Here is a 72,089-nt window from a genome sequence, read left to right as displayed (position 1 = left end):
TTCTGACTGGAATCTCACTTTAGATGGCATGGCCAGTAATTTAATTACATGTATTTGAAATACCCATTTAATTACTATTTTGTATTTTCCTTAAAAATAATGAAATTTGTAATTAAATACTTTGAGACAATAATTAGGGCACTTATGGTCGAATAGAACGCACAAGGTTTTTAGTGGGGTTTTCTGCACAGGGTGTTTCAATATTTTCTTATTTCTCAGACTTTTGACTATTTTTGTGAAAGACTGCAATCGTGTAACTTTTTTCCGTTATGTTATCTGCACATCATAGACACAAAACAAGAATTAGGCCTGGGAAACACTTATACACACCTTGAACATCTGACAGCTCTTGTTATATCTGTTAATATGCCATATAAGGTAGAGGTTGATCTTGAGTCTATGACTGGATGGCCTGGCCATAGTGGACGAATCTGCTTTATCTTGTGAATAAAAATGACCCTTCTTTAATACAATTGTGTTATGGTACTACAGTGTTTTTGTTTCCACCGGATAGCTTCGAGGCTGCAGATTGTCTACATGAAAGTGAATCAAACAGGAGTAAAAAAAAATAATAATAATATTTAAAAAAAAAGCCCAGACTCTTTATGATATTCTGCTCTTGATATGGTTTGGGCGCATCTTTCCAAATAAATATTCACCTATTTTATTGTGTCTTTCCAAGATTTGAGGGACAAAACAGAACAGCTTCAATATGCAACATTTATTTATGGATTAAATCATTACACATTCATAATGAATGAGATTAAAGCTGACTAAAGGTCAGTCAAGCTGAATCATGATGCCATTCTATCCATAAACACTCATTCTCACAGGACCCAAAACCTGACATGGGCCTTGGTTCAGGATTACGATTGGTTTGTTTGATGCTCTAAGAAAAAAAGAAAAGAAAAAAAAGTTAGTGATTAAATTGAAAATTAAAATTTGAAAGTGACTCTTTAAACAGTACCTTATTTTAAAGTGCATACATGTTTAAACTCACCTGGCGGCAGCACACAGAGTTTTTAGTTTTTTTCAAACAAAACCTCATTAGACCCCATTGATATGTTAACATGCATGTTATTTGATTTCCTCTTGCCATATCATAAACTTTAATCTTTGTTTTTCCTTCTCGACACAAACAGTGGCCATATCTGATGGAATAACAGTGGTGAGTAAACAAAGGCTGTAGAATTGCTTTCCTCCAGGTGCAAATAACTCCGTTATCAGCTCACTTTTTCATAGGGCAAATGTGTCTATGACAAGCTGAGGTTTTCGCGGGTGTGTATAGCCTGCCCTACATCGAGATTTAAAATCCAAAGAGTCAAGGATAGTCTATACGTGACTTTCACGCTTCCATGGTAATCAGTCACTCGTGCATTAGCTTACGTCACGCCCATGCTCGCACCCGCGCCGAATCCATCAGTTTCATAGAGTTCAAAACGGCAAAAAAAACCTCTTCACTCCTTTTTCACGAAAAAGTCAAGCACTGTAAGTAAGTTGTCATGTGGTATCCGAATTGTGTTGCACAATGATGAATAACTGCCTATTTCTCTTGTTGAATAATTAACAAGTTTTGTTGTAAATTTAAAATATTTACTATACCCACACAAACGTGCACTATTTTCAATCTTTTTTTATTCGTAATGTCTTTTATTTTCACAGATGTTATCAAAGCCCTTCAAATTAGAATAAACATGGTGATTGTTAATGCTGAATTTGTATGTTCATGCATTAACAGCCACGATCTGCTTGAATCAGGCAGTAACATGTGTAGACTATGATATTTACCATAATTCGGTAACACTTTACAATTAGATATAAAAAAGTTTGTAGACAAACTTTAAGTTCTCTTGAAAAAGCCTAACTAGAAAGTTTGAAGTATTTTTAAAAGCTTGACGTTTGAAAATAAGCTTGACGTTTGAAGGTTTTCAATTGGAAAGTTTTAGTTTAGTAAGACAGACTTTAGGCTATTAAGGAAATGTTATTTTGCCAAAAGAAGAACTTTTATTTTAAGTAAATGTTATTTTTAAATCAGCCTACTTCAGTGTGATATTTAACCATATTATCATGCTTAACAGTAACACTGATAATTTGAATAATTGTAATGCGATGATCAGATATCTAAATCAGAGAATATCATATGTTTGGGCGGTTGACGGGTGGATTATTTATTTTTAACAGTTGATTCGGGGGACTCAAAGTGCACCAGATTAATGAATTTATCTTTAAAATGTACAAAATTTTCTTACAGGGGGGGCATGCCCCCGGACCCCCCTAGAAGTACCGAGATCCACCTACAAAAATACTGTGGGAAACACAGTAGGCTATATGATGGTCTATGAAAAATAAAAATGTTATTATCTAATTAAAATACATGATCAGGATTTTACCACCTCCACCTCGTTTTAAGCCAGGACAAACCCTGCATGTGCAATATAAAGTACTGAACATCTGCATTTCTTTCTTTCTGTTTTATTGCTTTAAAAATAAATAGCATATTAAGCCAATTAACCTGTCAACAAAAGTCTAAAAAAAAAAAAAAAAAAAAAAAAAAAATGGTATTACACTTGACATTCTGTCCCCCTCACTTTTGAAATGATGGCTACGCCCCTGCCCAGGCCCCACCACTTTTTGAACCATTGAGGCACGGATGTCTAAAACAAATAAATAAAACATCTCCAGTTAACTAGCAGAGCATTCATTTAGTTCGCTGTTAAATAGATCTAGCGCTTAAATGTGTTGTTTTTTTAAATGAAGCTGCTATCAGTTTCATGGATACAGTGGTTCTCTTGTAGCTCGCGCAGTCTTCACTCGGACACGCGCTTCAATCTATCGCCGTTGCGGAGACTCTCCATTCATTCCGGTGAAATCACAAAACAAAATGCACACAAACGCGTCCCTGCTTGATATAGACTGTAACCACTGATGAACATATTCTATTTTGATGAGAGAAAAAAAGAGCGGATTAGAACCCGTGACACGCTTGGCAAAAGATCTACCACAAGACATTTTAAGAACTCAAATAAAACTTTGCGGATCGATGCATTTATTTACGGATTGAGCAGAGAGGCTGTACAGTTCGACAAGCGGGCAGCGGATGGTGTTGCTAAGAACTTGCAATGTATAACTATTATCAGACCGGGCCTCGCGGCCTTGAAACACGTCCCGACTCTCCCGATTGCCACTCCGCCCCTGTACACACGCACAGAGATTTTTGAATCTACCGATACTTTGAGTGGAGGCAGCGCTCTCCTCGCTCGACAAAATGCGCGGTTACTGTTGAGCGGCTACACTGACGTAGGCTACGTCATGTACGTAACCTAACTTTCTTTTTAGTAAGGCCGTGATAGGCTGTTGCAATGTAGATTACCATCAATCCAAAAAAAAAAAAAAAAAAAATTGTTTCTTTATATTTTTAATGTTTTAATGATAAAGAATGCAACATTAATGCAACCCAAAATTAGCAACTACGATAATATATTTTTTTTTTTAAAAATTAAGAGATCTGTGCCTCAAGTGTGACAAGCATTTTTGGGGGTGGGCCTGGCCATTCAGACTTAATCCCGGCCCAGAAGCTGACTGTGCGCCGCGTGTCCATGCTGCCGGTGTGGGGGCGGGTCTCGGTGCGAGGGGCGGACTGGATTGGTGGGCGGGAGCCTCCGCGGCGGTGCTAGTGCATCATCTGCGGCGGCCGGCGGAACTGGACCTGGGGGGGCGGACTTGTGTTCGGACGCCGGCAGCGGAGGACCCGGGGGGAGTGGCTCCATGTGCCCACGTGGACTGCTGGAGCGACCTGGCCCAGAGTTGCGCCCTTCCTTGCGTGGATTCTTCTGTCGACGAGGCGGAGGAGGCCACACTGGAGACAGATTTAAAAATCACTGTGCGCGCAAGGATCCAGAGGCGCTCCTAACCGTAAGACTGACTACACTAAAGCCCCTTTCACACAGCGCGTTGATCCCAGGAAATTGCCAGAACGCCTTCTGTGTGAACGCAAACACAACCCGGGATCGATGCCGGGTTGAGGACCGAGTAACATTGCCGGAACGCGCCCTGTGTGAACAAAAGCCAGGACCAGTGCCATAAGGGGTGTGTCATAGCAATGACGCACGTGCCATCGCGCGACTCCGTTGCTCTTAGAAGAAAGTTTGTGTTCGTCATCAACAAAGAAAGAACGAAAAAATTTCTGCAAACTGGAACGAAGCAGAGACCAGGAGCTCCTTACTATCCGTGCTGATCGTTCGCGTGTACATGTTTCGACGCGTACGTTACACGTCTCATCCTGACGTCACGAGTCTTTACAGGATGTGTGTGAATTAGGGGTGGAGCGGTACACAGAAGTCACGGTTCGGTTCATACCTCGGTTCAGACATCACGGTTCGGTACGATTTCGGTACAATGGAGGGAAAAGCAAAACAAAAATGCAGAAGGCATTCTATTTTTTAAATAAGTTTTATTAATAAAGGCATAGAACCAGTTTATTTGTAGTGCACTGACAATAGTTTTATATAATTAGTTTATTAATTAAATTAATAAAAAGACAAAAAGACCTTGCGATGTTTGGTAATTGTACCTGAATTAATTTGCTATATTTCAGATCAATATATTTGTTTTCCTTAATTTTAATTAACATTATTAATTAACAATGTAACATTATTCTCATCTGAATTATAAATAATTGATTTCTGTATAAAATAATACTACCATTAAAAACGCATTCGATTTTCTTTTTTAATCAATGTAGAATGTGTAAGATTAGCGCCCCGAGGACGAGAAATGAAAACCAATGCGATGAATGTCCAAAAGATGGGACCCACAGACTGTTTTGAAATGGAGTTGGATAAATATGTTCTGCTTTTAAAACAGTGTGTGTGTGTGTGTGAGAGAGAGAGAGAGATTTTGGTTGTGTGACAGTTGTAGGTTACAGTTTGACAAGAGTTTACAGTGTGACAAAAGCACAATGTTGTGTTTTATTGCGAGTGTACACAAATTTAAGTAAACACTTTGCAGGTTTAATGATCTGTATGAACAAAATGACGGAGTAACTATGTTTTTTATGTTTCCACTGTTCGATCGCGGCCGCGCCTCTCTCTCACACACACACAAACACACACACTCCAGCATTGCAATCTTGACATCGCAGCCTGTTCATTATGCGGTCACACCAAACGCGAATAGAGCGTTAAATTCGCGTCTATCGCGTCTAGTTCGACGCTAGTCCAAAGCGAATAGGACGCGCGTATAAAGCCAACGTTTGAAGTGAACGCGCGTTCAGAGCTAAGCCGATGGTACAGATTATGTTTCCCTAAAGAACCCGCGTATCTAACAGTAGTTCCGCATTACATTAATTAATTTTCACGCGAGTTTTATTTATTTTTATACCGTGTATTCTCCGTGTAAATTCGTGCACCGAACCGTGACGCCCGTACCGTTTCGGTTCGGTACGAATACATGTACCGTTCCACCCCTAGTGTGAATGCACTCACAGATCCCGGCAAATCACTGGCAGTGTGAATGAACCGAAATCAAACAATCCCGGGACAAAACCCGGGTCACTTTATCTGTGTATTTTACGGAATCTCTGTGTGAAAGGGGCTTACGAGTAATTTAAAAATCACTGTGCGCGCAAGGATCCAGAGGCGCTCCTAACCGTAAGACTGACTACACTAAAGCCTGGAACACACCAAGCCGACGCCGATGAACTAGCGCTGATGAAAGCCGACTGTGTTGTCGCCTCTGGTCGGGGTAAAAAGCTGCACTTGAACACACCGAGAGAACTACAGCCGACTGTCAGCTAGCATGCGCGTTCTGCGGCTGCATGTAAATGAGACAACTGTCTATTTCTGCAGATATAGTCTATATTCACATTCAAAAAGGGAAACCGACCGGCTGCAGATACACAAACCATACACAAACCATAAACAAAGCAGTGCGTGCTTACTGTTTTAAATATCAATCCTGCTAAACACTCTTTATTCCACTCCGCTCGTGTTAATATTGAAATATTCACCAAGGAACACTCAGGTAAGATGACGAAACATAAGAACAGCCTTCTATCTAGAGTTTTGACTTTTTTGCTCGCTGTTTTGCTATCATTCTCATCCATTGACTCTTTCACAGCTGAACAGCCAATCAGAGTTCCCTCTTTCACCAACGGCGATTCAACATGTCGAATCGGCCGAAACAAAGCCAACGAGGACCAATTTCAGCCGATGGCACAGAACCGTGCGGAACACACCGAGGAAACTTCATAGACAGTATAAGTGGACAGAGCCATCTCATTGGAACTCAGTTGAGACAGTTGAAGCCCATTTTAGCGATTTTTGAGCACTTCCGTTCCTGACGCGCAGACTAAAAACCGACTCAAACTAAGCTTGATGACGGGCGCAACCTGTCTGACAGACGTAAATCTTCTAGTAGCTGTGCGTGAAAATTGCCAACGTTAATCTTGCAGAGACGGGGAACTTGAGCAAAGAGTCCTTTATCGTGAGTGAGCAGGAGTAAGTATTCCGTTGCTTTTATGGACTCATTATCTATGGGCTTCTCCCTTGACGGGACGTCCCCCCGATTGCCTGCGAGCTTCTCCTCCTGTCTGTACGGTAACTTCTGTACAGCGCGACAGAGAGTCGAGTGGTTATGACGCAATCGTTAGCCTATTTTAAAAAAACTGTTTCTACGGGGCCATAATGTAACATAGAAGGTAATGGAGCCCTTTATACATTGTCGTGTTTCTTTAGAAATAAATAATGGTCAAATGGAGTCTTTAAACGCCTCAGATGTAAAGTTATTCGCTGTCAAAGTGACGCCAAAATGAATGGGAGTCAATGGAAATGCTAACGCAAGTGAAGTTCTGCTACAAGATGGCGGCACCCGGCCGGCTTCAACTTCCGGTCGATGGATTACCCCCTTGCGCACTACACGAGTTGACAACAACTCTGTCACCCAACGATTCTATCTTGTCTACAAACCACGTTTTGTCACGAAAAATCACGCGAAATGACGCGAAACAGCACGCGCGCCAATACCCATCGAAGAAGACGAAGAACACAACACGCGAACATGCCTTGCTCTGATTGGCTGTAGCTCATGACATCACGTGAGCTTGAGTCGTGCGACAGCTCTGGATATCTAGCATGCTAGATTTTTTTCTGGGCTCGGCGACGCATCTGCGAGCGTCTTTGAAGCGTTGTTGGCTCTTTCATACTAACAGATTGGTGAGCGTTCATCGCCCGCTAATCCCCCGCGATAACACCATGACCTGTCGGCGAGCTCAACGATTTGCAAATCGGGCTTAAAATCATGTAGTGTGAACTTGGCTTAAGGTGAATGTAAATGCGCAAAACCTGTTTACATTGCAGTTTTGCGAAAATATACCTTTTTCGAATTGCCTGAAAAACCTCCTCATGCGAGCGTAAAAACTTTTTGCGAAATGGACGCGTTTCCATTGTACGCATTTTCAATTCGCAATTTCTATTTGCACAATTTGAAGGGTAATGGAAACGCGGCTAGACACTTGATAATCTTATTACATGATTAGATAATTACATTTGAAAGATTATACTTTCAATACATTTAAAAAAAAAATGCAATAGATTTGTAAAATATGTTTTTCTGCATGTTTTGCCCGGGTGTTTGTTGCATTTCCACTGTTCTGGCCACTAGGGGTCCCCGGGAAGACTGTGTTTCGAAGCCTCGACACTATACGGCACATGCTTACACTGTTTCAGTGTTTCACGAAGCCTTGATCTGCACACCACTACAAATTAGCAGTTGTTTTTGTGAATTAAATCATTGTAATACTCACCTAGGACGCAGAGAAGGACGATGATTCCTCGTGCAAACATTATTCACAACCTAGAACAAAACCTGACGATATGATCAGTGATAAAATGATCCGGCTATTTGAAGCATTTGAACCCTTTAAAATAACAGGTGTTACAGTTTAACTGGTTCCCGTGATTTACGCCAGGTGTGAACGATCAGCCGCAGATTAGTCAATCCTCAAAGCCCGTGCAATAGTCCAACAACCAACAGCCTTGCATTACATCAGTGGTTCTCAACTCCAGTCCTCGCGACCCACTGCTCTGCATATTGTGTATGTCTCCCTTATTTAACACACCTGATTCAGATCCTCAGCTCGTTAGGATAGACCAGAGCCATAGAGAGAAAGAGTTGCAACACGCTCTGATGTCGCCGCGACGGCTGTCACGTGGTTCATGTAAGCCCCAATAGTTCCAAAACATACGCGGGCTGTCATGTTCTTCTATGGACAGACAGCGATTGCATTATTAAACGGTAAATATAAAATAAAACACACACCCAAGTACTTTTTCAGCTGTTATTGCATTTAGTTAATGTCAGTTTTGCATTTGGAGAGGCAGGGTGACAACTTAGATAAGTTTATAGGCTATATTTTTGGAGGGAAACGCTAGTGTTCATGTTCGCATGGGTAGTACCACTGGCTTTAGCGGCTCTAACTTAACTTTTCCATGTCATTCATCTGATGATGGACGTCTCATGATATTTATTTTAGCACAACTGGGCTGTATTAGGCTAGTGATTCCCGTGATCTTGCTTATAAATTCCGCTTCGTGATCACGCAAAGAGGTCTGCAGTCCGTTCAGAATTAAAAACCAACATAAAATATAAATAATTACGCTGTGCATGTACAAATGAATAATTTAGGAGGGAAATAGACTGCTCCCATAACGTAGAAAGCAACGACTATTTACAGCAATGTTCGGTAAATATTCAACCGAAAAATATTCTTCATAAAATTAAACCGGAGAGATAGTTAATGAGTGAATTAACTATGTTCCTAAATACATATAAGCACATATATGCATAACCCTAACCCATTTAAATAAATGAATTGTGTGTGTGTATGTATATATAATGTTATATATAGGCTATATATATATATACATATAAAATGTTATTAAAAATATTATATATTATATACATCAGTTACCGTAAGTTAGCTAACGTTAGTGAAGTGTTGGTCACGTAAGCTATCGCTGCAATTAACCTATTATCTTCCAATAAACATTTACTAAAACTGGCTACATTAAATATAACTACAGACTAGATTCACGAGAGGTCGGCTAATGTGTGTAAAAGTAAAAATATACAGTAATTTCATTAATTTACCAGCGAACGTACTTCTGAAGCACTGAAAATGAATGGTGTTCAATGCTGGAACTATCAGTGTTTGGAACTATTGGCCGCTCCACGACACGCGTTACTTCCGCATTCCAAAGTTCCTATGGCGGTCTATGGGAGTGTCGCAACTCTCTCTCTCTATGGCTCTGGGATAGACTTAGAGTTAAATAAGGGAGACATAGGCTGTGTTCCAAACCGCATACTTCCCTACTATTTAGTATGGGAAAAAAAGTAGGCGAGCGAAAAGTATGTATAAATCCAAAAGAGTAGGCGAGAATTACCTGGGTGACGTACTAATTATCGCGAGATTCGGACTTAAGTGCGTTCGAATATGCCTACTTTCCTACTATATAGTAGGCGAAAAGAGTACGTGAAGGAAGCAGTACGTTCGAAACATCAGTATTCATAAAAGAGTAGGCGAGAAGTTCCCGGATGGCTTACTGCTTCCGGCCCGATTTTTGAGTGCTCAACCGATGGATACTCTTCTATCCCAGGAGGCCACGCGAGAGCATACGTCATTATCAAACATCACGGAGATCAGCGACGCCGGGGGTTTTCAAATGTGAGTAAACACGGTTCCTTATGTGTTAAACTACTATAGAGTAAACGTTTTAACTGTTGAAGGTGTAAAGTAGTTAGACAGTATAGTATAGTTGTGATTTTGCTGTAAAAACATGTTTAGTATAGCTAGCTAACAGGGGAGCTCTAAGCACACGTAACGTCTCTAAAGTGGATTTACCCATATACATCTTAAACACGCTTATTTAAAATGTCTATTTACATCTGAAAGGAAAATATTGTAAGTATTGACATATTGCAGATGAGCACATCACAACATGAAAAAGACATCTGAGTGATGTATGTGTGTGTGTGGCATTATTATAGGATAACGTTTCACTGTTGTCAACACTGTTGTTGACATTAGACAAATGTGCTGTAAATAAACAAATCTATAAAGTAACTAAACATGTTTTTATTCAGACTGGTGTGAGCACTGAGGATGAGGAGCCCAGAGCTGAATCCTGGAAACGGTGCCATGGATGAGAGACGCTCTATCACTCCATCTGCCCTTATGAGTCTCTCCATCTCTCCATCTGCCCTTATGAGTCTCTCCATCTCTCCATCTGCCCTTATCGCCTCAGATTGTGAAGCGCAGCGCAGCACAAGCTCCGGCACGAAGGCACGGTCACCTCTGGGGAATTCATCAGAGTAATGGGAACCGCCGCTGTGTTGAGATGGCAGTAGATGTGGGGTTCAGCGCCTGTAAATACATGCTTGTAGTTTGAATAAAGATTTGTTTCATGTGTTGAATTGTATATGCATTTGTTTATTGTGTGATGGTTACTTTTATTTGTTCTTTTACTCATTTATTCATGTTTCTTATTGTTGTCAGTATATAAAATATAATTATTTAATATATGCATTAATTCATTGCTTGACTGACAATTGAGATGTTCACGTGTATTCATGCATAACTCATTTGACAAAACAAATTACATTTTGCTTGTTTTATTAATTATATCATTTTTAGTATATAAAAAAAGTAATATAATTAAGTATTGGTCAGCATTTAATATTATTTTGTTTAAGTTTTGGGGTGGGGCCGGTGGGCTAACAATGGAATTCATTCTGAGGTAATAGTAATTTTTAAGGAGCGATACTTACATTTTTCGAGTATAAAGTCAACAGTTTTCTCCAAAGGAGATCTTCGATCAGCGGCCCGTCTCCTTGTGCAGACATTACAAACGCAGAGAAAAACTGTTCTAGGTTGTGCTGTCGAGTTACTGATGTTATGAAGTGTTAGTGCACCTGTCGCTCATATAATTTAAACTTATAAACTTATTACATAAAGATCATGGAAAGATACCATAGTTGTATCTAACAATGAACAATCATAATGACAAAACAGAAAACATAAAGATCATTGGTTTGTGTACATCATAATATGATATTTATACACAGGAAAAAAGAACAATAACAAGGCTAAATATCTTTAAATAGTTCTTCATAATACATTAAAAATCGTTTTGTTGTTATAAGTCTGAGGGATGAAACGACAGGTAAATTCATCAAGAAAAGAGGAAAACAAAGGAGAAACTTTTTGGGTATAAAATAAAGAAATTAACAACATATTCAAGAGATGACGATTTTGGGGTTTCTTAAAAAAAAAATCGTTATAAGAATAAAACTGTGGGTCACATTAGTAGGGTTTAAAATATAACAACTTAAATCAACCCTAAATGTATTCACAAAATAAATTGGCAGCTGTTTCTTCAACAATACCACAAAATGAGCAAGTTTCATCAATATCAAGATATTTACAGATAGATGAATTAAACGTGTCGTTCATCTTTTAAGTTGTTGCGCTTTTGTGATAACGCGTCGTAGAGCAGATGCCGTGACGGGTGGCGCGAGATTAAAAAATGGAGTCAGACGAGAGCGAGGGAATTGAAGAAGACACGAGAAGAGTTGAGAACAGGAAAAGGAAAAAGAACAGTGTTTCAAGTGACGGAAGCCAGACAGGAAGAACTGTTGAGAGACATCAAGTAGGTATGATAGCAGTAACAAGAAGCGACGGGATCTTCAAGGATTCGCACGAGGTTGGAAGATTCGTTGGAAAGAAACTCAGAGATGTTCGGCCCATTAAAATAACAAGGAGTGGGATGGTTATTATTGAAAGCGTGTCAAGGCGTCAGAGAGAACAAGCTCTAAAGGTTAAGTTGTATAAAGATTACAGCGTTGTGAAATGCTTCCCGCTCGGGACAGAATATAAAAAGAAAGGAGTAGTAAGTGGCGTACCGCTGTCAGTGGAAGACGAGGAGTTTCGGGCCATTGAAGGAGTTTGTGAGGCCAGAAGACTGACAAGATCCCGTCAAGGAGAAAGGGAACAAAGTACTTCTGTGTGACTGACTTTTCTGGGAGATTTGCCAGAGAGGATATACTTAGACTATATATGCTACAGGGTGAGGTCTCATGAAAGAGCTCCATGAAGGTGTTTTTGCTGTCAGGAGTATGGACATGTGGCTGCAGTGTGAAGAGGAGTCAAGAGATGTGGGGAAAATACTTGTGAAAAAGGGGAGTGTGAAGAAGAAAAAGTAAAATGCATTCACTGTTCGGGAAATCACCATGCGGGGTCAACGCAATGTCCTGAAAAAATTAAACAGGTAAAAGTGAGTAAAATCAGAGCAGAAGAAGGGCTAACATACAAGCTACCAAGAGAATGGAAAGAAAGGAACGAGCAGTAGTGCAAACAGAACAGGAGCCGGAAAAGAAGGGAGATGATCAGAATAACATTATTGGTATGGACAAGAAGCGATTTCTAGGATTTATTGCTATAGGTGGTCAATTGTGCTGTGGAAATTTAAGGGAAATCAGAGCGGATCAAGATGGTGTTGGATGCGGCGAGAAGATTCTTGGACATTATGGACATATCAGGAGAAGAACTAGATAATACGCTGAGGAAAGAATTTATATCATCTCAGACCATTGAGTATGACATATAGAACGGGCAGTGAACTTTAGGGTAAATATACTGCACTGGGAAAACTATTTAATTCAGTAGGTGGCGGTAATGCAACACTTTGGATGCCAACCGCCATAAAACCCCAAAGAAGAAGAAGAAGAAGAAGAATAACGCGTCGTCGTAGGTCACATGATAACGTCAACATGGCGGATGATGTCCGGATCGCATTCATACTCAACGAGATTTGGCTATAAAGTACCTACTCTTTTAGCGCTCGTTAAGTACGTACTCATGGAAATTAAGTGAGTATGCGGTTTCGGACGCAGGACTGGTTTTCACGACGCGGAAGTCGGCCATTTTGGAGGCACTGAACATAAACAATGCCACTGAACTGAACGGACTTGCAAATTTGGCTGATTATTTCTGCTGAAAAATGGTCGAGTTTTGGTCTGTACTAATCGGTCGCATCGGGAAAAAACATCTCGAGTTCTATAGACTGCCAAAAGTTAAAGCTCCAGTCCGTAACTTTTTTAAGTTAAAAATAATCCAAAAATAATTATATTAAAAAAAACTTATTCTGCCAGTGGTCAAAACTATCTGCTTGCCATAGCTAGATTCAAAACGGTTAGCTTGTAATAATGATTTTAATTCCAGTGGTACTGGTGGGTTTCCGCGGGAAATTCGAGCATGTCTTTGCGTCATGACGTCACACCCGTACACATAAAGAAGGAGTTTCGGCTAGCCGGCTATACTGCGCGTGACGAGATGTTTAGATGTATAGGCTTTTCTCGCAGCACTTTACATAATTAAACTTATGGCATCCAGAAAGATCCAAACAACAATCATCAGTGTCAACTGGAGATTCAGCAGTTATAAAACCCAAAAGACTTCGTACTTCGGATTTAAGGTGGCTAGAGAAAGAGAAAGAAACCGTCTCATGCGAACACAAGGATTTAAACATCGGCGGGGCTTTTGAAAAGTGCGTGAACTCCGTGTTTTGAAGGGGTTCGAAACGGAAGAAGAGACGGCTTTTTTCTGCTGAACAAGTAAGACATTTCAATAGTTCAATCGTGTAACAGTACGTTTGCTTAATTCACACAGTTATGGAGTTTCCTTTGTTGTGCCTTTCTCGTTTTGCTATTATGGAGAATATGAATTCTGAACTACACAGGTAACCATAAAACACATTAAATTTAACATTAGTCACGCAATGCTGATGTGATGTTGTTAACATGAACAATTTGAGAACAAAGTAGGCTATAATTTGCACGGTTGCTGTAAATCGCGTTGATTAAATCTAACGAAGCTTATCATGTCGAATGCTTTTTCCCCCTTAGTTGGTCAGAACAAAAATGGATTTTACTTACTTGTTCAGAAGACATTTTCTTATGAAAATTCTTATGTTGGTCAAACTTTCAAAAAGTGAATCTGTGATTCTGTATGCCAGTATCCACACAGCGCGGTGACTGACAGCAGCACTCGCCTCAAAGCACTGTGTTCATCCGCGCTGTTTCATGCCGATTTACAACCCACGTAAAGATGATAATTCAGCCAATCACTGCAGTTACAGATTTCGAACAGAGAGATGGCGACAAAGAGGAAAAGATACGGACTGCAGCTTTAAAGAGAAGAGTGCAAAAAACTGATGAAAGAAGGTGTTTGTGGTTGAGAGAGGCACAGCATCAGCTCATCAACCATGTGTAAATGAAGCGTTGACTATGGCTAAAATGTTGACGTGGTTAACTATGGCTACATTCACACTGTCAGTCCAAATCCGATTATCTTTTTATCCGATTGGAATCTGATCTAAAATGATGTCCACACTGTGTATCGCAACTGTTCAGATCTGATTTGTGTGTCCATGCAGCTCTTGGGCAATATGGCACTAAAAATGCGTTGATGGAGGGGTTTGCATTCGCAATAGAGATGTTGTCTTATTTAAATTTTACAACATGGAAATGTGTAGCCCTATAGGCATAAGTATAGTCTCTGGACTATACTGCGTATTGAGCTGCAGAACTGTAGGAGGCTGTTATGTACAGCTTTTTCCCGCGCTCTTGTCTGCGCCGGTTTCAAAATATGTTTCAGAAATAATAATTTTCTGCTCGTCCGGCACTTTGCAACAACACAGCATTGTTTCGGCAGCGACTTGCAGCATGTTTCCTCTAACAACGTCTGACATTTACATTTTACGTGGCGTGAGAGTCACATACCACCCGAAATCCGATCGTTCAGACTAAGGCCGATGTCCTGATATGTGAATAGGATTTCAAACCACATATGGATGTAGCTTGAAACTAATTTCATGTGCTTTTTTGGACTGACAATCTGAACGTATAGCCTATGTCGGGATAGTAAATAGAAGGAAGAATTGCAGTACGGGCTAGAGAAGCTAGCTCGTTCGGACCTTTACCACATACTAACTTTAGTTTGTCAAAATTTTGCGCTCTCTCCTGTTTACTAAGTCCTTCTCTATATGATTTCGCACCTACCAAGTGTTTTTTTAGTGTAACAATGTGTTCAGTAGTACATAAACAGTGCAATCCATGCTGTTGTTTACATCCGAGTGCCTCCATAATGGCCGCGCATCCGGGTTACCGCCCAGAACGTGACGTCGGTGAAAACCCTCTATATAGGCCTATGCAAAAATATTTGTAATTTGGACATTAGATGTGCCTTATTTAGAATTTTAAACCTACAAGTGTATTTTTATGATAGCAATAACTAATGGGAGTATTGTAATGGGGTAAATTAAATGTAGGCTAATATACTGTATTACTAAGCTCAGATTCATCTTACCAGTTAAAAGGTATAGCCTATACTGTGCTTTTGTAATTATTAATTTTTTTATTTTGTGATTTTAACTTCTGCTATAAACAGCTTTTTTTTATTGTTTTTTCTAATGTTCTTCTAATAACCATAAAAATGTAGCCTACTGCAGCTGCCAAACAAAACCAGAGAGAAATGTAATCATAAATCTTTAAAACAATCTAATTAAATCTTAGGCACAAACCATTCAGCCAGTAAGAAAAGAAAACCTGTATATCCTACAGGTTATATACAGATATAACAACTTTAACATAAACATTTTATGGACAATATAATTGAACACTATATTGTCTCATTAATCATTGTAGCCTTGTTTAAGTACATTTATACTGTTACTGTATATATTTATTTTTGGACAGATAGTGGTTAATAAAGTAATTAAGTAATAAAATAATGGTATGAGAGTGTGAGTGGTAATATCATTGTGTTCCTGTCGGTCAGTGTTAGAGGATCTGTGTTACAGCTGAGGCTTAGCCTAACAGTTTCCCAGCATAAGTTGCCAGAGTAACTGAGTTTGAACTATTTTAAGTTTGCTTTATGAAACAGAATCAACCGACAGTAAGCCTGGCTTGTATTGTAATCTTGTTTTCTGGAACAGCCCTCAGGACCAAGAGGAGGAAAAGGAGACCGCAGAACCAGCACAGCTGCAGTCTGTCACGGACGTAACAAAAGAAATATGGATTTATGTGAGAAACCATTCAGACTTTAAAGATCAAATTTCATCATTTATGTATGGCTGTCTGCTGTTAGTTTTTTTTAGATCAGTGTGTTATGACAAATGTTTTCTGAATGAGAATTGTTGCCAGTGTTATGTTGGAACGGTCTTATTTTGAGACATATATGAAGTGTTTTGTTGGTCTGAGTGAGTTTGAGGGGAGATGAACTGTTTGGCCAAGATTCATGTTGCTAATGCAGACTGTATGAAGAGTTTTAGAAATGTGGCTTCGGTATTGATCAAATCAATAATAATGGCAAAGCCTCGTAATTTTCACCACCTTTATTATATTAAAGCGTATAAAGTACTGGAGAGATGTGCAATGAAGGGTGGGTAAGTTTTCTCCAGTTCCTGTGAAGTGATGTATCGATGTCCCATATTCCCTGAGCCGTTCGCAGTGTCTTCACACGGGTCCTGTTCACTCCCTTCAGACTGGAATCTCACTTTAGATGGCATGGCCAATATTTTAATTACATGCATTTGAAATACCAATTTAATTACTTTTAAATATTTTGTAATTTCCTTAAAAATAATGAAATTTGTAATTAAATACTTTGAGACAATAATTAGGGCACTTGTTGAAAAGGCTCAGTGAAGTTAATTCTTATTGGTGGGTTGTGAATTATTGACAGTCGTAACTTAGTCCCGCCCCCAGAGTTTGACGCAACTGGTTATGTTCCGCTTGAAAGCTGTGGAGGGTTCGCGTGTATGAGTGTGCGTAACTTTGAAAAAAACACACTTACAGACCAAATATCACATACATCTGTTCATGCACTGCATTGAGTATGTTGATGGCTTAAACCTACCATTAAAACCAAAACAGCGATTGGACTTTTGTGCATTCTTACCGATGCCCCGTGATGATCCCAATTAAGTCAGACCCAGTCAATACAGTCCAGAAAACTATTTAATATTGGTCCTTCGAGCCGGAGATCGGTGATTGCCACGGGATAAGATGTCCAAAGCCCATTCAGAGTCACAGTGTGAGCCTGATGTCCGCAGTAAACGTCTATCACGCCCTCCACGCCACTTGGAAGATTATGAGGTGGACTTCAGTGGCTTCCAGCATACATATCCTCCTACTTTGAGGATGCAGGCAGAGCCTTACCGCTGGGAGTCGGGAAATGAGGGTGCTGCCGGGATGACACCCTTCACTAGGTGGCATGTAACTAACCAAAGTGATGTTACTGAGGATACTGGAGAACAGTATGGAGACAGAGATGCTCAAACAGTGATTTGGCAGCTACGAGAAGAGAACATACGTCTGCATAAAACCATTGAGGACATGACACACCGCTCTGAAAGGGATGAAACCAACGCATCACAGTGTCCTGAGCCTTTGCCTCGCACTTACTCATTAACAAAGGCAGCTAAGAAACATCCCCCTGTTCCCACTCCACGTCGGAGCAAGTCACCAGTAGCTCAAATGAGTACTCGGATTTCTAAAGAGATTGGAAAATCAGTTATGGAGGATGGAGAGGAAGTTTCGGCAGATGAGGAGCTAGACGGTGAAATTAATTTGTCAGGTGAACTTGCAGAGATGAGATTGCAGTCCACACCAAAGAACAGGCATGTGCAATATCAACCAAATTCGCCATGTACATCGCAACCTCAGCACAAAATAAGTGTACAGCTGCATATAGCCCAGGCTATGTACATGACCAAAGACACATCCCACCACGGCCACAAATACGTCATCCTTCCCCTGCAGCTGACTTCAGATTTAGAGAACAAAATGATTACCACCCAATGTATCATTATCATCCAAGAGACTTTGTTCAGCGCTCTCATCCTCCCACTAGAGAGAGCATTTACCGAGGTCCAAACCCTTCAATACCAGATTTCACAGTGGAGGATCCACGGCAGTTCGCTAGGCTCAAAATATCTCTTGACAATTTGCTGCCATACGATGCTACTGAACAGTTTAAATATCAAATTCTGATTGAGCATCTGAAATTCGAAGAGGCCCTTTTAATCGCTGATTCTTACAGCAACTCTCGTTATCCATACACCCATACAATGCAATCGCTGACTGAACATTATGGACAGCCGCATCAGTTGGCATTGCAGAAAATTGCTGACTTGATGGATGGGCCAAATATTCGCAGTGGAGACACTCAGGCCTTTCGTAAGTTTGCCCTCAGAGTTCGAGCATTGGTGGGTATGCTTGACCAGCTGGATGAGAAGGGAGCTGTTGAATTGCAGTGTGGCTCACATGTGGCAAGACTCATGTCTAAACTCCCTCATGATCTCAAGGCTAACTTCAAGAGGTATGTTCACCCCCTCAGAAACCCAATTCCAAACCTGCTTGACTTTTCACACTGGCTTGAGTTCGAGCTGCAGGTGCAGCCCACTGACTGTAAACTCAATACTAGTGAAATGAGGGGAAATGTTAGACAGCAGAAAGAAACTCCGCGACAGCGTAAGCACACTTTTCAGACAGCAGCCATTTTGCATGTGGATCAGTCCACAAACCCTCCAGCTGCGAAACCATCAGAATTCCAGAACCCCGGCAATAATGTGTACTGTCATTACTGTGACAATAACCACCACTATCTTAACCAGTGTAATAACTTCACGCAGCTTACCAGTGAGCTCAAAACCAACTGGATTAAGTCAAATAAGAGATGTTGGAGGTGCGGACGGAAACATCAGGCAGCCCAGTGCAAATTAAAAGCCACATGTAAAACTTGCAATGGCAAACATCTAACTGTCTTGCATGACATCAACAGCAAATCAACAGAGATGAAGCACTATCACGAAAGACCCCAAGAGACAGATGCTATACCTAGATCGTCCAGCAGGTGGCAGCCAGGTCCTTCTGAAAATCTGTAAAGTGCTGTTGCATAATGGCAAAAATTCAATGATGGCTTATGCTATTTTGGACGATGGCTCTGAACGTACAATCCTGCTTCATGGTGCAGCACAACAGCTTAAACTTAATGGACAGACTGAAACCCTTTCTTTGAGAACAGTTCGACATGACACCCAAGTCATACAAGGTACAAAAGTATCTTTCACTCTGTCCCCAGCATTTCAGCCAAGCAGAAGGTTCAAGATAACGGGTGCCTTTACAGCCGAGAATTTGGGCTTGGCCAAGCATTCACATCCAGTTTCCATTCTACAAGAAAAATACCAGCATCTCAAAGGACTGCCTCTTCATGCCTTTTCTCAGGTTCAACCATTGTTGCTTATAGGCTCTGATCATCACCATTTGATCATCCCCATGGAGCCAGTGTGCTTCGGCCCACCAGGCGGGCCAGCTGCTATACGAACCAGATTAGGCTGGACGCTGCAAGGGGCAGCTCATGTACTCCAGCACCAAATCCCCGAGCAACAATGCTTTTTCACATCTGTGACTTCCACCTCATCAGAGCTGTTGCAGCATGTTGAGAGACTCTGGCAGCTTGACATATTACCATACCGCAATGAGAAGGTGGTGACACGGTCACGTTGTGATCAGGAGGCCATCACTCTGCTTGAGACCAAGACTGCAAGGGTAAATGTAAATGGAGTGTTTCGTTATGCCACACCGCTTCTGCGAAAAAAGGACATGCCCCAATTGAAAGTGCCTAAAGAGTCTGTTCTTCCCCTCCTCAGAGCATTAGAAAGGCATCTCAGTAAAAGTCCCGAACAGTCAAAGGCATATAATCAAGAAATTGAAAGGCTGGATCAATCTGGTTATGTTGTCAAGCTGGCTGATGAAGCAGTTGATCAAACCCCTGAATCATGGTACATACCTCACCACATGGTATACCATAATGAAAAGCACAGAGTAGTGTACAACTGTTCCTTTCAGTACCAAGGCCATAACCTCAATAAGTATCTCCTAGCTGGGCCTACCCTCACTTCCACTTTACTAGGAGTGTTACTCCGTTTCAGAGAGCATGCGATTGCCATCACAAGCGATATCAAGGGCATGTTTCACCAGATTCGTCTTCTCCGAGAGGATAAACCACTCCTCAGATTTCTGTGGAGAAACATGCAACGTGATACACCAGTCAGTGTCTATGAGTGGCAAGTTTTGCTTTTTGGGACTACATGCAGCCCATGCTGCGCAACATTTGCTGTCCAAAAACATGTCCAAGAGAACACAGATCCAGAAGAAGATACACGTGTGGCTGTAGAGAAACATTTCTATGTGGACAATTTCCTGCAGAGTGTAACTTCTACTGACAAAGCGACTGAACTGGTGAACAAGCTTCAAGCTCTTCTGGTATCTGGTGGGTTCGAGTTAAGGCAATGGGCTAGCAACATTCCTTCTGTCGTTGCACACCTTCCTGTAGAAGCCAGATCTGAGAAAAATGAGCTTTGGCTTACTGAAAAGCAATGGGACGTCTCTGAATCCACCTTGGGTCTACATTGGCTTTGCCAAGCAGACACTCTTGGTTACAAAGCTCGTCTGAAGGAACCACAAGTTCCCACAATGAGGTATGTCTATCAGGTCTTAGCTAGTCAGTACGACCCACTAGGCTATATTATCCCCTTCACAACTAGAGCCAAAGTACTGGTACAAAGACTGTGGGATAAAAAACGGGAGTGGGATGACCCATTGCTACCAAGTGACCTCTTGCAAGCCTGGCATGAATGGGAAGAAGAACTGCAGTTCCTGAACAAGATTGCTATACCCCGATGCTACACTAGCACAGAACTGGATTCTAAAGTGTGCAAAAGAGACGTCCACATATTCTGTGATGCTTCAAATCATGCTTATGGGTCAGTGGCGTACCTTAGAACAGAGAGTCCTCAAGGCCAAGTCGAGGTTGCATTTATCACAGCAAGATCAAGGGTGGCACCAAAGCGGCAGTTATCTGTTCCCAGGCTAGAACTCTGTGCAGCACTCAGTGGAGCTCAATTGGCAAGACTTCTGGAAAAGGAACTCACCCTGAGCATTGAACAGGTGACATTGTGGAGTGACTCAAAGACAGTTTTAGCTTGGATCCAATCAGATTCATGCAGGTATAAAGTGTTTGTGGGCACAAGAATAGCAGAAATTCAGGAGCTGACTGCTTCTCAAGCATGGCATTATGTGAAGTCTGAAAACAATCCTGCAGATGACATTACCCATGGTAAAACACTTCACCAACTATCAGTGCCAAGTCACTGGAAACAAGGACCACAATTTTTGTGGCAAGACCCAAGTACCTGGTCTAATGACCCAGAGGAATTGGTCCCAGACAGCACAGATGAAGAAAAGAAAGTAACCTTCTGTAGTTTGACCACAGTAGATTTCTCTGACATAATGCAAGAATTCTCACCATACCGCAGTTTTGATCAACTGGTGGAACATGAAGCACAGGAACAGTTAAAACAAGCCAATGAGACAAGAGATTTATCCGCCCAAGACTACGTAGCTGCTGAGATCTCACTCTTGAAACAAGCCCAAGCTATGTGTTTCCCAGTTGAACTTGATACATTAATATGTGGTAAATCTTTGCCTTCTAACAGCAGATTAATCTCACTTGCACCAGAGATTGACCAGTCTACTGGGCTCATAAGAGTTGGTGGCCGTTTGCGACGTAGTGAGCTGCTTAGGCCAGATACTGCCCACCCAATTGTCATGGATCCCAAACACCCACTCAGTCAACTCCTGATCCAACATTATGATGGAAAACTTCATCATCCTGGCTCAGAAAGAGTATTTGCTGAGTTACGCCGTAAATACTGGATCATTAGAGGGCGAGAAGCAGTACGGCGGCACCAACATCAGTGTCGTGAATGCAGAAAATGGCGTGGAAAGCCTGAAGTGCCAAAAATGGCTGATTTACCACCAGCCCGACTCCGTCTCTACCGCCCAGCTTTTTATTCAACAGGTGTTGATTGTTTTGGGCCTTTCACAATCAAAATAGGCCGGCGCAATGAAAAACCTTGGGGGGTCATATTTAAATGTATGACGACCAGAGGAGTCTACATTGATTTACTTCCCAAAATTGATACAGATTCATTCCTCATGGCCCTACGCAGATTCATTGCACGCAGAGGAACTCCCCATGAACTCTATTCTGACCAGGGAACAAACTTCAAGGGAGGAGAAAGGGAACTATCAGATGCATTTGCAGCCATGCAACCCACTCTGCAAAGTCAGCTTGCAAAGCAGAAAATTCAGTTCAAATTCAATCCCCCTGGAGCTCCTCATTTTGGTGGATTGTGGGAGAGGGAGATCAGGTCTCTAAAATCTGCTCTCAATGTTACACTTGGAGCCCAACATGTTACTGAGGAAGTGCTAAGTACAGTGCTTACAGAGATCGAAGGCATGTTAAACTCCAAACCTCTGGGCTACGTGTCATCGGCCGTAGCAGATGTTGACCCCATCACTCCAAACAGCCTGTTATTGGGGCGGCCAGACCCTGATTTACCCCAAATTGTATACCCTGAGTCCGAATTACTTAGCAGAAGACGCTGGAGACATAGCCAGGTCCTTGCCGACCATTTTTGGGCCCACTTCATCAAGAGATACTTGCCTGAACTGCAAACTCGTACAAAGTGGATGACTGAGACTGGCAAAGATCTAAAGACTGGGACAGTAGTGATGATAGTGGATCACCAATTGCCTCGAGCCCTCTGGCCAGTGGGTAAGGTCTCAGCCACAGTACCAGGGGCTGATGGGAAAATCAGAACTGCTGAAGTACAAGTGCGGGGTCGGAAATACATCCGACCAGTGAGTAAACTTGTCCGTTTGCCACCACTACCTGATGATAACAAAGACTCATAAGCCTTTTCTAAAGTAGAATTTATAATGTAAATTGGGGCGGCTGTTGAAAAGGCTCAGTGAAGTTAATTCTTATTGGTGGGTTGTGAATTATTGACAGTCGTAACTTAGTCCCGCCCCCAGAGTTTGACGCAACTGGTTATGTTCCGCTTGAAAGCTGTGGAGGGTTCGCGTGTCACTTATGGTCGAATAGAACGCACAAGGTTTTTAGTGGGGTTTTCTGCACAGGGTGTTTTAATATTTTCTTATTTCTCAGACTTTTGACTATTTTTGTGAAAGACTGCAATCGTGTAACTTTTTTCCGTTATGTTATCTGCACATCATAGACACAAAACAAGAATTAGGCCTGGGAAACACTTATACACACCTTGAACATCTGACAGCTCTTGTTATATCTGTTAATATGCCATATAAGCTAGAGGTTGATCTTGAGTCTATGACTGGATAGCCTGGCCATCGTGGACGAATCAGCTTTATCTTGTGTATAAAAATGACCCTTCTTTAATACAACTGAGTGTTATACACAGTCTCAGCGTCAACTGCAGATAAAATTAATGTAACAGGAGATATTCACCTATTTTATTGTGTCTTTCCAAGATTTGAGGGACAAAACAGAACAGCTTCAGTTTGTTTACATGTAATCATTACACATTCGGGTCATAATGAATGAGACCGGAGTAGCTGACTAAAGGTCTGTCAAGATGAATCATGGTGCCACACGAAACAAATGCCTCGGTTACGGATATAGATTTGACTGTTTGATGCCCTTAAGAAAAAGAGGGGGAGGGAGATAAGATTAAATTGAATATTGAAGTTTGAAAGTAACATACTATTTTTAAACCTTCAGTACTTTATTTTAAAAAAAGTACTTGTTTAAACTCACATGATAGCAGCACACAGTAGGCATTCATTGTCGTATGTTATTCCATCAGTTCCACACACAGGAGCAAAGATCGATGGGCATGGGTTAGGCAAGTTCTGGCAAGCAGGCTAGTCAGATAAAAATAAAAAACCCTTCAGTTATTTGCACTGGGAGGAAAGCAATTCTACAGCTTTTATTTACTCACCACTATTGATCCATCAGGTAGGCTTATGAACACTCTTGCTCCATCAGATATGGCCACTGTTTGTGTTAGGGAACAACAAGGATTCATTTATGATATTGCAAGAGGAAATCAAATAACCTGTTAACTAGTGATGTATGTCTCGGGACCGGTCTCGAGACGGTCTCGGTCTTGTCACGGCCTTGACGGTCTTTGGTCTTGGTCTTGTCTTGGTCTCGGACCTCTCGGTCTTGTCTAGGTCTCGCTGTCTCAGACCGACATAGTGAACCTCAGACCAACACCAGAATTGGTATTAATTCTTCAAATGTATTCTTGATATTTACCATAATACAGTACAGAAATGGTGAAACAATGATATTGATCAAATATTTTTCATCAAATATGTAATTGAATAATATTCAAATGAATCATTTTAACAACACTAACCCTTTTGTTCATTGTAAATTGCTAATTTTACCAACATTAGCTAATTTTATTAGCTAATTTTTGCTACCTTAAAAGGACAACTCAACCGTTTGGTAGAGCATGTTTTAAAAAAAATTATTTGACCCTTATAAGACTTATTTTTGTTTAATTAAGTTACATAATTCTGTTTAACAACTCCTCTGAAACGATAATCTGTCAACCAAATAGTCTTACCTTTAAAAGTCCCGCCGATATGCGTCATCAAAGGAGGAGCAAATTTTCGCTGTGTCATGTGCTGTTTGAAGGAACACTGAAGTGGCATGCTGCTCACAGACACAGTGCCATCTAGTGGATTTTTTTTAGCATTGCACAACTGCACCAAACAGTAGAGATGGCTCATTCAGGTTGAGTTAAGCTTGATGCATTTTTCAATAAAATATAGTGACTTGAAGTGTGGTCTACCAAATGGTTGAGTAGTACCTTAAAGGGTTAAATCACATTTAAAAATATCTGACATTTTTTTAAATTTGTGCTACTTTAGCAAAAGTGAATTAAGACTAAAAAAATGTGCAGACTTTGTTGAAACAATAAAACTCTTCATTATGAACCAAATTATCACAACCTTAATATCATTTGTTTTTGTGAATGAAATCATTGTCATACTCACCTAGGACGCAGAGAAGGACGATGATTCCTCGAGCAAACATTATTCACAACCTGAGAGTAAACTCACTAAACCTGTGATATGATCAGTGATAAAATGATCCGGCTATTTAAAGCATTTAACCCTTTCAAATAACAGGTGTTACAGTTTAACTGGTTCCCGTGATTTACGCCAGGTGTGAACGATCACATCTATGATGTTGGTATTATTGTAAAGATTAATAAGAGCATTTCATTACTTGTAATGATATTTTGCATAATAAGAAATGCAGTTGAAACAGCGCAGCAACCTCAAGTTCAACTCACAGACTCAGCATTTCATCGTTTTATTAAAGGAGCTGTATGTAAGATTGTGGCCAAAACCAGTACTGCAATCACTTTCACATTACTGTAGAGCGGTGTATCCCCTCCCCCTCCCCCCTGACTCGAGGTTGCCAGATCGGCTGCATTTTTTTATCCGACACGTGTGTAGCTGCAGCTGTGGTAACTAGAGCAGAGCTGGCAACCCGGATGGCGCAACACTACTGACTTCGTGAATGGTCGATAGGTGGAGGGTGGAGCATCAGATCAAAACACAACATGACAACATCAACATCAGTTGAGGGCTGCAACTTCACCTTTTAAATGACAATATCCTGGCCGGACTACTGTTGTCAGTGATATAAGTATTTGAAATGAACATGATTTCTCAATGTCTAGTGACATATCAGGGCCATTTTATGATTAATTCAAATAAATTTCTTACATACAGCTCCTTTAAATCAACAGCAGTATTTGATGTTCTGTAGTGATTATGAGTCATGAATGATCACCTCGAAGTGATAGAAGAATGAAATTCTCTTCTACAATGTAATAAAAGACACACTTTCCCCAGTTTGAGAAACATGTCTGCACGACTTCAGGTGTGTGTGATCTTGTTTCTACACGGTTTGGATGGTTTGGAGCACAGTTCTGTCATGCGCGCTCTAGATTACGGAGATTTGAACCAATTTGCGAGCATCAGGAGCCGATATCAATATGCGGGAGATTTGGGATGTCTGTGCCGTAGCCCGTAGACCTGCATAAATTCCCTTTTAACTCTTGGCGTGGGCCTGTGGATGTTTAACTGCATTAACATATTTTAAGGTATGTATGATGTACGTGATCAAGGCAGTATTATGGAGGACCAAACCTCTAAAAATAAAAAAATGAATGAACAAATAAATAAATACTCAAAGAAATGTAAAAAAAACCTAAATTAAATGACTATTTATACTTTTATTTCCCTATTTATGTAATTATATATTTTCCCACTTTTTTCATGTATTTATTTATGCATTTATTTATTTCCACTTTTATTTATTTTCACTTTTATTTATGTATATACATTTATTTATTTATTTATTTATTTATACATTTATTTAAGCATTGACGTTGCTCGTGGGGAATATTCCCTTCGAAAACAAACTCAGCCACTGCGTCTTCAGCGGTTCGGATTTAGGAACATTAAAATGACTGTGTTCGTTATTACACCCAAGAGCAGAACACCACAATCGCTTAGAGCCATTCTGCTCATAGACAGTGCTCCAGCATATCAACAATGACCACGCCGGTCCGCGCAGACTATGATGTCAATCACAAAATACTGCTGTCAATCAACAATCGTGGGAGGGGCGTCCGTTTTATTGACGTCACAAAAACGAACGGCTCAATTTGAGGCAGGGGAAAACATATAAGGAGATTAAAACAAAAACACTGGATGGATTTTTATCATTATATGATGGTTGTGTACAGGCACTGCCAACACACATTTCAGTACAATCAACTTGTAAAAGTGCATGTACCATTATATGACCCCTTTAAATGTTGCAATCAGTTAGATTATATTATAATTTTTTTATTTTGTGGAATTTGGAAAATAATTAAATAACTCTTTATTATTCTAATAGATTTGAGTCTTCAAAGCCGGTTCACAAGACAACAACTTACATTGTTTATGGAAAAACTGCCTGCTGCAGCTCTTTGAGCAGTGCCCTGGCCGCCTGCACTTCCTGCTCCGCCCTGGAGGCTTCCTGTCCCTTTTTGGCCACGCCCTGGCCAGCCTTCAGGGCCCTTTAGAATATTCTACATAATGGTAATTTGTACTTACTTATACTAATCTCTTTTAAAAAGACAAATGTTTGCCTGTTTATAAAAGCAAACAAGTAAAAGGCTGAGAAAAAAAAGAAAAGGAAAAACAAACAGGTGGTGGTCCTGCACCCCCGTTATACCCCGGCAGAAGAGCTGGGCCTTGGGTTGTGGAGGTCATCCCTGGGTTCAGCTGTTCCTCAGACCCACAGCCAGAGGCCAGGAGCAGCAACTGTGTAAATGAACTTTAAATAATCCTAGTACTGTAAAACAATTTGTTGCTGCATTAAATTAAGTAGGCCTATAATCCAAATGGCTGTCCAGTCATATCAGCTGTTAAACCTTGAGTAGTAATGAATTGCTTTGACTTGTGAAAGTCTACATGTGTGAAACTACACGTAGTTAATGAAAAACAATATGTTGCCATTACTTATTGATCACATTTCCCCCAGAGTCATTGTAATCAAATTGTGTTTTCCTCTTTTGTGCAGTTTTAAACAATACACCAACACTTTTCCCTGTTCCCAAGCAAGTGTTGGCTGAAGCATGTGCAGTAAGTGGACTTTTTCTAACGTTACATCAAAAGGGAAGAAAGTACAACACTTTGTAATGCCCATTTTCCCCCCAATGCACAGGAGTGTGAAGAAACCCTCTCAGGTATCTGTAAGTGCATAAATAACTTTACTTAATTTACACTTGGGTACCTATTATTTCTGAATGCAATATGAGTTGCAGGAGTCCACATCTACAGAAGAGTCTGCACAAAGCAGTGATGCAGAGGTGGGCAGTGTTGTACTTTTCCTTTTCATTTTTGATGCATAAGCCATGTGTTGACAGGTGTACCCCTACCCCTAGAAAACAGAGTATTTTGAAAATACTTGACAACTTAAAAAAAAAAAAAAACTGGCACTAGAGATAGAGTTGCTTCATAGGAACTTCAGAGTAAGTGCTAATATATTATTTCACACAGAGTACAATATATATTATTTGCAGGCAAAAGATGACTTGATCACTGGCTTTTCTTTACAAAGATCAATTAAAATAAAACTCCAAGAACTAAGCATGTTTGTCTTGTCTTTTATTAAACATTAATGAAATGTTTTATATTTTTTCTGATGGTGCAATGTTGTGTAATATGGTCCATGCAATGTCACAGGTCCTGTCAGGTGCAACCCTCAGACTTTTCAGACACTTTAGTTGGCTAAAGTTCACTTCATTGTGTGCCCTTGTCCTGGCTAGAGCTGCATTGTAACTGGTCTGGGGTTTGGGTCAGGGAATGGGGTCATAAAACACCTGTCTCCAAGCAGGATCCTGTTGTAATCACCTGTATAATGGACAAATGCAGTTCTGTTAGGATAAGCATAAGTGTATGTAATACAGTGAGCTTGATATTTATATTTTTCCTTACCACGTTCAAATAATGTGCATAAATCTCTGAAAATTCTTGAGTCATGCACAGATACTGGCCATATTTGTGATATGGAACATAGTCACACACCATCTAAGAGATTTTAGTCAGTCAACTGCCTTTTTAAAATTTGATACAATATTACTAATCTGGATAAGAATCGCAATAGTAACTTGCCTGCACTGTTATTAAAGACTCCGAGTCGAACATTTATGCGTTTCCAACAAATTAATGATGTAAACGACATCCTCACGAGTCATGAGAAAAATGATATCTCTCAAAAAGTACACTGTCGCGCTGCGCTAAAAGACTTCCCGTATCACCTCCGCTTATAAAGCCGCGATCTAATCCTGTTAACATGAGTTAAGCCTGCTCGCGATCAGGTTCAAGCTGGCGCACTTGTTGCTATGACAGCAAGTCTAGGATGAGCGTCGAAGAACCAAACAATCCAAGATCATGCCAAATCGGCAACAATCAAATCCAGCTAAGTGAGTTAGCGATGTACGAAGAACGGGCCCCCTAAGAAAAAATAATAATAATTTCACCACTTCCATAGTGCATGATTGCAGAAAAAAAAGTGTTTATTGAACAGTGATGGGGCAACAGATTTTGTGTGAAAATAAATAATAAAAATGGTTTATTTGTAGCAAGGGGGGTGTCAGGATTCTCTGGCAGCTTTGTCTCTTGTGTCTTTGTTTAATGTTTCCATGTTTGTTTTGTGCTTGAGCACATGGCTTTGTTTATGTTGGCGTGTGCTCCCCTTGTCTTGCCTCCTAGTTTCCCCTGACCACGCCCCCTCGTTTAGTCCTTCACTAATTGTGTTCACCTGGTCCTCGTTTGCTCCACTCCCTTTATATTGTGCTTCCTTGCTGCTTGTCTTTGCTGGGTGATTTGTGTTCATGTCCAAGACCGTTCTCAAGTATTGTGTCATATCCAGGTGTGATTGTCCAAAGCTCTCTCTGTAGCTTGTGTCATTGCAGTTTTTGCTTTGGGGTTATCTTAGACTAACTTTTATTTAGCTTTCTTGTTTTACTTGAGCTATTCTAGTTTTTGTCTGTCCAATTTATAGTGTTACTTTGCTTTTTTCTGTGATTTATTATTTAGCCTGGGTTTTCACTTTTCTAATATACCTAGCTTTCTCCTGTGTGTGAGTGTGAGTATGAGTGTGATTTTTGAAGGGAATATTCCCAACTATCTACGTAATTTGTTTTGATTGCGCTAATCATTTCTCACCAGACTGCTTTTTAAACGAGGGTCAGTATAACGCTGGTTTTGCTAAGAAGCTGCTCCTGAAAACAGATTCGGTATCAACTATTCGTGTTCCTGCTGCACCTCCAGAAGAAGTGAGTGTAACGTTTTATTAACCTTTAAATATTAATCTTTGCACGCTTCACGATGAATGTGGCTAATGTTTACACTCAGGGTAACGTTATATTACGGCATGTTTTCTATGTAACGTTACGACGTTCTCATTATAATTCATAATCCCAGGTTTATAATGAACAACGCGTTATGGTTATTGTGTTATTAAAAACTGTGTACGCAGGAGTTAAAGTTAACGTGATAACAGACGCTGCTTAGTATAACCGAGCGTTGCCATGAAAAACCGAGCGTTGCCATGGACGCAGTTCAGAGACGGAACGGACTATTTTCTTGGAAGCAATACAATCATTTTTAAATCAATAAACTCTTTTGAGTCAAATTTATTTATTTGGTAGGTAGCCATGTAATAAGCAGGATAATGTATAGCGAGGCGGTTGTTATAGCGAATACAAACCCTTCAGGCTCCGCTTCGCTTCGGGCTCCTAGTCAGCCTGTCGGGGTGGTATTCGGTATAACGACCGCCTCGCTATACATTATCTCTTACATATTGGTGTTAGCCAGTCAATACCACTGCTATCCTCAACACCAATAAAGAGGCCAAATAAGAGATCTCGCCTGGAGCTGGAGGAGGAGGAGGACCCTTCTGGAGCCAGCTCAAGTATGAATGTGGACGAGCCTGTGGATTCCACATATGATCCAGCTGACTCTGTCACAACCTTGACTGAGCCAACAAATGTGACGTAAGTGACAAGACTATTTTTTTTGTTAAAGGGGTCATATAATGCCATTTTTGTACAAGCTAATATGATTCTTTAGGGTCTAAATTAAAAGTTTGTAATATACTTCAATTATAAATTCTCATTAGTAGTGTAAGAAAACACTTATTTTACCTGGTCAAAAACAGCTCTGTTTTCAGCACGCCGTTTCAGTGTGTGTGCCAATAAATGAGAATGAGCTTTGCTCACTCCGCCTCTCTGTTCTGTGCGTACACCGTTTGTAACACAATAACACGTTGTTCATTATAACCGTGGGATTGTGAATTATATTGAGAACGTCGTACATAGAAAACATGCCGTAATGTACCCTGACTGAGTGTAAACCTTAGACGCATTCATCGTGAAGCGTGCAGCTACCGATTTGCAAAGATTAATATAAATATTAATATAAAGGTTAATAAAACGTTACACTCACTTCAGTTCTTCTGGAGGTTAAGCAGGAACACGAATATCTGGTACCGATCCTTTCTTCAGGAGCAGCTTCTCCTTATAATTTGTCATATTTATTTATTGCTGTTTTTTGACAATTATTTTTGCTGTTACTGCATTTGTGTGTTAATAACTTATTACATACATCTGTGGAAATCCGTAAAACCGTATTTCTGTCAATAAATGTTAGCCCAAACAGTTTTGTGTCTATTCATTACTTGGTATTTCATGCTGTATGTTATGTGGTTATTAAAATTTACATTACGGATGATCAGTTACCCATAGTGAACTTCATGCTTTGCACTGCAGTCGCTTATGTTACAATAGAACATTATGACTGAAATGAATCAAAACACAACATACGCTGCCATTCCCCTTAAACCTAAAGGCCCATAGTCTGCTCGGTAGATGTTTAATGCATTTTGAAGCGAGAACAGATTTAAACAAACCTGGATGATCAATCATACATTGAGGTGGATTTTCCAGCTGCTGTAATCTTCTTAAAACCTACAAATTATGAATATGGTAACTGCGCTGAGATTTTTTTTACAAGATGAGTGCATAATAGCAATACAATTTAGTAGAAGTACTGTACCTGTGGTATCTCCCTGCAGCATATATTCTCAGCCTCTGTAGGCATTTGCCCACAAAGACCTGGAACAGGTGAACATAAACATACATTACGTGTCACTGACAAGCCTACATTTACCAAAAAAAAGGGTTTCAACATCAATCTGTCAACGAACTAACCTAACAGTTATACATCAGTAAACACAAAGCGTCTGTCTCTCACTTACCCTGCCAGTAAGTTACAAAAATAGATCAAAGTGACATTACGTTAACCAACCATTCAGAAACGTCCTGTTCGAGCCTTTATACGCTGATTTCACGCTGCCGCCATTTTGAAATGGAAAGCGAGGCTCCGGTGGGAAGAACCCCGGAAGTACAGATAGACAACAGTGCCTTGGACTACCAACCTGAAGCTGCTGCTGCGATTTACACTATTGGATGTTCATATCCAATATAGGGTATGTATATAGTTCGTTCCTGCTTCCTTTGTTACGTTCTGAATATATAAAAAATGTTTTATTTATAAATGAATTTCACTAGTCTAAAGTATGAAAGAAATGTATGTACATTTTTAGAATAACTAATTTCTACATTAAACACAACAATACGCCATCGCATTCGCGACTCTCCTATGATTAAAGGCGACACTTCCGGTTTTCTTCCCACCGGAGCCATTTCAAAATGGCGGCTGGGTGAAATCAGCGTATTGTCGAACTTCTTCAGGGCCGTCATCTTGTTCCAGGTTCGACTCCGGTTCAAATTGGTATGGTATAACCAAAGAACGTATATTTACAAGAAGTGAAAGCCAATAGAACGTTCTAATGCAACACCAGCGCCAGCAGCAGCGCTACGCTTCCGCCATTTTGGGGTGAAAGCGACTCGGCAGTCATATATTATACCTATATTTAATCCAGTGCAGAGGTCATTTTTAGGTTGAAATAATTAGGTAAAAAGAAAAAGTTGCTAACCAGGCTTTCCCCCCACATAACTTGACACAGTGAAGTTCAAGGATTTAATTAATTAGCCTATATTACTCTCTACATTAAGTGTGACAGGTAAGAATAAAGTGATATGAGTTCATAACGTTATAATAATGTTAGACCATTTCCCAGGAGGTACACACAACGTTACATACAAAAATAAGTTATCAATGAAATAAATGAATTCAACAAATAAATGTAATTGTAGCCTACTAAAATGTAAATGTTGGACAACAAATATATAACAGCAGCAATAGAATAGCTTTACAGTAAACTTCTTATATCTTATATTAATGACCGTTAAAGCAAGACTATGTAAACAAAAACACAGCCACTGTACAAAAGTGGCAATTATAGGATAACGGACACAGCAATGCATCATGTTCTATAAGATCATCATGTTTGTGGCATGATCCAGGGGATTAAAACGTACAAAATATATTTCAGGCCCAGTGGAGTTGGTAACTAATAATAGTAGTAAATGTGTAAAGTTGCATAAAATGGAAATACTCACTAATGCAAGAAAAAACTACCTCAAAAAACTGTTATCTGTGCTGTTGTCCAGTAACTCCAGTTGGAATCTTCACCCCAAAATGGCGGCCGCGCTACCGAAGCGCCACCTAGTGGCTGTTACCAAAAAAGCATCAGAGTTTCGCCTCTTGTTCTTCTATAGGCTACTCTTTGATATAACTCAGAGCCATAGAGAGAAAGAGTTGCGACACTCCCATAGACCTCCGTTGTAAAAAATGGCGGCGCTTTTAACCGCCTACTTCCGGGATATGGAGATCTGATTAGTTCCAAACACTGTCATTTGGGCGTTGGACCCCATTCACTTACATTGCTGCGCGTCGAGTTGTTCCAGAGATAAGTTGCTGAAATATTGACCTCTTTTGAATTGTCAACTGTCTATATTGTATCAGAGGCTCTTTGCGATGCTTATACTGGTCTTCATTTGTATATGCACAGCGTAATTATTTATATTTTATCTTGGTTGTTTCAACCAATTTTCAAGCACTGCCTGCTAGCTTAACGTTAGTTAGCTAGCGCGCCTCCGTCAGGCTGTGACAGTTCGGTAATGAATCGCTACCACCTTTATAATATTCATATTTTCAGGCTCCCTCTCCTAAAGTTAAATACTTTTAATAATTTGAAACCCCATGTTTGCATCTGCCTTCAGCCCTGGTTTTTGTTTTTCTTGTTCACACACACTCACACAAGCACACATTTTGTTGTCATTGTTTAATAAAAAATATTTTATTTTAAAACCTTCATTTGTATCAGTCTGTACACTATACACATTTTGACACAATGTGGATCATATCACTACTTCCCTGAGCTGTTCGCAGTGTCTTCTTCTCACAGGTCCTGTTCACTCCCTTCAGACTGGGATCTCACTTTAGATGGCATGGCCAGTATTATTATTACATGTATTTGAAATACGCATTTAATTAGAGTATTTTTGTAATTTCCTTAAATAAATGAAATTTGTAATTACTTGGAGACTAATTTGTACACTTCACAGGGCACTTCTGGTCGAATAGAACACACTTGAGGTTTTTAATATTTTCTTATTTCTCAGGCTTTTGAGAAATGATATTTCTCATTTAACTTTTATCGTTATGATATCCACACATCAACAAACAAACAAAATTAATCTAACAGGATTCTTAAAAAAAGAAAAAAAGCCCAGACCCTTTATGATATTCTGCTCTTGATATGGTTTAGGCGCCTCCTTCCAAATAAATATTCACTTATTTTATCATCTTGTCTTTCCAAGATTTGAGGGAGAAAACAGAACAGCTTCAATATGCAACATTTATTTATGGATTAAATAATTGCACATTCAGGTCATAATGAATGAGACATGAGTAGTCGACTAAAGGTCTGTCAAGCTGAATCATGGTGCCATTCCTGTGTTACTCCTGCAGAGGTTTATTTAACATGGGCTCACACTATCAGGTCCAGGTAACATATGCCTCGGTTCCTGATAAAGATGTTTTGGTTTAATGCCCTAAAGATAAAAAAAAAGGGGAGGGAGTTAAATTGAATATTAAAGTAACAGACTTTTAAACCTTCAGTACTTTATTTTAAAATGCATGCAAGTTTAACTCACTTGATGGCAGCACACAGTAGGCATTCATTGTCGTATGTTATTCCATTGGATCCACACACAGGAGCGAAGGTCGATGGGCATGGGTCAGGCAAGTTCTGGCATGCAGGCTAGTCAGACACAATTAAAACCCTTGAGTTATTTGCACCGGGAAGCAAGCAATTCTACAGCCTTTTACTCACCATTAATCCATCAGATATGGCCACTGTTTGTGTCAAGGAAAAAACAAGTTTATGATATTGCAAGAGGAAATCAAACAACATGTTAACATATCAGAGGTGTCTAATGTGATTTAAAAAAAAAAAAAAAAAAAAAAACCTTCCCACACTAAATCACACTTAAAAATGTCTGAATGAGACTCTTCGCATCTTTTTTTTATTTCTGCTAGGAAAGGTGATTTAGTGATGGCAATTTCAAAACACTGCTTCATGAAGCCTTTACAAATCGGCACGTTTCAGTGTTTCACGAAGCCTCAATCTGCACACCCAGCCCGATCTCACGGCAATTCGTACGAATTTTACGAGGTGGCTAATTCGTACTAATTCATACGACCTCACTCGTACAAATTCGTACGATTTTTGCTAATTCGTACATATTTTACGAGTTACCAAATTCGTACGAATGACCTACCCCTGACCCCGCCCCTAAACCCACCCATCACGTGGGTTTAGACAAATCGTACGAGTGAGGTCGTATGAATTGTTACGAATTAGCCACCTTTTAATCACTCGAACGAATTCGTACGCAGACTTTATTAAAACAATGAAACTCTTCATTTAATTCATCAAATTAGCAATGTCAGTTGTTTTTGTGAATGAAATCATTGTAATACTCACCTAGGACGCAGAGAAGGACGATGATTCCTCGAGCAAACATTATTCACAACCTGAGAGTAAACTCACTAAACCTGTGATCTGATCAGTGATAAAATGATCCGCCTATTTAAAGCATTTAACCCTTTCAAATAACAGGTGTTACAGTTTAACTGGTTCCCGTCACCGTGATTTACGCCAGGTGTGAACGATCAGCCGCAGATTCATATCGAGTCATCCTCATTTATACAGCGCTTTTAACAATGTAGATTGTTCCAAAGCTGCTTTACAGTGATAATAGGAAATTAAAGTAACCGAGATTGTTTTGGCTTTATGACAGCTCTAGAATAAAGTTATTTTCCAGCTAAAGTTAGTTTTAATTAATTCACTTCCGTCGCAACGATCATTAGTTATTTACTCAATCCTGAAAGCCTGTGCAATACGTCCACTACAATAAACATCTGCACTACATGATGCTGGTATTATTGTAAAGATTAACAAGAGCATTTCATTACTTGTAACGGCAAAAGTTTGTTTAACAATACGGGACTCGAACTGCGTTACAAAAAAAGAGAAAGAAATCAGCTTTTCTTATCACTGTGATATTTATAAATGTATGGACCGTCTCTAAAGTTACATACAACATTTGTATAGGCTATACACAATTATTAAAATAAACTGTCAAATCATATGTACGGCCTATATTGCTGTGTATTTCAGTCGAATGGGCTCATACACAAAATATCCAATAATGTAAAGCTCGATAGCATTTGAAGAGAACGACTTACAGTCATAGCCTATAACAAACTGTAAAGTGCTCATGTAACTGCTGCTAACTGTAACATGAACAAGCAAATCCACAAATTAGTTCATTTTAAATGGGTCAATTATTTAGATATGTCTAAGTCGAAGTGTCATATAAAATGTAAGACCTCTTATAAGTAAAAATAAGACTTTGTAAGAATTTTTTGACCATATATAGGCCTATATAAAAAAAAATCGAATTTAATACGTTTTAAGGATCAGTAGGCTACAATCATTACTGAGGGATTTCTTCATAACAATGTGAAAATAAAACTTTAGCCTTGGACTTATATTAGAAGACTTCACATAACCGAATATGATATTTGTGATATCCTTTGGTGCATATACATGAGGAGACATGTAGATAAATTAATGTGAATCTTTATTAACAGATGCAGAGCGGACAACGTGCCTCTTAACACCGGCTCAGCAGATAACAGACTAAAGGCTCGTACACACCGGGACGAATATCGGCGCGCGTTATTCGTCAGCGTTTTTCAACGCGTTTTTTTTGTGTTCACACCCAAGCGATTTTCGCTCACGATGAGCCGAGTGAACATGCAAATTCATTCCCTGACATTAGATGGCGCCCATTTGCTCTGCAATACCACTCCATATAACATTCTCTTTTTTTTATATTTTTTTATATTTATTTTTTTATTGGTATTTAACAAGACAACACATAATGATACATTCAATTAAAAATAAGAAATTACAGACTGTCTCAATTTAAACCCTCCCAGAACCCTCACACCCACAAAAAAATAAAAATAATAATAATAATTGAAAATAAATTGATTAGAATAAACATTTCATTTCATTTTCATTTATTATTTCACCCACACATAAAATCAAGACAAAATGGCACAGGCTAAATGGCACATATGGTCATGTGTGAATCAGGTCTCCCAGAGAAGCTATCCAAAGCTTATAATAGGGAGCCTGGGACATAATATAATAATACATTACGAACAGATACTTAAACTAAACACCAGTCACACAACAATAATATCATACGAAAATATACAATGAACATAAGACACACAAAAAATAAATCAGGACAATGCTTTTATGATCAACTGCAGTCTAGGTAGGCTACTGGAAAGGTTATAGATATAAACGTAAAAGTTCCTTTTTTAGTGTTTTCTTAAAGATGGATACAGATTTCAACACCTTCAGCCTGCCATCAAGCTCATTCCAAATCTTTGGGCCTCTACTTGTAATGCTCAAATTTGCACATTTAAGTCTTCTAGTTTTACCAGTGATTAGATGTTTGTTCCTGGTGGCAAGAGCATGAAGCGGACTACTAATTGGAATGAGCTGTGATAGCCTACTGTTTGTAACATTAACCACTTGGTGCATAATGCACGCATTGTGGTATATGTTCAACTCAGTAAGCCGGAGGAGACCTAAGCGGTGAAAGAGGGGTCTTGTAGGGGTGTTGTACCAAGACCACGATATAGCTCGTATTATCTTCTTTTGTAGACTTATTAATTTATTTAAGTGACTCGGGTAGGTATTACACCAAATTACGTTACAATAACTAATGTGAGGCTCGAACAAGGTTTTGTACAGGGTAAGAAGAGCAGGTAATGTGAGATAATGCCGTATTCTGAAGAACAGACCAACATATTTTGAAAGCTTCTGTGTCAAGTGATCAATGTGGCATTTAAAGTTTAGACATTTATCAATGTAGACCCCCAAGAACTTTGTAGAAGTGGTTGGTAGTATCTCCTCATCATCTACATTGAGGCAAAACTGTTTTGTAGCTGATGCCCTTATATTTGATTGAAACACTATATAGTTTGTTTTTTTAATGTTGAGGGATAATTTATTGCACTTGAACCAGATAACAATTTTTTCTAGTTCTTCATTTAAAATAATTTGTAAATCACTAGAATTTTTATGTGACAAAAACAAATTGGTGTCATCTGCAAACATGACCTTTTGAAATACTTGAGAGGAATTCACAAAGTCATTTATATATATATTAAAAAGTAATGGACCCAATATCGAACCTTGAGGAACCCCATATTTAAGTTCTTTCATTTGAGATATATGGTTATTAATCATCACATATTGTTTCCGACCATGTAGGTAACTTTTAAACCAGTCAAGTGCTACTCCTCTAACACCATAATGATGTAATTTCCCTAGAAGAATATTAAAATCAATAGTGTCAAATGCCTTAGATAGATCAAGGAAAATACCAACACCACAATCACCCCGGTCTAGAGAATCATTGATTTTTTCAATAAGATCTAAAACAGCCATAAAGGTAGAGTTCTCTTTCCTGAAACCATACTGTGGTCTTACTAGAATATGAAGCTTATCCAAATAATGACTTAACCTAATATGTACCACTCTCTCCAATACCTTAGACAGAGAGGGTAGAACAGAAATTGGATGATAGTTGCCCATATTATTTTTGTCACCTGACTTGTAAATTGGAGTAATTCTGGCTATTTTTGTCATGCTTGGCACTATACCATACAGAAGAGATAGGTTAATGCAATGTGTAAGTGGCTGTGCTAATATATCTGCAACAGCTATCAGAATTTTACTACACAATCCATCAACCCCTCCCGTATGAGAACTCTTCAAATCTGTAATAATTTTATGAATTTCAATTTTGTCAGTAGGTTTCATAAAGAAAGATTGCATGTAATTTCCATAGAGATAATGTCTAAAGGAAGATTCATTAGAAGGTCTGATTTTTTTTGCAAGATCTTCACCTAATGAAACAAAGTAATCGTTAAAACTATCGGCTATTGATTCCTCTCGACAATCTGATTCCTCTCTCTAGTATTGGTCCTTCCTCATTCCAGTAGTAGTCAATTATTGTGTAATAGCATTAGTGTCAGGAGAACAAAGTAAACCTTTTATGTAGTCTAGGACAGGCTCCCAGGTCTTCTGAAAAGTTTTAAGGGATCCTGAAAGCAAAAATCTTAACTTCTCAAGGTTTATACAGCTAAAAACTTCTTGGATCCACCTGTCGTGCGACGGGGGAGCCACATGTTTCCATTTGAGAAGAATGGCTCGTCTAGCTAAAACAGAAGTAAAGGCAATAACCTGGCGAGATGAGATAGACAAGTCGGGTCCCGAAGGAATGCCAAAAAGAGCAGTCAGGGGGTTGGGGTCCAACTCTATGTTAAGAGCATTATTAAGTGTATCAAAAACATTGGACCAAAAGTCTGTCATCCGAGGACAGCTCCAGAACATATGAAGATGATTAGCAGGAGACTGCTTGCAACGATAACAAGCATCACTCACATCTGGGAAAATTTTTGGCAATCTGGCATTAGTTAGATGAGCTCGGTGGAGCACCTTACATTGCAATAGGCCATGTCTGGCACATATGGAAGAGCAATGGACTAATCTTAGAATTTCGTCCCATTGATCATCGGTAATAGAAACACCCAGGTCATTCTCCCACAACTCTCTTAGAGAAACAGTAGGGTCTACATTAAGTGTACTTATTAAGTTGTAAATAACTGAAATTAGATGTTTCTGGCCTGCACCTAAAGTGAGAAAATGATCAAGCGGGTTGATCCTAATTCAGGCGGACGGTTGGGAAAGTGGGGAAACAGCTTCTGAACAAAGTGTCTAATCTGGAAGAAACGAAACAAATGACTATTGGGCAGATTGTACTTAGCGGACAGAGACGGAAAGGATGCAAACACCCCATCTTCATACAAATCATTCAGCTCGACAAGTCCGTTAACTGACCAGATTCGAAAAGCAGGATCAGAGCAAGATGGGGAGAAAAGATGATTATTTAAGATAGGTGTGTGAATAGAAGTTCTGTGTAAACCAAAATGTTTCCTAAACTGGACCCACATTTTGATAGTGTTAGTGACAATTGGATTAGTTGATATCTTACTAATAGCTAAGGGAAGTTGAAAACAAATAACAGAATACAAAGTGCCTTTCGTTGAGGCAATCTCTGAATGGACCCAAGGGGGGCATTTATCAGTGTGGACAGAAATGTTCCAATAAAGAATCTTATTAATGTTACAAGCCCAGTAATATTGTTGAAAGTTGGGAAGTGCAAGTCCTCCTTTAGACTTGGGGAGCTGAAGAACTGATTTCTTGAGTCGCGCCGGTTTGTTTCCCCAGATAAATGAACGCAAAATACCATCAAATTTTGTAAAAAAAAGACTTATTAATGCAAATTGGAATATGTTGAAAAAGATAAAGGAATTTGGGTAAAATAACCATTTTAACTAGATTAATGCGACCCACAAGAGACAAAGGAAGTGAAGTCCATCTAGACATGTCTAACTTGGTTTTATCGACCAGCGGTTGAACATTCTTCTCAAAAAGATGCTTAAATGAATTTGTGAAAGAAACCCCCAAGTATTTAAATCCACCTGAAGCTATCTTAAAGGGGAAAAGAGAGTATGAGAGCTTACTGGCCTCAGGGTTGACAAAAAATAGTTCACTTTTTTGCAAATTTATCTTGTAACCAGAGACACAGCTGAATTTGTCTAGAATGTCTAAAATTACTGGCAAGGAGGAGACAGGGTTAGAGATATACAGTAAAAGGTCATCAGCATAGAGAGAAAGTTTATGAACTAAGCCATAACGCGATATTCCCTCAAAACCATTGTGGCTACGAAGCCAAATAGCTAGAGGCTCTATAGCGAGGTTAAAAAGTAAAGGGGAGAGGGGGCAGCCCTGACGTGTCCCGCGCTGTAGAGAAAAAAGGGGTGAATGCAAGCCATTAGTGTGTACAGAAGCAACCGGTGATGAATAAAGAAGTTGAATCCAAGAAATAAAATTAGAGTCAAACCCGAACTTCTCTAAAATAAAAAATAAATACACCCATTCAACTCTGTCGAATGCCTTCTCGGCATCTAAAGACAGAATTATTTCCGGTGACTCAGATGGGGGAGAACAGAGAATATTAAGAAGCCTCCTAGTATTGAAGAACGAATGTCTCCCTGGTGTAAAACCTGTCTGATCTAGGCAAATTAAAGATGGTACAGTAGTACCAATTGAAGACGAGAGGATAAGACTTTAGCTAAAATCTTCAAATCAACATTAAGGAGTGATACTGGTCTATAACTGCCACATGTGGTGGGGTCCTTTTCTTTCTTAAGAAGCAGGGAAATGGAAGCCTCACATAAGGTTGGAGGAAGGTGGCCTTCCTTAAAAGAATCATTGTATAGCCTTGCTAAGGTAGGGGTTAGTGAGTAGAGAAAAGACTTGTAAAACTCAGTTGTGAAGCCATCTGGGCCAGGGGACTTTCCAGATTGCATAGATTTAATCGCCTCTTGTATCTCCAACTCAGTGATTGGACTACCTAAATTGTTGGCATGGTCTTTATCAATTTTCGGAAAAGTTAGTGAGCTGAGAAAATCAAAGCTTGCTGAAGAATTTGAGGAGCTCTCCGACATATACAATGTAGCATAGTAGTCTAAAAATATAGAATTAATCCCCTTTTGATCTGATATCAATTCACCTGTTGTTGATTTGACTTTCGAAATCCACCTAGAGGCACTAGCCGTGCGAGCTTGGTGAGCCAAAAGCTTCCCCGCTTTGTCACCGTGTTCAAAAAAACGTTGCCTACATTGTCTAAGGTGCCTTGCTGTTATATTTGTCATTAGAAGATCATATTCTGCATGCAACTGTACCCGTTCAGAATAAAGGGGAGGGGAGGGGGAGGCGGCATAAAGTGCATCTAACTTGTAAAGATCATCTGCAATAGTAGACAGTCTAGATGTTTCAGTCTTCCTTAAATGTGAAACATACGAGATTACCTGCCCACGAATAAAAGCCTTGAAAGCCTCCCAAAGAGTGAGACTATTGATATCTGGAGTCTGATTAAGTTCAAAATATAAATTAACCTGAGAAGCAACAAAATCTGTAAATTTATTGTCTGATAATCTAGAAGAGTCAAATCTCCAAGTAGGAGGTGCGAGTCTACCAGGGGAAAAGACGACATCAATAGACACAGGAGCATGATCGGAAATGACTACTGTGTGATATGTACATGTAGTAACAGAGTTTAACAATTTGTTATCCAGGAGAAAGAAATCAATCCTCGAGAATGTGTGATGAACGTGTGAAAAGTACGAAAAAACTTTATCTTGAGGATGTTTAAGTCTCCAGGGGTCAGAGAGTCCCAACTGAGAGGCATATTCCGATATTACTTTGGCCGACTTGGATAAAACAGATTGCTTAAAAGAAGACCTATCAAGTGAAACATCCTGGACCAGATTGAAATCCCCCCCAATAATTATATGATGATCGTCCACATTTGGAAGGCTTAAGAAAAACTTAACAAAGAATTCGTCATTATCCCAGTTGGGGGCGTAAATTGAAACTAAAACGACTGGCACATTATGAAGCTTACCTGAGACCATCACAAAACGACCATTAGGGTCGGAAATGGTATGGGTCTCTTCAAACATGACCTTTCTGTGTATAATAATAGCAGCCCCACGGGCTCTCTGAGAGAACCTGGAATGATACAATTGACCCATCCAGGCTCTCTTAATACGGAGCAGATCTGCAGTTCGCAAGTGCGTTTCCTGCAAAAACATAATATCAGCCTTTAGGTGCTGTAAATGCAATAAAACCTTGCTGGCCTTGACACTATTATTCATTCCTTTGACATTCCAAGAGACTAGACGCAGTCTATGGCCTGTCATCATAGTGACACTAGCCATTATATAACATTAAGGTCAAAATAAAATCTTGATAAGGTCCATACTGAAGGTAATGAGGATAAAGAGAGAGCAATGATAGAGAGAGCAATGAGAGAGAGAGAGAGAGAGAGAGAGAGAGAGAGAGAGAGAGAGAGAGAGAGAGAGAGAGAGAGAGAGAGAGAGAGAGAGAGAGAGAGAGAGAGAGAGAGAGAGAGAGAGAGAGAGAGAGAGAGAGAGAGAGAAAAAAAAACAAAAAAAAGGAAAAAACCCCAATAAAAAACTTGACTGAGCACTCAGGCTCGACATCTTATACACACTCCTATCTCACTAGGTCATTCTCCCCCGCGTTACCAAAAAATTAGAGCCTACACACACCAAGAAACAGAGCAAAACAAGAAGTCAGAAACATGACTTCAACCATACCTTACTGTAACGGTAGAAATAAGCAAGCAAAGAAAAAAAAAAAAAAAAATATATATATATATATATATATAGCCCATATACTATATATATATATATATATATATATATACATACACACACACATACATATACATATATATATATATATACACATTAGGGGTGTAACGATACACGTATTCGTATTGAACCGTTCGGTACGAGGCTTTCGGTTCGGTTTTCGGTACGCATTTTTGAACCGAACGGTTCGTTGGACCATTTTTCCTGCCGACCAAAATTTCGTTATTTCAAATGTAGGCGCGTCACGTGTGGCAAGCGCGCTCATAATGTAAGAGACGCTGGCGTGACCACAATATTGCCCAACATCAAATGCAAATGTAATGTAAGCGGAACGAAACCACTCGTTATTGTGTGGTTGACGGACCGTTTATCAGTTGGACCAATGTAGCGCGAGCCGATCTTAATCATCGCCACTGTTACTACACAGCGAAATGCAGTAAAGAAAGCATTTGAATTTGCCACTGAAGTAATAACATCGCTGCGAGATCTAGTGAGAAACATTCGCATTTCTCCATTATTAACGGATCAAACAGCGCTGACGTGGAAACCAGGAAGAAACATTGTGCCATGAATGAACTATCCAGTGTCCACAGATCAGCAACATTCACCATGGGTTTACTGTAGTGACACTCACTGTAACCATGGGAGTTTGGCAGGAATAGTAGGCTATGCTTTCAAGTAACATTACGTCGGTTTTATTTTGACATTATGAATACAATTGCTGCTGCCCTCAAATGTTAATCTGAACTAAAATAAACCTTTGTTTATAGGGGTAGAGTGGGGGAAAATGCCCCCCTGGGGTAAAATGCCCCCCACCCGTTTTCCCCAAAATAACCACTAGAATGAATCAAGATACATTTTTACTATTGCTATGCACTACGTTGACAACGGGGATATACAAATCTCCATGGAGAAGCTGACACCAGCGACGTATTTGAAGAGAAGAGGATTACATGGAAAATGCTATAATGTTCAGATATTAGTAAACAAGTGTTTAATAGAATATTGTTCACAGTGATATCACAGTAATGTATGATAGATGAATAGTGAAGTCTGTAGTTTGAGAGCATATGTTATTTATAAGGAATATAATTATATTTTTAAAAATAAACAATTTAAAAAAATAACATAGCTTGTGGGGTAAAACGCCCCCTATGCTGAGGGGTAAAACGCCCCCCAATGGGCATAGTTTCTCTTTATCATAATTACTATAGTAACATATTTCTGTTTATCAAAGTCTTTATTTTACACTTTAATGCAGTATAACTAGGCGATAAAATCAAAATATTTTAACAAAACATGATAAAATTACCTCAAGTGAGCATTAGCTAGCTAGCTTGGTGGATGCAATGATGGAAGGTGGTTAGGTGACCCAATGATAAAATATAGTGACTTTTAGAGCATTTATTGAATATATTTCACTTTAAATATACTAATTTATGTTTAATATTTATTTAGGGTTTTCTGTTTTTCTTGATGATAGTGGTGAACAAATACTACATCAATTATCAACCCCATATAGGCCTAGTGTAGAAATCAAAATATTAAAATGTTAGAAATTTGGCTATTTTGTACATTCCTGAAATAAATATTAATAGGTATATATACATGTTGTTGCATTACTTGCCTTTTACTTTTAGAGATTAAAAACTATGTTTATTTTGCTGTTGATCTATGAAGCAAACTGGTTGGTAAGAAAGGGGGCGTTTTACCCCACCTTGGGGGGCGTTTTACCCCACCGCTGGGGCAAAACGCCCCCTTTGTACAAAAATATTTTCAGTCAAAAATATATATAATTATGCAGGTTGAGCAATTTTAATATTTAGTAATATTCTCCTGCCATAGTCACTCAAAACTGGGATGGCAATTCTAGTCACATTTATGTTTTGTTTCACAGTAATGTCACATTTTCCTTAAGGGGGGCGTTTTCCCCCACTCTACCCTAACTACTACAATATTACATTTAATTTTGTCCAAGGAGCTGTTTTGTTTTATAAGCTCCTAAGAAAAGTCAAGTATAGCTCCATCATTGCTCAAAGTTAAAAAAAAATCATACTTTATGATGTTAGTTTTAATAAAAATATAATTAAAAAATTAAATCAAGGAAATATCTCTCCCATTTCTTTCTTTTTGCTGTATCGGAAACGTACCGAATCGTACCGAACCGAACCGTGACACAAGTGTATCGTATCGAACCGAACCGTGAATTTTGTGAACCGTTACACCCCTATACATACACATACACATACATAAGAACCAGACAAATAACCACATGACCTTGTATATGTCCTATTATTGCCATGCAAGTGAGCTGCTGGTTTCCTGTCAAAGGTTAAACCAGAATGTTGACTAAGCAAGGCACTTAAGGTGAAATATACAAAATGAACAGCCTTTCAAAGAAGCATACATTAAACACAAAATAAAGCATTAAGATCAAAGTTGACATGGCCACTTAGCACTCAACCAGTGGTCAAGTCCAGGTCAGTTACGAAACACAAATTACACAGTAGTACTGTCATAATATAAGTCCAATATAGTATTTATATACATGCAGTAAATGGCCAACTAAAAATGAATAAGTAGGTACCAATGCATTAGTTGAAAAAAAAAGAAAGAAAAAAAAAGAGAGAAAGAAAGAAACAGCCAGCAAAACTGCAAATATCTACGTATGAAACACACATTGAACTTGATATGAAACATGAAATTCAAAGTTATTGTGGCCACATATCCAGTGGCCTAGACCAGATCAAGCACTTGGTCCAGCATAATATTAGTATACATGCAGTGAATGGCCCACTTTCAAACTAAGTCAGTATGTCCAAATGTTCTCGTGAAAATTACAAACAAAAGCAAACAAGCGCAAAAATAAACCATATGAATATAACATATGTGCTCCCATTTACATATAAGCCAGAACACAATCTATGCAGCCCATGTGTTTGAAATGTGCAACTGACAGTCAGAGGTTAAAGTGAAAAGGAAAAGGATATATGGGACGAGTCGCATCACAAAGGAGAGTCAGCTCGGGGAGAAGCCACGTACTCTTCAGCCTCAGTCACCGACGAGAACGACCTCTTACTCCCATCTGTGGTCCTGATGGACAGCCTCGCAGGGAAAAGTAGAGTTGGTCTAAGCCCCAGGTTATACAGATCCGTCATCACCTGCCGATATTTAGACCGTTGTGCCATCACTTCGGGCGCATAGTCCTCGTATATAGCAATGGGGTTACCTTGGAACATCAACTTGCCTCTTTTAACTCGAGCTTCGCGAATAATCCGCTCTTTTTGCTGATAGCGGTGAATCCGGATGATGACAGCGCGCAGCTTTTCTCCGGCTGCGGGTTTGTTGACGAGAGCTCTATCGGCCCGATCGATCTCCGGTGGAGAAGACAAAACCTCCTCTCCCATGACGTCAAACAAGAGCTGAGAAAAGTAGGCAGAAGGACGGGGTCCTTCAATCGATTCCGGTAGACCAACTATGCGAATGTTATTACGGCGGCTGCGAGATTCAAGATCCGAAACTTTAGCTAGCAGCTTAGCGTTGCTGCCAGACAGTGCGGTACAAGTCGCTTCCAGCGCGAGCACGCGTTCATCCAGAGCATTAGCACTGGACTCAAGAGAAGCAATCTTGTAGGAATGATCAGATACCGCTGATTGAACGCAGTCTATCTTGGCCTCGAGTGAGGATATGGACGACTTAAATTCGGACAAGAGGGCCTGGCGATGTTCATCCAACAGTTTAGCAATCCCCGTCATATTGAGCTCGCCGGAATCGCCGTCAGCGAGGTCCGTTTTGGTTTCTTTTCTGCTTTGCTTACTCGATTTGGAGGTCATGTTAACGAAGGGGTATAAGTTTCATCCGTGTGAACCGTTTAAAACTGAAATAAACGTGTAGATTGGCTCAAACGAAACAGTAAAAGCGGGAGGAACACGCAAACACGTCTACTCCATCTGCCTTCCGGAAGTCGACCCCATAACACTCTCTTTTATCAAGATTTTTGTAGTCGCTGTGGCGTTTGTCATATAGTTCTTTATGTTCCGACACCAATGAGACCAGCAGCTCTACATTCATCTAGCCTCGCATCTTCCTCGTCTTATGTCTTCCTGGTGTCGTGCCGAAAAGTGATGGTGTATCGCCCATTCTCTTTACGAATGCAGTTGCTTTTATGTGGATCAAACAGACATAACGTTTAATAGGTAAAAAGTACTGGGTGAGTGATGCTTATTTGCACGTTATGTCTGTTTGATCCACATAAAAGCAACTGCATTCGTAAAGAGAATGGGCGATACATCTTTAACACGCTGCACGCGCTCCCGCGGCCGGCCATCAATTTTCGGCGGACCATCACTTTTCGGCACGACACCGGCAGTGTAGACGCTACTTGCCGTATATCTTCTTCGCCGTTACGTATGTGTGCTCGGCAAGTGTTTTGTGTTTGAGCGCCCCCAAGTTGTGTTTTACTGTAACTTCAGAAGCTCCAGACACGTGAGCAAAAGCGCCAATCTCATTGGTCGGATAGTTTTTGACGCGGCGCGTCAAACTAAAAAAACGAACCCGAGGCGTTTTTAAAAAAATGACGCTTTTACGCGTGGCGTTTTTCGTGTCGGTGTGCACACTCACATTGGCGCCCTTTGTTTAGTCACGAGGCGTTAAACGTCGGCGAATATCGCGCGCGAAATTCATCCCGGTGTGAACAGGCCTTAACTTCTCTCTATGCCCGTGCATCACCAGAGGTAACCCATATGCAAACCCATGCCGCCCTCTACTGGACAACATTGACTATAGCATCCCATTTACTACATCCCCTTTTCCCAGATAACACTAGCTTCCAATAGTTATTTACATTACTCTTTACAATATACTATCAAGTTTATAACTTTTGTAAATTTTACCAAGTTGTAATATGTAAGAAAACCACACAAGACCATAACATGTGTGCATTTACAACATAAACTAGGGACTTAGGGTGGACTACCTCCGTCCCAGTGAGTTCCAGGACGCATTGTTGTCCTGTGGCTGGGGAACTCACTTCTAACTACTCATAATCCTGTAAGTATCTCGGAGTCTTCTTTCTGTCTCGTCGACCTCCTTAACTCTACATTGTCTTTCACCACAGGATTTTCTGACCTTAACACCTCCTTGGTCGTTTCCTCTGTCTGCTCCACATTAGTGTCTTTGGAGATTGTGACACCCACGATTGATGTTACTAACCCCCCTCTTTCCTAGATGTTTCCTCCAACACCAGAGTTTCCTCTGAAGGCCCAACATGCCTGTTCCTCACTTGATCTATGTGCCTGCGCACTATCTGGCCATTCCCAAGTGCAACCGTACAAGACACCGGTCCCGTCTGTTTCTGAACTGTCCCAGGAACCCAGATAGGCCCTGATCCAAAGTTCTTAGTGTACACTTGGTCACCTTCAGTCACCTGTCTCTCCCTAGCATGTCGATCATGGTAAAATTTTTGCTTCATCTGTTTTTCCTGCACTTGACTTTTAAAATCAGGATGGATGAGATCCAAGGTAGACCTTAGCTTTCTTCCACACAACAGTTCCGCAGGAGATTTCCCAGTAGTCGACTGTGGTGTGATCCTGTAACTGAACAATGCTCTAGCAAGCTTTGTCTCAATAGTACGGAGCCCCTAAAGGGATGTGGTGGTGGAAAAAATTTTAGGATGGGAGAATTTTTTTTTCAAATCTTTTGCGTTCCCTCGCAAAACTTTTGCGTTCCCTCGCAAAACTTTTGCGTTCCCTCGCAAAGATATTTGCGTTCCCACGCAAAATGTTTGCGTTCCCTCGCAAAACCTGTTGGCAGCTCGGACAGACACTTCCTGTTTAATGTCCCGCTGGCAGTGTTTCAGAGCTCCGTACGTTAATGGAGCGTTTCATAGTGTTTGAACTTGGACTCAAATATAAAGAAATGCGGTCAGTGCTTAACTCTAGGAGTTCAGTGAAGTTGGCAATATATTCACATGCTATTCGAACTTCCCGGATCAATATTCTTGAGCTAAACGTTGTTAAAACACAAACGACACCTATTTACAATCACAGTAACCTAGACAACGAGCTACAACCCAATTCTCCTCAAAACGAGCTTTATAATATAGGCTAAATGGATCTCTATGAGCAGGCGGCTGAGAGACAAGTCCGAAGGGACCATCTGCAAAGTGCAATGTAACCCAAAAAACGACTACAGCATCAACTCATAGTCAAAAATATAAAAATAGTCATTAACTTCAATGTTACAAACCCCAATTCAGTTTACACATGTTACGGGCGGTCGGACACCACCCTTAACATAAAGGAGAGACGCACACAGTTCGGCTCGTAGCAAAATAATAGGGGTATGTTTATTTAACAGGTTCGAAGTTCAAACAGTAAATAGGGTAGCAACAGGGTCTACTGCAAAGGCGGAACGCTTCAGTACTGCCGGGTGGACAGCAAGTGGGCAGATGTTTCAAGGCAGAAGGCACGGCAGTGCTTCGCTTCTGGTCTCAGTCTCTGTGTGCGCGCCCGGGAATGGTTCCTTCAGCCCTTTATAGTGCAAGCAGGGTGCGCTCAGGTGTAGCTCATCTGTAATCAAATCAAACAAAGGGAGGAGATTCCGCATGCCAACACGTGTAGTAAAAACACTAGAGCTGGGGGCCGTAACACCCCCACCCCAAAATGGTGACTTGTCGCCATACCATAATCATGAGAAAATTCATACTTACTCACGACTTTTGTTCATCTTCACACGTGTTTCAACATAGAAAAAAAAAGTTATTATAAATAATTATCTTTAACTGTTACCTAGAAGTGTAGGTAATTTTTAATCAGTAATACACGTGAGACTTACAATAAACAATAGTTTTTTTCTTACAAATTTTTTTTATATCTATCACAATAAAACAAATTAATACTATTAAGCATCCATTCTAGATAATGCATCCGCAACAATATTGTCTTTTCCGCGCACATGCACAATTTGGAGATTAAAGGGTTGAAGTAATAGACTCCAGCGCATTAACCTACGGTTCGAGTTGTACATGCGATTGAGGAATTTGAGCGGGTCATGGTCAGTATATACTTTGACTGGATGAATTGTTGAACTTAAATACACTTCGAAGTGTTGAATGGCTAAGACTAAAGCCAGAGTTTCCTGTTCAATAGTGGAATACTTTTGCTGGGCAGAATTAAATTTCTTAGTGAAGAAACTTACAGGATGGATTATGTCGTCTGCGCCAGACTGCAAAAGTACAGCACCGGCGCCTACGATGCTGGCGTCCACAGCAAGCTGGAACGGTCTATTAAAATCTGGCGCAGCGAGCACGGGAGCCATTAGCAAGAGAGCCTTGACGTTTTCAAACGCTCTATTACAGGACTCTGTCCAGTCATATTTAGTTTTGGGGCTCAGTAGGTTAGTGAGGGGACAAACTATGGTCGAAAAGTTTTTACAAAAACAGCGATAGTAGCCTACCATTCCTAAGAATCGGCGTAGCGCACGCCGATCGCGAGGCACGGGAAACTCTTGAACAGCGGCCACTTTAGCCATTACTGGCAAAACAAGTCCTCTACCTACTACCCGCCCCAGGTAAGTGACAGTGGCTTTTCCGAACTCACATTTTGCTAAATTAATTGTGAGGTTTGCACTAGACAATCTACGGAAGAGCTCTCGAAGTTGCGTTATGTGTTCGGACCAGTGTGTACTATACAGGACTATGTCGTCCAGATACGCCTCGCAATTGGACATTCCAGCTAAAACAATATTTACCAAACGCTGGAAGGAGGCAGGTGCGTTACGCATTCCGAACGCCATAACCTTATAATGCATAAACGCATCTGGGGTCACAAAAGCTGAGATCTGTCTTGCTCTTAGTGTAAGTGGCACTTGCCAGTAACCTTTAAGGAGGTCAATCTTTGTGACAAACGTAGCCGAGCCAACTCGATCCACACAATCATCCATTCGCGGTAATGGGTGACAGTCTGGCAGTGTGATTGCATTAACACGCCTGTAGTCTGTACAAAACCTGTAAGTGCCATCCGGTTTACCAACTAAAAGGCATGGGGAGCTCCAAGGGCTAGAACTAGAATCAGCAATATTATTCTTCAACATGTACTCGACTTCTCGTTGTAGAATGGCGCGTTTTTCTGGGTTTACCCTATATGGATGTTGTTTGATCGGGCTATTATCACCTACGTCTATGTCATGCTCCAGAACGGTAGTCACAGTCGGGACATCTCCGAATATCTCAGGGAAATCACCTATTACAGACAATATGTCATTTGTTTGAGAGGGAGTTAAATGAGGTAAACGATTAGCAATGACTGAAAGCATAGCCGAATTGTTGAGTCGACCTTCAATCACGCACCGCGACGGTGGAATTACCGCATCCTCATCCTCTATCAGCGAAGAGAGCAAGACAGATGACTCGACTGGATCTGGTAAGTCAAAATTACACAAGTCAGGTTTAACATATTCACGAGTATAATACGGTTTGAGCATGTTTACATGACAGACGCGCGAATGTCGACGCTTATCAGGGGTTAAAATTACATAATCCCGATCAGATACCTTCTTTTCTACAGTATACGGTCCTTTGAATCGTGCTTGAAATACCGAACCGGGCACGGGTAGAAGAACTAACACTTGATCCCCAGGTTTGAACGAACAGGCTATTGCCTTTCGATCATACCAAGTTTTCATATTAGTTTGAGTCTTTTCTAAATTTTCTCTAGTAAGTTCACGCGCTCTGTGTAGTCGGGTGTGAACGTCGCTAACAAACTGTAGTGCACTACGTGAAGTAGGTATGCTTAACCACTGATCTTTAATGACGCTTAAAGGTGTGCGAACGTCGTGAGCAAACACTAGCTCTGCAGGACTAAACCCAATCGACTCTTGTACAACCTCTCTAGAAGCCATAAGCATCCAAGGAATTTCATCTTCCCAGTCTGCACCCGCCTCCAAACAATACGCACGTAACATTGATTTTAGTGTCTGATGGTAGCGCTCAAGCGCCCCCTGACTTTCCGGATGGTATGCGCTTGATATGCGGTCCTTAATGTGGAGCGATTTTAGCACTTGGGAGAAAACACGCGAAGTAAAATTCGTTCCTTGGTCACTTTGCACTACTTTTGGTAGCCCCACAAAAGAGAAAATTTTTAATAACGCTTTGGACACGATTCTTGCGGTGATCTTTCTCAGAGGCACCGCCTCTGGAAAGCGAGTAGCCGTACACATAATGGTTAACAAATACTGATATCCGCCTTTTGACCACGTTTGATTCCGCATGCCAACACGTGTAGTAAAAACACTAGAGCTGGGGGCCGTAACAACACATCAATGGTAAACCCACTGGTCACACTGCACTGCTTCTGCCCATTTTATATTATATAAAAAAATAATTAATAACTTCACTGTAACACACCAAATTTAGTTCACAGATCACTGCTCTAATGTTGGTTATACAACACTTAGTTTGGGAAGTAATTGCACATAAAAAAATAAGTAGGCCTATTCTTTACACAAATTATATTGGTACTGTACGCAGCTAACATAATAGTTACAACCATAGCTTTTGCATTATATTTGCTTACTGAAGTTGATGGCATTACACTGTATAACAGTGTGAAGTTACTGAATATTTTTTCTAAAAAGGGTAAAGTTATTGGAACTGAATTTGGTGACAGTAGCCTACAGTGTATCACAGTGAAGCTATTGAATATGTTAAATAATATAAAATGTGCAGAAGGGTTTTGGGATTTGCACTTTGCAGACGGTCCCTTATTCGGATTGTCTCTCAATCGGCCGGTTAAAGACAAATTTATATAATAAAGCTCGTTTTGAGGAGAATTGGGTTGTAGCTCGTTGTCTAGGTTACTGTGATTGTAAATAGGTGTCGTCTGTGTTTTAACAACGTTTAGCTCAAGAATATTGATCCGGGAAGTTCGAATAGCCATATGTGTAGCCTATAGGCTGTATTGCCAACTTCACTGAACTCCTAGAGTTAAGCACTGACCACATTTCTTTATATTTGAGTCCAAGTTCAAACACTATGAAACGCTCCATTAACGTACGGAGCTCTGAAACACTGCCAGCGGGACATTAAACAGGAAGTGTCTGTCCGAGCTGCCAACAGGTTTTGCGTGGGAACGCAAATATATTTGCGAGGGAACGCAAAGTTTCTCGGGGGAACGCAAAGTTTCTCGGGGGAACGCAAAAGTTTTGCGAGGGAACGCAAAAGATTTGAAAAAAAAAAAAATTCTCCCATCCTAAAATTGTTTTCCACGTCCCTTTAGGGGCTCCGTACAATGGAATCTCCTGTGCTCTTCTTCATCAGACTTTTGCACGTTTGCACCAACCGTTCAGCCAGTCCATTAGAAGCTGTGTAATATGGTGCTGTGGTGATGTGTTTGATGCCATTTCGGGTCATAAACTCTTGGAACTCTGCACTTGTGAAACTGCTGCCATTATCCGACACCACCATTTCAGGTATCCCATGTTGGCTAAAACTTTGTCTCAGGCATTGAATGGTTACAGTAGAGGTAAACTTATGTAACGGGTACACCTCTAGCCATTTAGAGTAGGCATCCACTAAGATTAAGAACATTCTCCCTAGCCACGGACCAGCATAATCATTAGCCGCGTTTCCACTGCCGGGCCAGGGCCGGGCCGTGCTAGTGCGTGCCAGGGCCAGTCGCGTTTCCACTGTCACTTCCGGGGCTTGATCGGGGCTTACTCGGGGCCAACGGCCAGGACTTCTGGCCCGTCGAATACCTTGGGCCAAAGCGGGCCAGCTCGGGCTAGAGGAGTGGTTACGAACAGAGGCGGGGATTACCTGAGTCGAGAGACAGCGCCGATGGATTCTGTCAGCATTAAAGACTTTTAAAATAATTTAACTCACTTTCAAGTTTTAATGCCTTCTGTTTGTGATCCGATGTGGATTCTGATCACCGTATAAGGTAGAAATATTTATACGTGATGCAAAAGACTATGCGCGCTAACCATTACCATAGTAAACGCTTGAATACGCATAGTAAAAAAACATGGTGAACGCTTGAAGAAGTCAGACCAATCATAAAGGCTATCACAATCATGTTTTTATTTTATCTGTCAGTAGCATACATATACTACATAGTAGTCTCTTTATACCGGACTATCTACTTTTTTTTCGGGAGCTTCCTATTTCTCTGACTGAAAATATATCTGTAGCTACTGGGAGTCGAGACTGTGCTAACGCTCCTCAGGTCGTATTTTTGGTGGCATATAACATTATTTGTAGAAATTATCATTCTTTCTAAATGTGATATATGTCCTGTAACTACCAAATAAACAGAAACAGCCTCGACTGAATAATGTAAGTGTGTCCTCTTTCTTTTGTGAAATAGACCTAACGGTAATTTATTTCTGTGTGACTAATGTGCAATTTTGACATAAATTAATTCATTATGATCAATGTATCACTTTTTATTGTAAACCTGTGGTAAAACATCGATGCTTGGGTTTTAAATTTTCAAGTAAACAACAAAAATGCCAGCAAATGGCCGCTTTTATCATGTTTGTTTTGCGATGCACGCTGTTTCCAGTGATTTCTTTCTGATTAGTTTTCTGATAAAACTTCCATTTGTTGGTGAAATGATGGGTTAGTGTGACGTTGTTCCAGAGAGGCGTGTTGCGGGCGTGTTTTAGTGACGCGCTGTGGAGCTTCTGGCCCGACAGTGGAAACGCAGGCCCGGTGCTACTGGCCCGAGGCTATTAGCCCGGCACGGCCCGTTTAAAGCCCTGGCCTAGCACTGGCCGACCGTGGAAACGCGGCTAATGTGGATTCTTCTCCATGGCAGGTTTGGCATCTCCCATGGATGTAAAGGTGCACAGGGGGGAGAATTCCTATTCTCTTGACATGTGGCACAAGTTTTTACCATGCCTTCTATTTCCGCGTCCATCTGTGGCCACCACATGTAACTTCGTGCCAAACCTTTCATTTGGGTTATTCCAGGGTGATTGATGTGTAATTGTTTCAATAGAGCTGCCCGGCCCGGCGGGGGAACCACCACGCACGCTCCCCACAGAACACAACCTCCCTGTACACTGAGTTCATCTCGTTTCTTAGTATATGCTCCAAAAACGGACTCGTCCATTCTCTTTGGCCATCCTCTGAGCACATACTCTCTCACTCGAGTTAAAACTGCATCTTTGTCTGTCCATTTTCTCACTTGTTCTGCTTTGACAAGGGGCACATCATTTTCTTCAAGCAGAAGTACTCTTTCTTCCTCCGCTTGAGTCTCTGTTCCTTTCTCCGTTAAAGGCAGTCTGCTTAGTCCATCCGCATTTTGATGTTCCTTGCAATGCTAGCTTTGTATACAATGGTGTATTCATATCCACACAGTGTCAAAGCCCATCTCTGTATACGTGGCGAAGCCATTTGTGGCACTTCTCGCAGTTCATTAAATAATGAAATCAGCGGTTTGTGATCCGTTACAATGGTGAACTGCCTCCGATACAAGTATGTGTGGAATTTCTTTACTCCAGAAATGACAGCTAGACCTTCCTTCTCTAATTGGGAGTAATTCTTCTCAGCTGCATTCAGTGTTCGTGACACAAATCCGATCGGCCGCTCTGTGCCATCCTCCATCCTGTGCGACAACACGGCTCCAACCCCGTATGGGGAAGCGTCACAAGCCAGAATGATCGGTTTCTTTATGTCATAATGCACTAGAATGGCTGAGGACTGCAGAAGGTTTTTTGACTTTGCGAAGGCTTCTTTTTGTTCAGAGCCCCATGCCCATTTTGTCTCCTTCCTCAACAGTGCATGTAATGGTGCTAACAAGGTGGATAGACTAGGCAGGAATTTATGATAATAGTTCAACAGGCCTAAATAAGCCTTCAGTTCACTCACAGACTGCGGTGTGGGGGCTTCCTGGATCGCTTTGACTTTTTCTGCGACTGGATGCACACCTGCGGCACTGATTTTGTGGCCAAGAAATACCACCTCCTCTCCAAGGAACTCACACTTGCTGCGTTTCAATCTCAGCCCACTTCTTTCTAGCCGAGACAATACCTCTTCCAGGTTTCTTACATGTTCTTCCTCACTAGTCCCTGTGACTAAAATGTCATCCAAATAAACTGTGACGTGTGGCATGTTTTGCAAGATTCCTTCCATAGTGCGTTGGAAGATGGGTGGGCTCGACGCTACTCCGAATGGTAGCCTACAGTAAGTGTACAGTCCCTTGTGTGTATTGATAGTGACATATTTCTTGGCACTTTGGTCAAGCATGATCTGCTGATACGCGTGGCTCATGTCCAGCTTTGAGAATTTCTGCCCTCCAGCTAACTGTGCAAACAAATCGTCCACTTTAGGAATAGGATATTGTTCCACACTGGATGCTCTGTTTACTGTGAGTTTATAATCCCCACAAATTCGAATTGAGCCATCTGGCTTCTTCACGGGTACAATGGGTGCTGCCCATTCTGAAAACTGTACTGGCTCTATAATTTTCTCTTCCACCAGTCTTTGAAGCTCTGCCTCCACCAGGGGTTTTACTGCAAAGGGTAAACGTCAAGGCTTATAGAATTATATGGCTGTGCTTCGAGGTTAACATGAATGTTCGCTGTGGTGCCTTTAAGCTGTCCCAGCTCTTCTTTGAACACTTCAGTGTGCCTGTCTAAAACTTCTGACAATTTTAGCGCTGGAGTCGTTGTTACTTTATTTACCAGCTGTGGCAGCAGCCCTAAGTCTTTTAGCCAGCCACGGCCCAACAAATTTGGTCCTGCCCCTTCTACTACGACCATTTCCAGTTTTTTTTTTCTACTTCCTGGCATGTCACTCTTCCTGTGACTTGTCCCAGCACCCCCATCTTCTCACCTGTATATGTCTTCAAGTTCAATTTGCATGATCTCCACTCGGGCATGTCTGTTCTTTTCCATAGCTTAGAATATTGCTCCTTACTGATGATTGTGACACCACATCCTGTATCCACTTCAAACTCCACTTCCATGCCATTCACCTTTAACTTTTTTGTGATATGAGCCACTTTAGGTAGGTTTTGTGATACACTGTAAATTGTATTGATATCACTTGCATCCTCTTCCTCACTCACTTCCTCCTCTTTGACTAAATGTGACCTCCTACCTTTCTCTTTTTCCTTTCTCTCCACTCTTTGGCCTTTGAACGGTGCTTTCTGTAAACTAGCCCCAGCTTGCTTCGACTTGCATGCTCGTTTTATGTGTCCCCGCTTCCCACATTTATGACAGAGTTCATTCACAAACCGGCATTCCTCGGGCGCATGATTTCCTTTGCATCTATAACACACGTCTCTTTCCGGGCCTTTCCTTTCCGCTGAGTACACTTTATGCACCGGTGTTTGTCCTTTCAGCATCCTCGTCTCATCTGTTAACATTCCTTGTAAATCTTTTACATTTTTATTTGCCGACTCCATTGCTTGACAGATGTTAAATGCTTTCTCAAAGTTTAAGTCCACTTCTGACAATAGCCGTCGCTGCATCTGGTCATCATTCACTCCACACACGAGTCTGTCTCGCAGCATTTGCGAAAGTGTTGCCCCGTACTGTATGTTGTGCTAACTTTTTCAACTCAGCCACAAAGTCAGCAACAGTCTCTCCATTCTTCCGTGTGCGTGAATTAAACTTATATCTTTGCACGATTTCACTCGGCTTCGGATTATAATGGGCTTTGAGCACGTTTATCAACTCCTCATATGTTTTCTCCCCTGGAGTCATCATGGGACACAGTAAACTTCTCAACAAACTATAAGTGGCTGCACCTACCCCACTTAATAGCACTGCTTTCTTTTTGTCAGCGTCGGTAATCTCATTTGCTTGAAAGAAAAAGTCCAACATTTCACTGTATTCCTCCCATAATTGTGTCTCACCGTCAAAAGGGCTCGCCGTTCCTAACAGCGCTGCCATCGTGTTTATCCACAATCTGCTCTTCTCTGCACGCGGTCAGCACTCCGTGTACACTTTTCAGCCTGGTTCTTCAGTGCCTTTCAGGGGCGGATCTACAGGGGGGCAAGGGGGGGCAGGTGCCCCCCCACTCTAGAGCCTTGCCTCCCCAGCTGCCCCCCCTAACTTTGATGATCCAAAAACTGTACTTGTAAAAACAACCTGCCACTATGTCCACAAGCTTCTCAAAACAGTGAACTAAACAATACATTTACCAAAAGGGAACAATTGAATTTTTAATTTTAAATGTATTATTAGCCCCTCCCCCCTGCTATGCGTCCCTGATTCAAACGTGCAGAGCGGCGTTGGCGGCTCACACACACACAGCGAGTCTGCTGCGGTGCGGTGGCCCTGCTACCCGACTGGAGAGACTGAGCTGCCCCAGAGCCTCTGAAGGTGAAGTGAGTTTCCCCAGGTGTAGTTTAAACACACACGTTTTACTTAAAGTTACATTTGTAATGAATGTATTGTATACTAAAGACGATTCAGCATCAGCAAAAACAGCGAGTCTATTACGTTAGCCAAAATCAGCGGTCAAATCGCTCCCTCGTGATTTGTATAGAGCACTCTTCCCTTTGATTAGCCTAATTTTGATTTTAGTAAAGACAAGAACAGCTTAAGGCGAGACACAAAAACATCGGGGGTTTTTTCACTGGTTAATTTTGAGATTTTGGGCTATTTGTCTTCAATAACATGTCTTCTTTCAGACTTGTGGTGAAAAAAATTCCCCAAAAAACACATTTAGGACTTTATTTTACTACACTTTGTCTATTTGCGTCTGTAGATTTCTCCTAAATTCAACAAAAGTTGTCGTTCTAAATCAACATGCTGCTCCGCGATCGCTGCATGTCAATGTCATCACATACATCTCCGTTGGAAAGCTCTCTCTCCTGTACATTGTTGTCGTATCCAAATATGGTCATTTCCTTTTAATCAGCAACCAATCGTGAAAGTACAATGGGCATTTAACTCTAAAACCGAAATCTCATTGGCTGATGTCAATTTCTGACAACGTGATTCGTTCAGAGATGCATCACGTGACGTGCTCTGACATTTAAATATGCGTTTTTGACAGTTTTTCTGTTCAGTTGAAGGCCATAAATGCTGTGATTTAGGTGGTTTGTATTGTTGTTGCTAATGATTTGATAAGATATTGTGTCTGTAAATAGTTGTTTCCACTAAAAAAAGTATGAATTTTTACATTACAAATCTTTAAATGCTGTTTTCTCAAAATGAGTTTTTTGTCATTCTCCAGTACAAACATCTCAGCCTGTGTAGCACCTATGTACACCAAACTTTCCAGCTATACACTTAGCAGTATTCTAAAGATATTTTCAGAGGGATTTGTTAATAAATCATTCCTAAAAACATTTGTAGTGTGTAAGGGCATGATTAAACAATAACTACTGTAGTTTAAAAGTGTTTTTGTGTTTGTTTTGTTAAAGCAATTCACATATAGGGATTTCCATGTACCGTCTACCCCTGCCACCCTGCCAAGACCTCTTGCCACCCCTTTGCCCCCCCATGTAAAATTTTCTAGATCCGCCACTGGTGCCTTTTAATCCTCGTCGCCATTTATGTGATATCCTTTGGTGCATATACATGAGGAGACATGTAGATAAATTAATGTGAATCTTTATTAACAGATGCAGAACGCACAACGTGCCTCTTAACACCGGCTCAGCAGATAACAGACTAACGCACCCACTTCTCTCTATGCCCGTGCATCACCAGAGGTAACCCATATGCAAACCCATGCCGCCCTCTACTGGACAACCTTGACTATAGCATCCCATTTACTACAATATTAAGGCAACAGCAGTTTTAAATGATATTTTGCATAATAAATGCAGTTGAAACAGTGCAACAAGACCTCAAGTTTAACTCACAGACTCAGTATTTCATCGTTTTATTAAATCAACAGCAGTATTTGATGTTCTCTAGTGATTATGAGTCATGAATGATCACCTCGAAGTGATAGAAGAATGAAATTATCTTCTACAATGTAATAAAAGACACACTTTCCCCAGTTTGAGAGACTTCATGTGTGTGTGATCATGATTGTTTTGGCCAGACTGACTCAGATCACTCATTCTGTTCCTAAAGTATCATAAAGTATATAATGTATCATGAAGTATCATAAAGTTCGCCACAATGATCGGCTCGTCACTAACAGATGAGTCGGCCAATAGAGAAGCAGTGGCGGTTTTATATTCACCATCACGTCGTTGGAAATATGACTTTCTTCTTTTGAACATAAAAAAAGGTATTGTGAGAGAGTTCTCGTTTTTTCCCCCATCCATACAATTGAAGGAAATTGTCATCGAAACAGTTTGGTTATCAACATTCTTCAAAATATTATCATTGTGCTCAACAGAGGAAAGAAAGGGTGAACTAACACTTGAATCTATTTTCAGGATTATTTTACTGGGTCATGTATCACTATGAAATCACCAAAAGTGAACTTAAATAATGTAATGTTCATTTATTTATTTGACAGGTAATTTTGTATTGTATGATAATGAGCAGTGATGACACACTTTTAATATATAGGCACTTTTCTGCATTTGTATACTTGACACATAACACAAAAAAGGATAACAAAACAAACAAATCTGCTGTATAATCTTACATATGGGCCTGACACAGATCAACTTTAAAATTCATTAGTTTAAGTTAAAAATGTATTTATCTGTAACATTATTATGCATGCTTAATTTAAGCAAAGTTAAACCATTTATTTTATGTTATTTTGTAACATCTATTCTCTGATAGCAGACTTTTTGCAAAGTTTGCATATCATGATTATTTCAACAATCTAAAAACAAACATCTAATAGCCTTCTGTAAAAGCAACACTGGTAAATTGGATAGATTTATATGATTTCTTATATGTGAACATGACTTCTTGTTTTGCTCATACAATAAAAAAAATTCAATGGGGTCTAATGTTGTTTTGCTGGAGAAAAACAAGTTCAGTCAGTTTTTTAGTGAACCATCCCTTAAATCACACTTAAGGATATCTGAATGTGACTTAAATGTGACTTATTACACATTTTTAATTTGTCCTTTAGCAAAGGTGAATTAAGATTAAAGAATGTGCAGACTTTATTGAATCAAACTCTTCATTATGAGCCAAATTAGACTGTTGCTGAGTATCAGTGTGTATCGCAGGTCCTCATGTGACAAATTAGCAACATCCTAATATCAGTTGCTTTTGTGAATGAAATCATTATATTACTCACCTAGGACGCAGAGAAGGATGATGATTTCTTGTGAAAACATTGTTCACAACCTGAGATTCAACTCAATAAAACTGATATGATCAGTGATAAAATGATCCGGCTATTTATATCAATACTGTATCCGCCTCTTAATGTGCGAGCCGACCGTCCATCCCACTGATTCATCACATCACGCACACAGAGGGAGGTTTACTCAACACCTTTGATAGATGTATTTACTTTGGCTGGTAGCTGTGTAATATCAAATATATAATAATCATGGAAAACATATACAGTTTAATCAATCTGATTCCACCAAATCATTCAGTTTCTGTAAAAGTACTTAACTGGGGAACTATTTTCTAAGTTCTGAACTTCTTCAAAGAAGATGTTCTGTACAAAGTACATTTTTTTTTTTTTTTTTTTACACATGTATCTGTCTTGTCTTGCACAAATTACACAAGGTCCTTTTTAGTACATGTATTTTTAAATTCACTCCCAGTGCCCCATTAGAGATCTCCACTGATGTGTGTCTCATTTGACACAGTAGATCATGACATCCTTTTGCAAAGACTTGATCATGTAGCTGGGTTTCACGGATCTGTGCTGAGTTGGTTTGCATCTTACATTAAGGACAGAAGTTTTTCTGTTTATTTGGGGAAATGTTTTTCATCTCATGCTCAAATCTCCTATGGTGTTCCCCAGGGCTCTATTCTGGGTCCTCTTCTTTTAGCCTTATATATGCTTCCACTCGGTCATATTGTTCAGAAACACAACTTATCATATAATTTCTATGCAGACGACACTCAGCTTTATCTTCCTGTTAAAAAAAAACAACTGTCCTGTATCTAATATGTTTGCATGTCTTCAAGACATGAAATGCTGGATTGACTTGGATTTCTTACATAAATAGTGATAAAACTGAAATAATAATATTTTTTGGCCCAACAGTTCTGTCTGCTGGCATTGCTAAACAGCTTGGTCCCCTCTCTTCTAATGTACGTGACTGTGTTCAAAACCTTTATTTTCAATCCCACATTGTCATTTTTATTCATTATGTTTTAATTCTGTTTGAGGTTGTAGAATTTTAATTTGTTTACTTGGTTTTTTGTATCTTCACGTCTAAATTTGTCATACAGCACTTTGGTTTCAACGTCTCTGTTTTTAAATGTGCTTTATAAATTAATAAACTAAACTTGTCCATTCCAAGGCTGTTCATTTAATGATTTTTAAAAAATTTGATGCATTATTATCTGCAGCCATTTCCAGCTGGTTGAGGCACTAACAAAATTTAAAATAGTATAGATGAGTATAAAAAATTAAACTTTGATCATCAACCTCAGGGACTCCAGTATTTTCTGTTCCCTTTCAGTCATTCACGTTCTTCGACCAAAATTTCAGTCATTCACATTCTTCGACCAAAATTTCAGTGACGAGTGTTGAAGTTTTTAACGAGGGAGTGTGTCGGTGTTCTTCTGGAAGACTCTCCCAGTACTGGTGGCTCTACAGAGCGAGTGCAGCCGTGATCGCGGGCTTCTGAGCTCTCAACTACTGTTTTAACAGCATCGTTTCTGTGTGTTTGTTGACGGTTGGTTAGAGGGCAAAGAAGTGAGTGCTTCACTGTTTTAGTTCACTGTTCAGTGTTGCCGCGGTCATTCCCCTGTGTGCTCCGGCACTGAGTCCCGACCTCGCCCTCCGTGGCAAGAGCGTTGAGGCGTGCGTGATCGGTCTGACGATGTCCATTTTAGTGCTCCAGGAACGCCATTGTTGCCTTAGCCTGGTTGATATGGCGGATGGGGACAAGGTTCGGTTCCTGAGCTCCCCAATTTTCCAAGTTGGGTTGATCGGTTCGAAGTGTCGGCTTACTGTGCCATTCCCCTCCTATGGACTGGATACGTGCGCAATTCTTGCTCCAGTAGAGTTTCTCTTTAGCCGAACCCTGTCGAGTTCCTCCATACCGTTCGGCTACGGACGTGGCGGAGCGTCCGAAGCCAGGCCTTTCACTTGTATGCACTGGTGGAACCTGTGTTAGGCTGGGTCCATATGTTGTGATCCCTACGGCGATCCCATTTGTGTATTCTTCCACGGTACGGCTCCCTGCGGCGAGCCCGTGTCTTCCCTTGGCAGAGTCCGCTCTGCCGTCACTGACCGGTTGAGCTTCCCCCCCTTATAGGCTGGGGCCACCCCAGTGACATTCCATATGTTGTACTGCTGGTAATCCGCCTAGTCCATATGTGTATCCTTTACATGTTACCTCCCTTCAGGCAAGATGTGGCTTCTGCAGCTTATTCCTTTCCAACGAAAGAGAACGCTTTCCCAGTGGTCTTGTGGAACAGCAGTGACTTCCCTGGCCTAAGCCCTGTCCCATCTCTGCCTCAATTAATGCGGGGGGATCAGAAGGTTTTTGTCTAGGCGTTGGAAGGTGGCAGTACTCGTGGCGTTTTATAATGGTGATCCCATTCAGTTGACTACGTCGAATGTGAACGACTGTAAGTGAACGTCTCGGTTGGGTATGTAACCCTAGTTCCCTGAAGGAGAGAACGGAGACATAGTCCCTTCGGCACTTTTGCTGGACCACCGCTGACTCCGGGCTCGGCTCCTCAGCGAAAAACAACTGGTGCATGCATCCACTTCCGTATTTACACCCGCACCGCGGGCGGAGTGTGAGATGCAAATCTCACACGCTAATGTGCATTGGCTCGTTTTAACAGTACTCGAAGATGACAAGCTCCCTAATCGTGATCCCATTCAGTCGACATCGACTGAATCGGCATACGCAACCTGCAGTTCATTGAGGTTTGCAGATTTTTGCCCTGTTGGACATGTGAGAATACTGTGAGAATACTGGTGTGGCAATCGTTACTGAGGGATTTCTTCATAACATTACAATGACAATTTGAAAATAAATGTTAGATTATTAAGTTATTAAACTTTATTAAATTATATTTATATTAGAAGTCTTTTTTTTTTGGGAGATATATATAGAGTACAGATAAACTTAAAGGGGTGGTATAATGCCCCTTTTCACAAGATATAAAATTTGTCTCTGATGTCCTCAGAGTGTGTATGTGAAGTTTTAGCTCAAAATACCCCACTGTTATAGTTAAATAATATTTAAACTCACTCTGGGATCTGTGGTCCCATCCCTTCAAAAGGGCAAGAAGGTCTTAGGGTGTATTCACACCAGGAAAGTCCTATAGTTCACTTGCTTTGGTCCGGACCAAATAAATTTTTTTTTTTGGTACGGTTCGCTTTCACACCGCTCTTTTTGCAAGTGAACCAAAATTTGTAAACAAAACCACACGTGTGCTAAGGTCGTCCATTCATTGGACAAGGATTCTCAAGTAGGGAAATCAGGAAGTGCAAAAAAGGCTCAGCATGGAGATATTTCGTACTGCAATATTTGTTATTTTACTAATTTTGTGTTATTCTGTACAAACGCAATATGAAGAAACTGCGCAGAAGACGGATAAGGTATAAAGTTTTTATTCATAGAGAGGGGCTATGTTCACACATTCAAATAATGAGATTCTTATTGTATATACTGCTAACAAGTGCTGTCAATGTTAACGCTTGCGATTAAGTTTGTCCAGTTTAACGCAGCATCATCCTTGTATTGTAACTATCGTTACATTATATGGACTGCAAAAACTTTTTTTGCATCTATGCGTGATTAGACTAAAGAGAACGCTCTGTATGTGAATGTCCTGATGCACACACTCATTCATTCATTCCATTCCAATGATGCACACACACGACGCGCAGAAAGACGCGCAACAGTATCGTGTGGCCAGACAGCGCGCCGGAATGGAATTCTCTTTCGCACTTGAACAACAATAACACAAACCATTATGCCAAAATCTCCGACTACGGAGGCCTGTTAACTCAAAGGCGCAGTTTTTTCTTGCAAATTGGGTCGGTTCATGTTCACACTGTAAACGAACCGTACCAGAGTTCGTTTGGAACCGTACCGAGACCACCTCTTCAGCTGGGTCTCGGTTCGGTTGTTTGGTCCGCACCCGAGTTCGATTGCTGTATTCACACCTGCCCAAAAGGTCACCAAGGCGGGAAACGAACTAGAGTTCGAATCAATCGAACCAAACAAGGCAGGTGTGAATACACCCTTAGTTACCATGACCACGATCAGATAAGTTGGTTTTATTGCTGCTAAAAATGTGGTCACATGGTCAAGACAGAGACGATGGGGAAGACAGAAACAGCCTTTAATACAGATTTTGCTGCATTAATCATAGACCAACTGATCTATAAATGACCATGCATCCCAGAAACTGTCCAGATTTACTGTCTTGTATTTTATGTATATTATGTATTTGATATTATGGTATGTATTTCATTATACAACCAACAGTCAATGTAACCCCACCTGTATCATGTCTCCTATCTAATTAATCCTCATTTAATGACTCACACTTTAATGTACATGACCTTCTCTTAGAATGCAGTGTGTGTTTGTTATATCTAGCTGAGCATTAATGGACACAAACTGGAAGGCAGATGTCTAACCACACTTGAGATAGCATCATAAATCCTCCCAGGCCATAATCTGCACTCCAGCCATGAGAACAGAGTCGAACTACCCATGCAAGTTCATCATCTTCTTCATCCAACTGAGAAGAAAACGATGGCAACTTCAACATTTGACGCTCACGGAACCAACAACTTCCATTTTCAACAACTTCAAGAATTGTGTCCACTGCACAGGCCATGCAAGGGTCAATTTAATGAGGTACTCTGAAAATGATAAGCTGATGGTTCACTGAGCTCATGAGAGCAATCTATTCTTTCACAAGTGTTTGTAGAAGCAGTCTGCATGCCTAGTGCTTGACTTTACACAATTTGATTTTGCCATGGAAGTGATTGGAACACCTGAATTCAATGATTTGGAGGGGTGTCCCAATACTTCTGGCAATATGGCAATACTTAAGTGTCCCCTTTTCCCACCTTATACACTCCCAATTTTCCACAGCTTTACACTCCCATTTCTTGAGACTTTTTCCAACTTTGAGGTGTAAACGACCAGACTAAAATGTTTAATGACACTTTAAAAACACCACATAGACATTTAAACAACATTAAAAACTTGATTTTCACCAAATGGGGACTTTAAAAAACAACACATTACAGCGACAGATCGCCTCTTATTTAAGACAAATTAACGTCAAACTGGAGATGTTTCATTTGTATTATCCATATCCGTGCAACCAGATATCTTATCAAAAAAAGTGGTGGGGACAATGTCGACCCTGGAAAAATGTGGTGGGGACATGTCCCACCCGTCCCACCCGCAAATGACACCAATGGCACTGTAAGACTTGAGAATTTCGGAAATGCTGGGCAGTCTGGTTGAGGAGCAACCACTCCCTGAGAAGATAAAGGACCTTGCTGGAAATTAGCATTTGAACTCTCTCTTGTGAAGTTAGCATCACCATTTGAGACGAAAAGTCTCACCTCAGAATACATCTCTTTCTCTCTTCCCCCACTCCTTCTCCCTCATGCTGAGATCACCAAAATTCACCCAATAATCTTTATATTTTAATGTGAATAACTATCATACAGGACTACACATGTTTGGGATCATTTGAAATGTATCAGTGCGACTGGTACAAATGTCTCGTTCTATTTCACTGTTACAGACCGCCAGAGACGGTCGAACATAGTGGAAGGAGTCGCGTCTCGCGAGCCATATCGAGAATCTCGCATTGATTTGTCACCTGTGACCCTGACCGATGACGTGTCAGCAGCTATATCCGCTCCTTTCACGTCACGGTCGTTCTCTTTGTCATTCTCGCGAAGAGATCTCGCTCGAGCGTGCACAGCGTTTTTGGTGAGCAACTGCTCCCCACTACAGCTGTGTCTCGGGAGAAATATTTGGATATATTTGGATATATTTGGATTATAATTGGACGTGCATCGGACCATATACCCACTGGTTGTCCAGGGTTTGTTTGGAACCGATCGCTACTAGCAGTGTTGAGGTGAGTACTCATGTGAACTCAGTGGTTAACCAGGGTTCTGTTATACTGCGTGTGGTATTGTATATTGTCAGAAACTGCTACTTTATGTTATGCTCATTGGTTAACCAGAGTGATACATTGATAAACCTTATTGTGGATAACCCCATTGGTTGACCAGGGTTTTTTTTCAACAAACTGGGCTGGAAGTGATGGCAGCTTCATGTTCCCTCTGCTTCGGTCCAATGGATCTCATGGATGCTCATATTCAATGTCCTACTTGCCTAGGCATTGATCACCTCCGAGAGGCTCTAGTAGACCCATGTCCTGAATGTGGTTTGATGTCCTTGGAGATGAGACAGCATCGACTGGCTGAATTAGACCCTGAGTTTGAGAATTCTGCTCCATCAGCTGGGACAGAGTCACATGTGAGTAGCAAGCGTGTGGCCAGTGGGACTGGAAGGCCTTCAAAGAGGATGTGAACCTCCTCGGAGTCAAGTACATTGACCCAGCAAGTAGCTGAACTTGCGAACGCAGTTCAGGGTATTAGAGACTTATTATCTGTTCCCCCTACTCGTCAGAATGTGAGTGAGGGGACAGGGGGGGTGTTTTAGCTCCTCCCTTGCCCAGGTGTGAGCTGGCATCCAGGTTGTCCAGGAGAGAACCAGACACTTTATCTATTGCGGCTTCTGACCCCTTAGACCGGGAGGAACAGGAGTATTATACGCCAATGGAGGAGACGAGACCCTCACATTCCCAGTTCCAATGTTCCCATAGCGACGACGGTTCTGGCCTTCAGGATGCGCCGCCTTCAGTGGTTTTCTCTCTGCAGGACACACTCAGGATGGCGCTCGCTAAGCGGAATTTGGATCCACCTCCTCCCCTATCAGGCCAGTCAAACCAGTTGACTGTTTCCCAGCAGGAGGATTTCCTAATGCCGAGTTGTCCTGACTTCACAGATGTGGTTTCTTCGGCGTTTCGGTCAGCTCCCTTATCCAGACCTGATCGTGTGGCTCGTACGCTAGCGGCAATGGCTGATGCAGACGAAAAGGGCCTTGGTAACATGCCCCCAGTGGAGCCATGCATTTCTTCACTGGTAGTGTCACCAGATGAGGCTCTTAGACACAATCTTCGCTGTCCCAACCCAGAGTGTAGACGCACAGATGATCTGTTGGTCAGGATTTATAATACTGTCTCAGGCTTGAGTCGTGTGGGGAATTCCATGGCTCATCTTCTGCTAGCACTTCATTCTGCTTTGAGTACTAACCCACCAGATAATACCACATCTGAGTTACTTGAGGCTTCCTTACAAGCCTTGGGTTCAATCGCATTCTCTAGAGGAAAGGCTCTTGGGCTTACTACTCAGGCTAGGCGGCAGGTTTGGCTAGCACAGTCTAAACTTCCAGAGGCTTGCCGTAGCAATCTTCGTCAACTACCACTGATACATGGGCAGATTTTTGGTCCAGCCGCTCAAGAAGCTCTTGAGCGCAGAGTTCGTGCAGTGGAGTCTCGGTCCCAGCACTTTGAGCGCAGTGTTAATTATGGACCATCCTCACATCAAATACCTGTTCGTCATGCAAATCCATTCCAGTGCAGGCAGGGACAGTCTTACAGGCCTGTACAGCAGGCAACTCGACCTGGGTATGACTCGAGAAGGGAGGCATCCCGTGCTCGTAGACCACCTGCTCGCCCTGTGGCTACTTATCGTCGCCCCCCCAGGGGTAGGGAGACCGCTCCTCATTGTCGGTGATGGTCCAGGGTCTGTGATGGGACACTTTTCAACCTCTCAACTACAACTTTGAAGAGGGATTACGAACAACAAGTGGCTCCTCGACACACTCGACAGGGGCTACTGTCTTCAGTTCCGTCACAGACCCCAATTATGCACACACACTCGGCCCACAGTGGTTCGGGACCCTCGTCAGGCTCTTGCTCTATCTCTCGAGGTCCGGAAGCTACTGGAAAAAGGTGCAGTAGAGCTAGTAAACCCCCAGGTCCATCCGGGGGGATTTCATTCAAAGTACTTCCTAGTTCGCAAGAAGGATGAAAGCTTCAGGCCAATCTTGGACCTCAGACGCTTGAACAGGAGTCTCAAACACCTTCCTTTCCGCATGCTGCGTGTCAAGGATGTCCTACAAGCAGTCGAACCCGGCATGTGGTTTACCTCTGTGGATCTGAAGGATGCATATTTCCACATCCCCATTGCACCTCATCACAGAAGGTTTCTTCGGTTCACATTCCAGGGCAGGACATACCAATATCGAGTCCTACCATTTGGCCTCTCCCTCTCTCCCCGTGTATTCACACGGTGTATGCAGGTGGCACTAGAACCTCTACAACGGGAGGGCATGTTGATTCTCCCTTACCTGGACGATTGGCTGCTTTGTGCCAGATCACCTCTGCAGGTAGCCAACAACACACAGCGCCTACTGGAGCATGTTACTGCTTTAGGACTGAGGGTAAACCTGGAGAAAAGCTGCCTTACTCCATGCCAGTCAATATGTTTTCTGGGATTACATCTGGACTCCAGAATAATGAGGGCTACCCTCACAGCGCGCAGGAGGCAGGCTATACAAGGAGCCATAGCGAGGTTCCAGGTTCGACGCAAGCTACCTTATCTTCACTTCTCACGGCTAGCGGGCCTTCTCACGGCAGCCTCATCGGCCATTCACTTAGGACTTTTACACCTTCGTCCTTTTCAGCGTTGGTTGATAGCCAGACGGTTGTCAGCAGTTCACAACCGACAGACCCTTGTTGTGGTGACAACCAGTTGCTCTGTCTCCCTGAGGCTTTGGAGACGGGAACAATTTCTACAAGGGGGTGTACCAATGGGACCACCCCCAGCACGCAGAGAAGTAGTAACAACAGATGCCTCTCTCTCCGGATGGGGAGGGCTGTGGCAACACCAGGGCGTGCAGGGGAGTTGGACCTTGCAGCAGGCGACATCTCACATCAACATCCTAGAGCTATGGGCAGTGCTTTTCACCCTAAGACACTTCAGACAGGAGTTATCGGGGAGGCACATCCTAGTGCGGACCGACAACACCACAGTGGTGTTTTTAATCAATCACCAAGGGGGCACGAGGTCTCTACCTTGCCTTCGACTTTCACGAGTGCTGTTGTTGTGGGCAAACCAGCACTTCCTGTCGATCAGAGCGGCACACATTCCCGGTCACTGCAACAGTGTGGCAGACTCACTCTCTCGATCGGGTCCGAAGCCAGGGGACTGGTGTCTGCACAAGGCGGTAGTTCAGTCAGTTTGGGGACTTTATGGGACCGCAGCAGTCGACCTCTTTGCCAGCAGGAATTCAACACATTGTCCGCTGTGGTTTGCGGAGCAGGAGGAGCAGGGATCACTAGGCCAGGATGCCCTGGCCCACGACTGGCCAGACCTCCTCCTCTATGCTTTCCCTCCAATTCCACTTCTCTGGCCTGTGCTGAGGCGTGTGCAGATGAGATGACACAGGCTTATTCTAGTGGCACCCTGCTGGCCAGCGAGACCATGGTTCAGTCTGCTGGTGGCCCTTACGACCGGTCCACCACAACCATTGCCAGTTCGGAGGGACCTACTGTCACAAATGAACGGGGAGCTTTGGCACCCCTCACCGGGCAGGTTGAGTCTATGTGTATGGCCCCTGGGGTTGAGCAAGAGCTCTCACAGTGTTCCGCAGATGTGAGGAACACTGTCATGAATGCAAGAGCCCCATCAACACGTCGCACTTATGCCAGTAAATGGAGGATCTTTGTTTCATGGTGTACAGATCGGTCTGTTAACCCAGTCACTTGTTCCATCAGTTCAGGGTTGGAATTCTTACAACATTTATTGGACACTGGGCGGTCCCCAGCGACTCTAAGGGTATTCGTGGCAGCCTTGTCAGCACATCGGAACCCCTTGGGGGGGGAAATCAATTGGTGCGGAAAAGTTGGTGCTGGCTTTCCTTAAGGGAGCAGTACGTCTTAATCCACCAGTACGGATAATGCATACCCAGTGGGATCTTCAGATGGTGCTTAACAGCCTGCGTTCACCACCTTATGAACCACTTGAACAAGCTGATATTAAGAGTCTTTCGATGAAGACTGCTTTTCTCTTGGCTATAACGTCAACCAGAAGAGTAGGTGAGCTTCATGCTCTCTCGGTGAGTCCACAGTGTCTCAGATGGGGGCCCGAGTACAATCAGGTGACACTCTGGCCGAATCCAGCTTTCCGACCTAAAGTGTTGTCTGACCGCTTTGTGAACCAGCCCATTCAGCTTGCGGCATTTAATCAAGAGGCTTCCCAGACAGCTGTGTGTCCAGTGAGAGTATTGCGACAGTATGTGTTGAAGACTGCTTCATGGCGCACCACTGATCAGCTGTTTGTCCGTTTTGATGCCTGTCAGAGGGGCTCACCCTTGTCGAAGCAAAGGTTGTCTCATTGGGTGGTGGATACCATTATGCAGGCATATGATTCGGCTGGTCAGACAGTTCCAGCATCTATTAAATGCCATTCAACGTGA

The 72,089-nt window shown here is 41.2% G+C and overlaps 1 pseudogene; it reads right to left on the bottom strand.

The window, feature by feature from the left end:
- Window positions 1-48,636: 48,636 nt before the first annotated feature.
- Window positions 48,637-57,225, bottom strand: LOC130077738 (uncharacterized protein K02A2.6-like; annotated as a pseudogene).
- Between the last annotated feature and the right edge of the window lie 14,864 nt (window positions 57,226-72,089).

This window comes from Rhinichthys klamathensis, unplaced genomic scaffold, assembly GCF_029890125.1.
Source record: "Rhinichthys klamathensis goyatoka isolate OS25496 unplaced genomic scaffold, OSU_Roscu_1.1 h1tg000775l_1, whole genome shotgun sequence".
Classification (NCBI taxonomy): Eukaryota; Metazoa; Chordata; class Actinopteri; order Cypriniformes; family Leuciscidae; genus Rhinichthys; species Rhinichthys klamathensis.
Note: the sequence above shows the minus strand (reverse complement) of the source record. Positions and strands in the feature narration are given on the sequence as shown.